Here is a 72,089-nt window from a genome sequence, read left to right as displayed (position 1 = left end):
AGAGGGTCAGTATGAAAGAGAATTTAGAGATGCACATCTAGATGATGAAACTGAAAATGTTACTGATATTGGGAAAGGTTAGATATAGATTTTGATTTTTATTTTCGTTGAAATGTATATTCAATAGATTAATACATATAAACTATGCATGTGCATGCAGAAGTTTGTGGAGTGCCGGAGAAAATTTGTAGAGTTTGTGGATTGCAATTGTCACACCTCCTTTTTGCGCGCCCGCCCCGAAGGGTAAATGCGCGAGGGAGTTTTTCCAATTTAAGTGACAATATTCGAAATGGGATTATTTATTTAATTCAGAGTCGCCACTTGGGAAAGGTTTGGCTTTTGGTGTCCCAAGTCACCGGTTTATCTTGAATCCCAAATCGAGGAAATTTTCGACTTTTCCAAATGAAGTCTGCGAACCAGAAATTCTAAGTAAGGAATTCTGTTGACCCGAGGGAAGGTGTTAGGCACCCTCGGATCCCGTGGTTCTAGCACGGTCGCTTAAATTGTTATAATGGCTAAATATCCGATTTAAATACATGTTGTGACCTATGTGCTTTTATTAAGTTTAAACCACTTTTATTATTATCATTTGTTTTTATAGAATTGCAACGTCGTGAAAATGCATCTCGAACCACGTCACAATCAATGCACCCGTATTTGTTAACACATTTCGATTCCGTTGAGATTTGAATTTGGGTCACATAAATGCGCACCCGAATTTAAGAGGAGTAATATTATTAAAACGCACCTAAAAAGACTATCGCGTTATTATTTTTGGGGAGGGTCATGAAATTCGCTAAATGACTCATCCCAGATTCTAAGTATTCAATATATAAATTTATGAGGGCCCCGCAGTTTGTGCATCTCATTTGATGAGGCTCGTCTCATTTTATGAAATAGGTGAACCTACAATGACTACATCTTTATTATGTTCGTCTCTAATAAATGGAAGAAAGAAAATACATTCTAATTAAATTGCATGCTTGGCCAACTCCGGATTCTTGTTAATAATCTGATTAATTATTTAGGAGGCGGGAATTGTTTCGCGCCTTATTCCCTGGGTGAACATGCTTTTAATTTGGTAAAGGGAATTGCATACAAGATTAATGAAACGCTAAACTTACTCCAAACGCTTCTCAAACCGAATTTAAACTAACCCATTTAGACAAGATTAATGGAATTACTTATTAGAGGATGCTACTAATGGTATTCAGAACTTGTCTTATAAACTGCCTAAGCGGGATCCAATAAAGTTGAAACTCAAAAGATTAAAACTGTATTACATTTGGCAAGGTTAAAAGCCAGCCGCCCTACATATTCAAACATAACTGTAGAAGGAGTTCAAATTAACAATTGTACTAAGTGATTGCACATTCCATGAATTATATAGCTACATCATGTATACTACTAAACAAACCATATATCGCAGTTTTAGACCAACTAAGTTTCAATTAAGTACGAGCTCACTAATGTGTTCTCTATTGAGCTACAAACTAAAGAATTACACAATTTTAACAACATTTATAAAGCTATAAGTAAAGCAGCGACTGATTAAAATCCTTTGCATCTTTCATTTCATACTTTTAACTATTACATCAGTATGAGATTCAAATGTGTACCTGGAAAGTGCTTACAATTGAAGAGGCAGAAAAGTCAGTAGAGCAGTAGTAGCATACACAAAGCAGTAGTGCAGCAGGACTTAGTAAAACCAATAACAACAGCAGCAGGAATTTCCAGGAAAGAATAGAACCCAAAGAAGAAGTCAGTAGCTTGAAAAGTAGTGCTTGAAAAATCAACAGGCAACTAGACTACACGATAAATCCCACAGTACAAGAAGATTGCTAAGATTGCAAGCAGTGACAATGGGACAGTAGTTTCTGATTTTTGAATTTCTGTGCAGAAGACAAAACTGAAGTTCTTTGTTATGAAGCTTAAACTTTTAACACACTAAGACCCTGGAAAATTCTTCTTTATGGTTTTTAAAACTCTTGCTCCCTTTCTGGTTTCAGCATTCTTTCTTTTCTGGTTTTTCAAAACTATCTCCTATTTCCAGAACTATCTCTTTCTGATTTTTAAAACTAATGCCCTGAACTCTCTCCTCTCTTTTCCAGTTTTTTCTTTAGCTTCTGTCTCTTATCATAATTCTTTCTCTCTTCCCTTTCTCTGTCTGATTTTTTTTCATAACTGATGGAATCCCCTCTATTTATTCTAGCATCAGCCCATTCAAAACAACCTGTTAAAATCCACTGAATCCCCTCCCATGTTCTCCTCATGTTTTTCCACTCAAGGATTAAAATAAAGTCCCCTCCCATGAGATTCCCCTGACATGCCCTTTCTTTACTGCTAAAGTGGCCTATCTTTATTAAAGACATCAGATATGGGCAGTGTGGGTATGTCCTGACAGCACATGCTGTCCATTTCTACTCTAATTCCCTAACTTCTGACAAAACACATACTGTTACTGGTTTCCAACCATTAAAGGTACTCAATATGTCATTAATCCCACTATTGGTCAATTAATTCCATTAGTTGAATCAATTTTTTAATACTTTACTGTCAGCTCACTTGCCTTTAAGCATTTCAGAATTTTACAACCCCAAACCAAACCTTTTAAAACCCCTGACCATTACTGTTTTATCCCAACTTCAACAAACTAAATTGAAATATGTATACTACTATACGGATTCAACATAACAGAATAAACAATCGACCAAATAAAAGGTCTTATGAAGATGGAGAACAACTGACAACAGAAATCTCAGAATAAACAAACAAACTAAATAAACATGCCGATAAACTAATCTAGACTAAAATAGACAACAAAAGGGAAAAGTGAACAAACCAGAAAAGCTTAAACACAGATGACCCAGGCCCGAGCTTGATTAGACCATTTGAAGTCGAACAGATCTTAATCGAGGTGTTCTCGACTAAGAACACTTCGATTAGGGTCTATTATACCCCGAACTTCCGTTTAAATCTAAACAGACTCCACAAATTCTTGTGCTCTAGGATTCGAATTTTCAGATTTGGGGTTTTGGGATTTGTGGGTAGATTCGGACCAAACCAAACTTGGTTTGGTCACGAGGAAGGTCAAGGGGATACCTGGTATGAATTTGGGGGGGGGGGGGGGGTTTGGTGTAGGTCGAGGTCCGACTCGAATCTTCAAATGAAGATTCGAGATGGTGGGGGAAGATTCGAGAACCACGGCTGGTGGATCTGTGTTCAGGGGGTCGAGGTGTTCCTAGGGTGTTAAGATGGTGGTCACCGGCGCCCTTGCCGTCGGGTTTACGGTAAGGGGAAAGGGGGGCGGTGCTAGGGTTTCGTGAGGTTTGGGTCTGGTGAAGACGACCTAAGGGCGAGGGGGGTGTTTGGATGGGGGCGTAGGGTAAGGTTTTGGGTTTATATAGTTAGTGAGTGATCAGATCCTGGCCGTTGGATGAAGCGAGATGAAGGGCCAGGATCTTTCAGCTGGTGAGGAACGGTGTCGTTTCAAATGCCAGGGGTTGGGTTGGTCCGGGGTTGAACGGGTCGGGTTTAAATGTGGGTGTGGAGATGTGACGAGGGCCGTTAGATCAATCTGGTTTGAACGGCTGAGATGGGTTTTCCTTGAAACGACGTAGTTTTGGTGTCAAACTACGTCGTTTGGTGGCCCGGGAGATGGGTATCTTGGACCGGTTGCCTTGGGCTGCTTTTGGACCTCGAATTTAAAGAAAACCTGGCCCAATCCGATATTTGAACCAATTTGCACTCTTTTCTTTTATTTTCTAATTTAAAACACAACACCTAATTAAAGTGAAATTAAACACCCATTAATTAACACTTAACACAATTATAACACTCATATTAAAATAGGTAAAATCATACCATGGCAACAAATAGAATAAAAGATGCATTTTTTGTGATTTTCCTTTTAATAACCGAATCATGGTTTAGTAACACACGACATATATTTTTTGTATTTTTGTTTGACAAAAAATAAAAATGGACAGGACCATAAATAACTACCAAAAATGCCACGTAAATTCCAAAAATTGTACAGTAAGACCATTTGTTATTATTTTTGATTTCTTTTGGAGTGATTGTCGCGTAAACAAAAAACACGTGCTCACAGCTGCCCCTCTTTGTCCGAAAACACAAAGAGTTTTCGTGCAAAGATAAAGTGAGCGGATATGAGCGATTTTTGTCTATTGGAATACTCTGTGTGAAGCACTTTTTGAAAGATTTGACCGAATCTTTGCTTCAAAGACTTCCTACATATCCTGGGCTAAACAGGAATCAGGTCAATGTAGTTCGGGAAACTTTGGTAGCTGGGACTACCATGGGATTTGCAATGCTTGCTGTGAGCACGTGATTTTTGTTTTCACACGACAATCTCTCCAAAAAGAAATAAAAACACATATAATTGGCCCTGCTGTACAATTTCGGATTTCTGTGCAGCACTTTGTTGATTTATTTGTGACTTTGGCCCCATTTTTATTTATTTACTTTATTAAAATAAAATTCAAAAAATATATGTGTCCTGCATAATTCAAACCGTAATCCGGTCGTTAAATAGAAAATCATGAATAGGCATTTTCGTCCGTTGATTTTATTTGGTTTGACTTTACCTGTTTTGAAATATTTTAGTGTGTGTGCAAATAATTGTATTGAGTGTGTATTTAATTTTAATTTGATTTTTTGGCTTAGTTTTGTTTTAAAATAAATAAGAAAAAGGAAATAAATAAATAAAAAAATAAATAAAGAAAGAAAGAATTCCCTTCCGGACTTGGGCCAATTTTAACAAAATTGGCCCAAACAAACTCAGCCCAAACCCAGGCCTGCCCGGTCCAACACCAGTGGATGCCCAGGGTGTCTAAACGACACCGTTTTAATCCAGTGTGGTCTGGGCCGTTGATCTCAGATTGATCAACGGCCAAGATCATTTCCCCACAACCCACTGAGGAACCCGACCCATTTCCACCCGGACCGACCCCAACCCTCAACACTTGAAACGACACCATTTCATTTAAGACCATCAGATCCAAACCGTAGATCTAGATTGATCTAACGGTTGAGATCAACCCACCCACTAACTATATAAGCCTAGATCCTTACCCTGCCCCCCTATCCAATACCCCAGCCTCGTCGTCTTCACCCAAACCCACAAACCCTAGAGCCGCCCCTGCACTCTTCACCATGAAAACCGGCGGCATGAACGCCGGTGACCTCGCCATGAACACCATAGAACCCCCTCACCACCCTGAACATAGACCTGTTAACCGTTTGGTTCGAATCACCCCCCAGGTCCTCGAATCTTCATTTGAAGATTCGAGTTAAAACTCGATCTACACCAAACAACCCCAGCTTCATACCAGACACTCCCCGGACCCTCCTCGTGACCAAACCATACTTGGTTTGGTCCGAATCTAACCAGGGAAGCACAAATATTAGATCTGAGTTTTGAAACCACAAGGTCCCTCTTCACTGGTTCAAACCGGTTCAAACCAAAGAGTTTAAGGTCTGATGGACTTTAATCAAAGTGTTTCTCATTTGAGAGACACTTCGATTAAAGTCCGTTCAGCCTTAAGAAAGTTTGTCCGAGTCCGAGTTTGAGGTTTTTGATTTTTCAAGATTTAAGGTGAGTTTCTTTCCCTTCTTTATTTGTTTTGGCCCATTTGATTGTGTTAAAGTCTGTTCATGCTTTTTGTTTGTGTCCTTGACTTTTAGCAACTGTGCCTTGACCACTTTGCTTGAACCTCTGCTGTTTGATTGAGTCTTTCCATTTGTTTTGATAATGTGTATGTAAGTGTTGGGCAACTAGCTGATTTTCAAATTTGGACTGACTAATTGATTCCTCGGGTACCACTTTGCTTAGTCAGTGTAATTCAAATCATGTGTCGATACTGTTAAATGTCTGATTTTTGGTTACGATTGTATGTGTTATAACTAGTATAGTCGAGTCGACATATGTCGTCAATTAGTTTCAGTTGTCCGAACGATAACAAATCAATGTACTTTTGATAAGCATGGCTTGAATCACTTAGGAACTGAGTTTAGTGCTTATAATTAGTAATTTGAATCAGAAGTGTAAAAGAGCAATGTTCTGTTTAGTCACAGTTCTGAAATTGGAGAGCATGTGCACTTATGCACAACATGTGCATTTTGTGCACAGCCTGTGCCCTGCCTAAATGTTTTTGAATTAAATAGTTTGACAGCATGTGCTGTCAGACTACATTCTGCTGCCCATTACCTTACTTTAGTTCAAAAATATTAAACCTTGCCTAAAAGTAAGTCTGCCAGGGAATATCATGGGCTGGTGTTCTTATTTAAATAGTAAGTGGAATCTGAAAATAAGGGAGCACATGGGAGGATGTTCTGATTGATGATGGGAGGCTGATATAAAAGGGGGGATTGGGATAAGAGAATACACAGAGACAGACAGACAAAAAAGGGAGGAGAGGAAAAGGATACCATCTGATAATAGAGGTCAGAGAGAGCATAGATAGAGGAGAGTTGAAGTTCTGGAGATACAGACAGAATTAGAGACAGGATTGAGAGATAGAAATACATACACACACACACAAAAGGATAGACATTGAACCTTAAGAGCTGAATAGGAAAAACACAAACAGAGATAGAGAGAGGTTAAGGGATAGAAGCTATACAACCAACAATCAGAAACCTTCTTCCTCCTATTGTTATTGGGTTTTCAGTTGTTTCAATTTGTTCAAGCCAATTCTGATCCTTTGAAATCTCAGTTGTGTCTATTAGTTGAGTGCTTTCATTGGTTTACTACTATCTGGAGTTCTGATTCTACTCCACTGGGTGTTGCTGTTATTTGGCTATTGCTTTCTATTGGTTATAGTTGCATCTCTGCACTCGAGCTGGGTTCTTGCTGCTATTTGTTTTGCCTGCTGCTATTCTGCCCTGTTGCTGTTGGTGCTGTTACTGCTGCTGCATTTGTTCATTGTTACTCTACTGATTGCCCTTTTTCTTCAATTGCAAATATTCCCAGGTACACAACCTTTGAACCTTGTATTGTTGAAAGTTTGAAGTTGAAGCAGAAATAAAGGAATGAACGCCAGTTTATGTTATAGCATTGGTGTAAAAAGATAGTTCGAATGTTGTTTGGGCCTGTATTCTTACTGTGAACTGCAAATATTCTGTAGGAACTAGCATACATTTTGTTTAAGATGAACTGTTAGATAGCATGGCTCAATAGTAATGACAGTATGACATGGACAGCATGTTTTGATTTAGTATACATTCAGTTCAAGTATAACACTTGTTTGATTTAGTATGACTGTATAACATAGAGTCATGGTAAGCATTGTATGTATTTTGCCTAGACCACTGAATTGACAAAACTGCGATACTGGGGTCCGGGATAAATGTATCCCCAAACAAACTCCCATACAGTCACACTAAGAGTATGGCTATGAATGCCAGTTCTCTTGTCAGTTCATTCGTTCCAATACAGGTTCGATACTGGGTTTCGTTACAGATTTTTATTTCGAAATGATGTAATGATTGTTGAGAAAAACTGATAATCATTTTTGAGTTCAATTAGTAGTAATTTTTCCTAATAAAACAGCCGATTTCTTTATCAATTTCGAATAGGTTAGAGTGTTAAGAATAGAACTTGGAGGTCGTTAAAACATAACTCAACATATGTTGTTAGTTTGTTTGCAATCTCACTTAGCGAATTAATAAGCATATTCACTTGTTGAAGACAAAGCATGCCGTAGCTCTCACCTCATGAACAATCAATCAAGTAATCAAACAAGTTTAGGTTCGGCAAACATAATAAGGATTCAGTCCGTATTTGTCTAAACCAGCAAAATTCGGCATCATCCTTCCCTTAAAAGATAAATGTAGTAAAATGTAGTTCTTGTAGGGTACCCTTCTAAAATAATGAGACGAGCCTCGCCAAATCAAAAGGCAAATTGCGGGGCCCTCAATAATTGGTCATAATAAATACTTAGAATTTGGGACGGGCTGTTTAGTGAATTCCACTGCCCTCCCCGAAGACAATAACGCGTTAGATTCTTTAGGCGCGACTTAATCAAATCACATTCTTAAATTCGGGTGCGCATTTATGTGACCCAATTTCAAATCTCAACGGAGTCGAAATGTGTTAACAACTACGGGTGCATTGATTGTGACGTGGTTCGAGATACATTTTCACGACGTTGCAATTCTATAAAAATAAATGATAATAATAAAAGCGGTATAAATCTAATAAGAAGCATATAAATCACAACATGTATTTAAATCAGTTATTTAGCCATTATAACAATTTAAGCGACCGTGCTAGAACCACGGGATTCGAGGGTGCCTAACACCTTCCCTCGGGTCAACAGAATTCCTTACTTAGAATTTCTGGTTCGCAGACTTCATGTGGAAAAGTCGAAAATTTTCCTCGATTTGGGATTCAAGATAAACCGGTGACTTGGGACACCAAAAGCCAAACCTTTCCCAAGTGGCGACTCTGAATTAAATAAATAATCTCATTTCGAATATTGTCACTTAAATTGGAAAAACTCCACTCGCGCATTTCTAACCCTTCGGGGCGGGGCGCGCTAAAAGGAGGTGTGACAGCTCTGGCGACTCTGCTGGGGACAAAACCCAGAACCGCTGGTTCAGGGTTCAAGAATTCGAGCTTAGAATAATTGTTATATTTGGCTTTATTATCTGATTTTTATTACATGTTTTTTGCGTAACGTGCTAAATGTTGTCTTTTACCGCTTTGATATTATCTGAACTGTATATAAACTGTGCCGAAACCTTTCTCTTCTTACTTCCGGGGAGAAGCTCGCTGGTCGGGACTCCCTATTCTGTTAATGTCAATACCTAAAATAAGAAAGAGGACGGACAAGTTACAAAGCCGGACGATCTCGCGGGTCCCCGGTACGTAGCCCCCTCCTCGACTCGAGTTGTCCGCTCGGGTGCACAGTCTAGAACAAATACCCAGGTTACGAACCTAGAATAACTTGACTTCATGCCGGATCCCTAGTAGGAACGCTTATCTGCATCATGTTGCATTTGACTTAGGGGACTCAACACAGGGGTTGGGTCCGTCTAGGACAGGCAGCCTGAAACGAAAAAGACCCCCTGGTGCATCCTATTTGTGTTGTGCATTTATTTGCTTCGGTTCCGCATGTCGACCGGTTCCTAAAAAGGGGAAAATAGCAGCGTAGGGGAGATAATTACTTATTTTTGGAAAATAAAACCAATGTCCAAGTAGTGTCAAAACCTCGCCGGAATTTTTTCTAAAAAAAAAAACTGTCTTTTATTGAGAGTTATTAAAAAAAATAAAAAAAATAAAATTTCTTTTATCACTTTCAAAATCAAAAAAAATAAAAAGTGTTTATTTTAAAAGTAAAAATAAAATGGAAAATCCATAATTCAAAAAAATGTGTTGTTTCTTTTGTAGTACCCCTTTTATAAATTCAGACTAATGGTCCAAATATTGCATAAAAAAAATATATATTTTTTTTCTTTAGCCTTTATCTTTTTTCAAAATAATAATACTTATTCTTGATTTCTAGGTTTTCTCTATTCATGATATGCCCGAACTACGCCGGTTTGATTCTCACCGGATGTGAGATACGTAGGCAACCCTCGTCGGGTTCAACCCCATTTTTCTAAATAGCCAAAAATCAGTAAATAAATAAATAAAAGATGTGTCAAATTTTTAATAGAGTCGTAAATAAGTCAGGTGACATTGTTTTATCATAAATAGCCGAATGTTCCCGAAAGGGACGCCGGAAGGTTGACTTTGCATAAACAGCCACCTTTGGGTCTTGTTTAGCATTTTTTAGACCCGCACAGCCTTAAAATCTTTGTCTCCGAAGTGTTTAAAGGCCGTGGTCAAAGCTTGATCCTCTCTAAAAATATATATATTTTTGAGTCAGTCAATTTTGTTAAAATCACCTTAATAAATGTGCAGGATGAGCACGATGCAAAATGAACATTTTTCAATAATGACCAAAATCCCTGTCAAGTTACGGCTATGGTGGAATGATCTAGGTGTTGAAGGACAAAATGAGGTTAAGAAATATTTGAAAGGTCTTGTGGGTCTGTTGGAAATCCAGCCTCGGGGAGATATCATAAGAGCTTTGGTTACCTATTGGGACCCGGCGCACAATGTTTTCCATTTCTCTGATTTTGAGCTCACCCCAACTTTGGAAGAAATGGCCGGATACATCGGGAATACTGAACTTCCGTTGAGGGAAAAATACTTGGTCGCCCCAAGAGTCGTCACGGTACATCGGTTCCTGGATTCATTGAAAATACCTAGAACAGTCCACAACCCGGATCTAGCAGCCGGATTCTGTACTCCATGCTTCATATATGATAGATACGGTCACGAGGGGGGATTCAATAATCCAATCAACAAACTGTGCAGCAAAGGAGTTCGTCAGAAGTGGGACGAGCACAGACGGGTGGCGTTCATGATAATGTTTCTGGTCTTCTGGTATTTCCGAGAAAAGATGGAAACATTGATTTGAAGATATCTGGGGTCGTCAGCACTTTACTCACGCAAAGTGGCAGCACTCTCGCGCCAATGGTGGTATCTGACATCTTTCGAGCTCTCACAGCTTGTAAAGCTGGGGGAAATTTCTTCGAAGGTTGTAACTTGCTCCTACAGATATGGATGACCGAGCACCTCTGCCATCATTCCGGGGTATTGAGCCATGGTTCCCCGGAAAAAACCCGCATAGAAGAATCTTACACGAGAACCAGAGAGATCATTTGGCCCAAAGGAGTCCTGGCATGGACCTCGTTCTTTCAAGCTCTTACTGCCAGCCAAATACAATGGACGTTGGGATGGTTGCCTGTTGATGAGATCCTATATATGTCTGCAGCTAAAACTCATTTCTTACTGATGGGGCTTAAGAGCATTCAACCTTACGCACCCTGCCGAGTTTTGAGACAGTTCGGAAGATGCCAGACAGTACCTCATGAGGAAGATCTTAGCACTCAAGCAGTTGAGATAAGTCCTAACGGACAGTTCCCAGAAGCAAAGATTCGCCAAATCTGGAATGAGGGTCAATATTTGAAATCAGATACTTGCGTGCGGGATCGAGCCAAGGGAGAAACGGCGCCAGGTTACCTTGCATGGTATAGAAGGGAACTCGAGCATGAAAGGCCAGCTAAGAGACCCCACATCCGGGATTTCACCGAGTCATCGCAAAAGCATTGGGATTGGTTAGCAAAGGAAAGAGGTTATTGTGCCGAAATCAGCAGATTAAAGCAACAAGTAGAAGGCATGAAATACGAGCACAGCGTGCAAATTGCTACCGATCTGGGAGAGCGGAACAGGTTAACTCAAGAAAATGAAATGCTCAGAGCCCAGATCAAACAGATAAGGTTGGATGTAGATAAACAACCAAGGCGTCGATCGGATGAGCAGCTGATAAAAGGGCTAAAAGGTGAAATCAGGGAATGGCGAGATGGCTTGGAGAAATCTGAAAACATCATAGCAGAGTTCAAGGCACAGTGGGAAACAAGAGTAGATAAGCATCGCCGATGTTTGAACCAATTGAAACGTGACCACGAGAAGGTTGTTTCCAAAATAAAGAGGGAGATGGCTACACTTGAGTTTAAAGCAGTTAAACAGGCCAGGGATTTCCAAATGGAGAGTAGATACTGTTACGACTTGTTGGCCCAAATGAAGGAAGAAGTGCGACAGTTGAGGGATGAGCACATACAGGACTCACATGTATTCAAGATGTGCAGTGATCAGATAAGGCACCTACTCATAGAGAAGAAGCAAACCAGAGATAGGATCAAGGCCATTGCCCATGCCATCACCAGACGATGTCTACGATGTGAGAATATGTCCAGCGCTACCGTCCTCTCGGCAGTAATGGGTTATGTCAAGCAGACTATGCACGAGCTGGAGCAACTTGATAGGGATCTCACGCCTAGGACCGTGGCGAGGCCGAACGATGCCCCGCGGAAACCAATCTTTAAAACCATAATGCATTCATAGGTCAAATCTGTATTTTAGCATCTTCTGCCTGTTTTTTTTTCATCAAGGTGATTTTCAGTCTATTTTGAGTCTAGGTTCATTTTCCAAGTTTGCTTTTTCTTTTGCAGAATGTAGCTTGTAATAGAACATTTCAACAATGAAGAGGTTGTTTCTTTTACGTCCATTTGTGTTTTTCGAACTACGTAATGATCTGATTCACGTAGGCATCGTGATACGTAGGCAATCCTCATCGGATCCGGTCGCATTTCTTTTACTAAAAAAAAATAAAAAAAAAATAATAATAATAATAAAATATATATATAATAAATAAAATAAAAGGAAAACAAAAGAGAAAAGAAAAGAGAAGAAAAAAGGGGGGAAAACTAATAAGAGAAAAATGCCGGAATGACGCATGCTCTCGTAGCAAACATATAGTAATCCACTTAACTGTATAAGTGCATCATGCCCAACGTGAGATTAACTATCTATTATTTGCTGCAGAATTAACCGTGCGTTTGTCATTGAGCATTTTTCCCAGGGTTTTTGAAAAGACGGTTGGTTTGGTGAAAGTCTGGCCTCGCACTCATACTTCACGAGGTCAAGGAGAGGTGTTCAACTACCTATTGTTAGGACCAGAAGCAGTACTCACACTTACTTCACCAGGTCAAAAGGAAGTGTGGAAATGTCTTCGGAAATTCCATTGCAAACAGTCCCCGTCTCTGAGGAGAGCTCAATCTCAGCCGTCCTCACACCTGAATCCGCAACTGCGGAGGAAAATAGGATCCTACGGCTCCGCATGTTGGAAATGCTGGATGACTGGAACAATGGGAAAGAGCCGCCAAGTGTCGTCCCCGGATTCCCTGAACTATTCTCCAGGTCAAGTGGGACTTCTAATGTCCCCATAAATTACCCTGCCACCCCATTTGGGTACCCAGCCACCTCCGCCTTCTCTGCAGGATCACCTTCTGAGCCTCATCCCCGAATGTCGGCCAGTGATGAAAGCATGAACATCTTTACTGCATCGCCTTGCCCAGCTACGGCACAGCCTGCCACATACAAGCCATACCTTGACTCATCCTCTTTTACATTCCAAGCACCGTCGTTCTCAATGGAACCAAATAGGTTCGCTACCAGTACTAATCCTCTACCACCTCAATGCGAGCTCGTACCAGGGCAGGATCAGAACCCCAGAGTTGTAGAACAAAATGAGATGGCCAAAAGGATGAGAAGCCTTGAGCAAAGTCTGAAAAATATGCAAGGATTGAGCGGGCAAAAGAGCGTCTCTTACGCCGACCTATGCATGTTTCCTCACATACACCTGCCAACGGGTTTCAAGACCCCCAAGTTCGAGAAATACGATGGGCACGGTGACCCCATTGCACATCTTAAGAAATACTGCAACCAATTGCGGGGAGCCGGCGGAAAAGAAGAACTGCTAATGGCGTATTTTGGGGAAAGCTTAGTAGGGATAGCTTCGGAATGGTATATGGATCAGGAAATGTCCCGATGGCATATATGGGATGATCTCGCCAGAGATTTTGTAAAGCAATTCCAGTATAACATCGACATTGCGCCAGACCGAAACTCTCTGTCGAATTTGAAGAAGAAGCCTTCGGAAAGCTTTAGAGAGTATGCTATTAAGTGGCGTGAACAGGCGTCGAGAGTGAAGCCTCCCATGGATGAAGTGGAAATGGTCACTACCTTTCTCCAGGCTCAAGAGTCTGACTATTTCCAAAACATGATGTCGGCCATGGGTAAGCCATTCGCGGAAGCAATCAAGATAGGAGAGATGGTAGAGAATGGGCTGAAAACGGGTCGGATTCTGAGTCAAGCAGCCCTAAGGGCAACCTCCCAGGCCGTCCAAAGCGGGTCTGGAGGGACGACAAGGGGGAAGAAGAAGGAAGAAACGGCTATGGCAGCCTCTGAAGCAAGGGAGTATCGTCATCCCAGGCCCCATTTTCCGGAAAGGGCCCCACAACACTACTACCCCCACTCAAATGTGGCATATGCTCATCAACCTTATATGGTCATGAATGCCCAACCTTATAACCATCCACCACAACAAGCCAACCGAGGCCCAGCTCCACCTCCCAGAAATCAGCCTCCTTACCGCAACCACTATAACCCACAACCCCCGCAGAATAACTACCGCCCCCAAGAGCCACCTCGACGGCGGACTTTCACGCCCATCGGTGAGCCATACTCAACTTTGTTCCCAAAGTTGGTCCAGTTGGGTTTCTTGCAACCCATCCCTCAAACAAGGCAAAACCCGACATCTCCTTCTTACAAAGCCGGAGTCAGATGCGCCTATCATTCAGGGGCCGAGGGACATGATACAAACGACTGCTGGTCATTGAAAAGAGTGGTCGAAAATTTGATAGAGCAGGGGAAAATAGTGCTAAGGGACGAGGAGATCCCGAATGTAACAAACAATCCATTGCCCGCTCACAATAATGGGCCGTTGATCGGCATGATTTGTGAAGACAAAGAGTTCGACCCTGCTTTGAAAGCCATAATTGCCATTGTCGACACGGGGAAGAGGCCTGAAATAGACCAGAAATCAGAAAGGGGGGAGGAGGTCAAGGCTGCAGAAAGCAAGCCTGAAAAGAAGGTGGAGAAGAAAGTGGTACCAGCAAAGGGTGGAGTTCTTTACATACCGCGGGGTCAAGCCAAGAAGACGCAGAACTTCGGGATCAAAAAGACAAAACCTATGTACGTGCCAAAAGGGGCCTATGTGGTCCGGGGGACGATTCAACCACCTCGGCTGAATGAGCCAGTGGTTATCGGACGCGTGCCACAAAAGCCAATGACCAACCCGTCCACAGTGCCGTGGAATTATCAAAAGACTTTGGTAACATACAAAGGTAAGGAGGTCATGGAAGAACTTCCAGAAAATACTTTCGTTGGAGGGTACTCAAATGCCCAAGAACTGAACAACGCCACACAAAGGCGCTTCCCTCCAAAGGAGCCCGTGAGTGTTGAAGAAGCGGAAGTGTTCTTCCAACAGATGAAGATGCTGGATTACGAAGTGATAGATCAGCTACGCAAGCACCCTGAGCAAGTATCCATGCTGTCGTTATTAATGAAGTCAAACGAGCATCAAAAGATCCTGCTGAAAACCCTGAATGAAGCATATGTACCGGTCGAAACCTCGGTGGAGCAACTAGAGCGGATGACAGAAAGATTCTTCGCTGTCAACCAAATCTCTTTCAATAAGAATGATTTACCCCCGGAAGGAGCAGCACACAACAAGGCCTTACACTTAACAGTGAAATGCGAGGACTACTATGTCAAGCGAGTAATGCTGGATGGGGGATCAGGTGTTGACATTTGCCCGCTCTCCACGCTACAAAGAATGGAAATTGGGGCAGGAAGAATCCGACCCAATAACGTCTGCGTGAGAGCTTTCGATGGCATCAAGAGAGATACCATGGGAGAAATAGACCTGTTGTTGGTCATAGGACCAGTCGAATTTCGAGTAACCTTCCAGGTGATCGACATGGACACATCCTATAATTTCCTCCTTGGCAGACCTTGGATCCATGCGGCAGGAGCCGTGCCTTCCACTCTTCACCAGATGGTGAAATTCGAGTACGAAGACCAAGAAATCGTGGTCCATGGGGAAGACGAACATGCCATTTACCGGGACCCATCCATTCCGTATCTTGAACCGAGAGAAGGGAGCGAACATACGGTCTATCAAGCTTTCGAGGTGGTACTGGCCGAGCAGCACGAAGAGGGAGTACCTTGCCCCCAGCCTTTCTTGTCTAACGCTTCGGTCATGGTAGCCAAAGAGATGATCCGGCACGGATTCAGGCCAGGGAAGGGACTTGGGCAAACCCTTCAGGGAATAACAGAACCCGTTACTTTGCCAGTCATCAAGAAACCTTTTGGACTAGGTTTCAAACCTACTCCAGCAGACGAAAAAGGGGCAAAGAAAAGGAGAAATGAGGGCTGGAAGTTGCCTCAAACACTGCTGGATTTATATGCGACATTCGTCAGGCCAAGGTACGCTGAAGAAGAAGATGATGAGGTCTTCACAGCTGAGGAAATCGAGGAAATATGTGCGGCAATGAGGGAAATGCTCTACGAGGTCCACATGGTTCAACCAGGCGAAGGCATGAGCACTGCTGAGATGATGTACATGGGGCCAAACGCCAAACTCCAAAACTGGGAGATCACGCCATTCCCAACTAGACGGAAGTCCGGGTAGTCCTGTCCTGCCACCTTTCCTGTATCACAAGTTATCCCCGGGACATGACTTGAACGTTTTCTTCTTTTCAATTGTTGTTCCTAGTTGTAAACATTGTTGTCTTCCAATTTTCCAAGAAAATATACAAAAAAAAATCATCATTGCTTTCCTATTCTTTCTTTGTTCTGATTTTTATTAGTTTTCCTTTCATCTTCCTTTTCAGTCCTAATAATGCGGCTTTAAATATGACATGCTTGCGGACTTCACGCCCAGATCACAATGAGCTATTTAACTGCGAATTAATGAACCCAGAACCAGAATATGATGCGGAAGAGGCTTTTAGGGAGATAAACCGAGAGTTGGAATATTTCGAGAATAAACCTAAGCCAAATCTGAATGACACTGAACCGGTAAATTTAGGAACCCCGGAAGAAATCCGGGAGACCAAGATAAGCATTCACACGGACAAGAAAACGAGAGAGGCGATAATTCAACTTCTTTTCGAATTCAAAGACGTGTTTGCTTGGTCATATGATGACATGCCGGGACTAGGTGTCGATCTAGTGGTTCACAAATTGCCAATTCATCCTGATTGTCCTCCGGTTCAACAAAAGCAACGAAAGTTCAAAACCGAGGTCAGTGACAAAATTAAAGAGGAGATCACCAAGCAACTGAAAACAGGAGTGATCCGGGTAGTCCAATATACAACATGGTTGGCGAATGTGGTTCCAGTACCGAAAAAGGACGGGAAAACTCGGGTATGTGTAGATTACCGAGATCTGAACAGAGCAAGTCCCAAAGATAATTTCCCGCTGCCCAACATCCACATCCTCGTTGATAATTGTGCCAAACACGAGATACAGTCTTTTGTAGATTGTTATGCTGGGTATCATCAGGTACTGATGGATGAAGAGGACGCCGAGAAAACCGCTTTCACCACGCCTTGGGGCACCTACTGTTATCGGGTCATGCCATTTGGTCTAAAGAATGCTGGGGCTACTTACATGAGGGCCATGACCGCCATTTTCCATGACATGATGCATCAGGAAATAGAGGTGTACGTGGACGATGTAATAGTCAAGTCCAGGACGCAGGATAATCACATCCAAGACTTGAGGAAATTCTTCGAGAGGCTAAGGAAGTATGACTTGAAGCTAAATCCAGCCAAATGCGCTTTCGGAGTTCCGTCGGGTAAACTTTTGGGTTTCATCGTAAGCAGGAGAGGTATCGAGCTAGATCCGACTAAGATAAAATCTATCAAAGATCTACCTCCCCCGAGAACGAAGAAAGACGTGATGAGTCTTTTGGGCAGGCTGAACTACATCAGTCGGTTTATTGCCCAGCTGACAAGCACGTGTGAGCCCATATTCAAGTTGTTAAGAAAAGATGCGGCGATTAAGTGGACAACGGAGTGTCAAGAAGCCTTTGATAAAGTCAAAGAGTACCTTTCGAATCCCCCAGTCTTGGTCCCTCCAGAACCAGGGAGGCCACTTTTCTTGTATCTGACAGTCTTGGAGAACTCTTTTGGCTGCGTCCTCGGGCAACACGACGTAACCGGGAAAAGGGAGCAGGCGATCTACTACCTGAGCAAGAAATTCACCAGCTACGAGGCCAAATACACTCTGTTGGAAAAGACATGCTGCGCTCTCACATGGGTTGCTCAAAAGCTGAGGCATTATCTCCAAGCCCACACTACATTCCTCATAAGCAGGTTGGATCCCTTGAAATATATATTTCAGAAACCAATGCCTACTGGGAGACTGGCTAAATGGCAAATCTTGCTTACGGAATTCGACATAGTTTATGTCACTCGCACGGCAATGAAAGCCCAGGCGTTAGCAGATCATTTGGCCGAAAACCCGGTCGATGAGGAATACCAGCCATTAGATACTTACTTTCCAGATGAAGAGGTAAACACCGTAGAAGTGATCTCGGAGGAAGCTCATGTTTGGAAGATGTTCTTTGACGGAGCCGTGAACGCCAAGGGTATAGGGATTGGGGCAATTTTGATCTCACCTGCCGGTCAGCATTATCCCGCCACAGCTAGACTTCGTTTCTTCTGCACAAATAATACAGCTGAATATGAAGCCTGCATTATGGGCATACATATGGCAATCGATCAGGATGTCAAAGACTTACTGATTATGGGAGATTCTGACCTGATCATCCGGCAAGTTCAAGGCGAGTGGGAAACTCGGGATGTCAAGCTTATCCCATACCGACAACATGTGGAGGACCTCAGCAAGCGCTTTACCTCAATAGAGTTCAGGTATATTCCGAGGTGTCACAATGAACTGGCAGATGCACTTGCTACTCTGGCTTCTATGCTACCCTACCCGGGCAACGCCCACGTCGATCCTTTGGAAATCCAAATCAAGGAAAGACACGGTTACTGCAGTGTAATCGAGGCGGGATCAAATACGCAGCCTTGGTACCATGACATCAAGAGGTTCTTAAAGACGCAAGAATACCCCGAGCACGCTACTGGAGATCAAAAGAGGACCATTAGGCGACATGCAAGTGGTTTCTTTCTGAGCGGTGAATTGTTATATAAGAGAACTCCGGACCTCAATCTCTTAAGATGTGTCGATATCGAGGAAGCGAGAAAGATCATGCACGAAGTACACGCAGGTGTGTGCGGACCTCACATGAACGGGTATGTCTTAGCGAAGAAGATCCTTAGAGCGGGTTATTACTGGATGACCATGGAAAAGGATTGCTTTAGCTTTGTCCGGAAGTGTCATCAGTGTCAGGTGCACGGTAATTTGATTCATGCACCTCCCACGGAACTGCATCCCATGTCCGCACCTTGGCCATTTGTCGCTTGGGGCATGGACGTCATTGGACCAATTGAACCAAAGGCTTCGAATGGACACAGGTTTATACTGGTTGCCATCGATTACTTCACAAAATGGGTAGAGGCTGTCACTCTCAAGTCGGTCACCAAGAAAGCTGTAGTGGATTTTGTACACTCAAATCTTATCTGTCGCTTCGGTATTCCTGCGACTATCATTACAGATAACGCAGCAAACTTGAACAGTCACTTGATGGGAGATGTATGCGAGCAATTCAAGATAACGCACAGAAATTCCACTCCTTATCGGCCGAAAGCCAATGGTGCTGTGGAAGCTGCAAATAAAAACATCAAGAAGATTTTGAGGAAAACAATACAAAGTTCCCGACAGTGGCATGAGCAGTTACCTTTTGCATTATTGGGGTACCGCACTACGGTACGCACATCGGTGGGAGCGACTCCTTATCTTTTGGTTTATGGGACCGAGGCTGTAATACCGGCAGAGGTAGAAATTCCTTCGCTTCGAATCATTGTCGAAGCAGAAATCGAGGACAGCGAGTGGGTTAAGACTCGGTTAGAGCAATTGACGTTGATTGATGAAAAGCGGATGGCTGCAGTTTGTCACGGACAGTTATACCAACGAAGGATGGCCCGTGCTTACAACAAGAAAGTCCGACCCCGGAATTTCGAAGTAGGTCAGCTGGTACTGAGGCGTATTCTGCCGCATCATGAAGAAGCAAAAGGAAAGTTTGCCCCAAATTGGAAAGGCCCATACATCGTAAGGAAAATATTGCCAAGAGGAGCATTGTATTTAGGTGATATCGAAGAAAATGACCCTGACACAGCGGTGAATGCAGATGCAGTCAAGAGATACTACGTCTAGATCATACTCCAAGCAGTCCTGACACATTTGAGAATGGCGAAGGTTTTATCCCCCACTACTCCCAAACACTACCCAATCCTCTCTACAAAAAGAAAAAAAGAGAAACAAAAAAAAGAAAAAAAAACAAAAACAAAATTTGATTGAGGCCTGAACTACGTTTGACTTGATTCCGAAAGGATACGTAGGCAGCCTCTCCCTGAGGTTCAGTCACACCAACAATAAAATCCCATCCACCCTGAAATTGAAAACCGGGGCACGTCGAGCAGTTGAGAAGTTAGTATCACTACCAAGCACAAGCCTTCAAATCAATTACCAAATATGGTGGGGAATCAATAAGTGTCACAAACGAAGACCATCACACTCTGAATTGAGAGAGATAAAATGAGAGAGTCTCGGCGGTGAAAACCTTCGGGCACCACGAGGCGACGGGAGAAGAGAAACCAAAATGAGAGAGCTTGTTTAGTAAAAACTCGCAAAGAGTGCTATCAAGCGATGACAGGAAGAGAAATGAGAGAGGTCAGCCAGCGAAAACCCGCAAAGGGCGCTGTTGGCCCGAAAAAGAATGACGCCATCCCAAGAAAGTTTCGGCAGAGTGCCGCCAGTTTGGAATCACAGATCCGTTCTGGTTCAGGAAAACGCAAGCTCTTAGAAGGTCAGACGTCCAGTCCAAAAAGCATGTCATGTCATTTAAAGCCAGCGTTATCTTCCTCAGATAAGTCTTTCTCATCCCGAAAAGGGTATTCCTTTTCTGATTTGTTTTCCCCTTTCTTTGTTTCTTTTCGAATCCCTTTTGCATTTTAACCCCGAGTTCAGGACACACCGGAAAGGACAGGTGGCAGGTTTGTTTGCACGGAATCCCGTCTCATGAAGGAAAGCACCTCATCTCATTGATATGATTACCCAAGCATGATGAATCATGACGTTTGATGGTGTTCCAGAGTAAAGAAGAAAGAGAGGAATCTTGAAATCTTCCCCCGGCAAGTCCACCTTCGGACAAATCCCCACAGAGTCTCCCCCTGTACAGAGCCCCACAGAGTTTCTCTTTTGTGCATTCTCCCACAAAGTCTCCCCAGTATATATATATATAAAAAAAAAAAAATCCCCGTTGGAATTTCATCAGCACATCCCTAGCGAGTCCTTTTGTAAATATTCCCCAACAAGCTTACCCCAACAAACCCTGGGAAACCCGTTTTGAAACAAAAAACCCAGCACACCCCATTGTATAGAATCCGCACAAAGGATCCACTTTGTAAATATTCCCCCCACATAGCTTCCTTTTGTACAAGTTCCCACAGAACACCTCCAATAAAATCCCCGTTGAGAACCTTCAATCAAAAGGGGACACACAAAAAAAAAAAAAAAGAGAGCCTTACGGAGCAAGTCATCGCAGAATCCGGAAATACAAGCCTGAGCAGTCTAAAGGTTTCGCCATTCGAATCAAATCAATGGCGGGACTTCGCAACATAAATAGAGACGCAACAAAGCAATTGGGAACGATCAAGGCCACCGAACCGACCGTCATTTCCGAACTAACAATTGTTCTTTGTCTGAGAAGTTGAGACAGGTTTTAATCCAAGACAACCGTGCAAGAAGCAGGTGTCGCCCAAAGAAGAAGGTACACGGGTACAAGAAACATTTTGGCAATAAGGAATTCACTCAAAAGGTAAGTTCCCGCAAAACTCCCTTTTATCTTCTATTAAAACAAGAAAACTCAAAAATAGATCGTGTAGTATTCTCGAGCTTTATCCCCAGCCAATCAGCATTAGGGTTTTAAACCCTAAACTGAATTTTCCTTTTAGTCAGCATTAGGGTTTTAAACCCTAAACTGAACTTTTTCCTTTCAGCCAGCATTAGAGTTTTAAACTCTAAACTGAGCTTTCCCATGCAATCAGCATTAGGGTTTTAAACCCTAAACTGAATTTTCTTTTTAGTCAGCATTAGGGTTTTAAACCCTAAACTGAACTTTTTCCTTTCATCCAGCATTAGAGTTTTAAACTCTAAACTGAGCTTTTCCATGCAATCAGCATTAGGGTTTTAAACCCTAAACTGAACTTTTCCCTTTCAGCCAGTATTAGAGTTTTAAACTCTAAACTGAGCTTTTCCATGCAATCAGCATTAGGGTTTTAAACCCTAAACTGAATTTTCTTTTTAGTCAGCATTAGGGTTTTAAACCCTAAACTGAACTTTTCCCTTTCAGCCAGCATTAGAGTTTTAAACTCTAAACTGAGCTTTTCCATGCAATCAGCATTAGGGTTTTAAACCCTAAACTGAACTTTTCCCTTCCAGCCAGCATTAGAGTTTTAAACTCTAAACTGAGCTTTTCCATGCAATCAGCATTAGGGTTTTAAACCCTAAACTGAATTTTCCTTTTAGTCAGCATTAGGGTTTTAAACCCTAAACTGAACTTTTTCCTTTCAGCCAGCATTAGAGTTTTAAACTCTAAACTGAGCTTTCCCATGCAATCAGCATTAGGGTTTTAAAACCCTAAACTGAATTTTCTTTTTAGTCAGCATTAGGGTTTTAAACCCTAAACTGAACTTTTTCCTTTCAGCCAGCATTAGAGTTTTAAACTCTAAACTGAGCTTTCCCATGCAATCAGCATTAGGGTTTTAAACCCTAAACTGAATTTTCTTTTTAGTCAGCATTAGGGTTTTAAACCCTAAACTGAACTTTTCCCTTTCAGCCAGCATTAGAGTTTTAAACTCTAAACTGAGCTTTTCCATGCAATCAGCATTAGGGGTTTAAACCCTAAACTGAATTTTCCTTTTAGTCAGCATGAGGATTTTAAACCCTAAACTGAACTTTTTCCTTTCAGCCAGCATTAGAGTTTTAAACTCTAAACTGAGCTTTTCCATGCAATCAGCATTAAGGTTTTAAACCCTAAACTGAATTTTTCCTTTGTTCGGCGTTAGAGTTTTAAACCCCAAACCGAACCTCTACCCAGCTAGCCGGTGTTAGGGCTCCAGCCCTGAACTAAGCATGCATATCCTCTTTCATCAATTTTATGAACTTCCTGGTGAATAATTAACGAAATTTTCCTAGTAAAACTGGGGCAGAAATTTCGTTCGTTTGTTTGTTTTCTCCCGCAGGTCTAACCTCGAGCCACACGGATCGAAATGACCCGCGAGATGAGTCTCAACTCAAAATCAAAGAAGAAAAGAGGCGTCCCAAAGTTCGGAGTAAATGGAAGGCGGATTGACTCCAGCATGTAATTAAGGTACTGAACCCTGCCAGTCGCGCCTCACTCAGTATCCCAGAGATTAAACAGGTCACCACAACTCGCAAGCATCAAGATTCAGATCGGAGTCTACAAGCAGAATCAGCTAAGACCCAAGATCAAGTCGTAAAAGAATCATAGATAGGAATCTTTGTAACTAGCAGTTGACATACACATAAGTAGTTAGCTCAGTTTTCAATTTCCATTTGGTTGTAATAAGGCGGTCAGTAACGTAGCAGTGACAACAGCAGCAGCAGTAGCAGCAAGCATTGCAATCCCATGGTAGTCCCAGCTACCAAAACTTCCCGAACTACATTGACCTGATTCCTGTTTAGCCCAGGATATGTAGGAAATCTTTGAAGCAAGATTCGGTCAGATCTTTCAAAAAATGCTTCATACGGAGTGGTCTATAGGCAAAAATCGCTCATACACGCTCACTTTATCTTTGCACTTTAATCAAAGTGTTTCTCATTTGAGAGACACTTCGATTAAAGTCCGTTCAGCCTTAAGAAAGTTTGTCCGAGTCCGAGTTTGAGGTTTTTGATTTTTCAAGATTTAAGGTGAGTTTCTTTCCCTTCTTTATTTGTTTTGGCCCATTTGATTGTGTTAAAGTCTGTTCATGCTTTTTGTTTGTGTCCTTGACTTTTAGCAACTGTGCATTGACCACTTTGCTTGAACCTCTGCTGTTTGATTGAGTCTTTCCATTTGTTTTGATAATGTGTATGTAAGTGTTGGGCAACTAGCTGATTTTCAAATTTGGACTGACTAATTGATTCCTCGGGTACCACTTTGCTTAGTCAGTGTAATTCAAATCATGTGTCGATACTGTTAAATGTCTGATTTTTGGTTACGATTGTATGTGTTATAACTAGTATAGTCGAGTCGACATATGTCGTCAATTAGTTTCAGTTGTCCGAACGATAACAAATCAATGTACTTTTGATAAGCATGGCTTGAATCACTTAGGAACTGAGTTTAGTGCTTATAATTAGTAATTTGAATCAGAAGTGTAAAAGAGCAATGTTCTGTTTAGTCACAGTTCTGAAATTGGAGAGCATGTGCACTTATGCACAACATGTGCATTTTGTGCACAGCCTGTGCCCTGCCTAAATGTTTTTGAATTAAATAGTTTGACAGCATGTGCTGTCAGACTACATTCTGCTGCCCATTACCTTACTTTAGTTCAAAAATATTAAACCTTGCCTAAAAGTAAGTCTGCCAGGGAATATCATGGGCTGGTGTTCTTATTTAAATAGTAAGTGGAATCTGAAAATAAGGGAGCACATGGGAGGATGTTCTGATTGATGATGGGAGGCTGATATAAAAGGGGGGATTGGGATAAGAGAATACACAGAGACAGACAGACAAAAAAGGGAGGAGAGGAAAAGGATACCATCTGATAATAGAGGTCAGAGAGAGCATAGATAGAGGAGAGTTGAAGTTCTGGAGATACAGACAGAATTAGAGACAGGATTGAGAGATAGAAATACATACACACACACACAAAAGGATAGACATTGAACCTTAAGAGCTGAATAGGAAAAACACAAACAGAGATAGAGAGAGGTTAAGGGATAGAAGCTATACAACCAACAATCAGAAACCTTCTTCCTCCTATTGTTATTGGGTTTTCAGTTGTTTCAATTTGTTCAAGCCAATTCTGATCCTTTGAAATCTCAGTTGTGTCTATTAGTTGAGTGCTTTCATTGGTTTACTACTATCTGGAGTTCTGATTCTACTCCACTGGGTGTTGCTGTTATTTGGCTATTGCTTTCTATTGGCTATAGTTGCATCTCTGCACTCGAGCTGGGTTCTTGCTGTATTGCTTTGTCTGCTGCTATTTCTGCCCTGCTGTTGCTGTTGGTGCTGTTACTGCTGCTGCATTTGTTCATTGTTACTCTACTGATTGCCCTTTTTCTTCAATTGCAAATATTCCCAGGTACACAACCTTTGAACCTTGTATTGTTGAAAGTTTGAAGTTGAAGCAGAAATAAAGGAATGAACGCCAGTTTATGTTATAGCATTGGTGTAAAAAGATAGTTCGAATGTTGTTTGGGCCTGTATTCTTACTGTGAACTGCAAATATTCTGTAGGAACTAGCATACATTTTGTTTAAGATGAACTGTTAGATAGCATGGCTCAATAGTAATGACAGTATGACATGGACAGCATGTTTTGATTTAGTATATATTCAGTTCAAGTATAACACTTGTTTGATTTAGTATGACTGTATAACATAGAGTCATGGTGAGCATTGTATGTATTTTGCCTAGACCACTGAATTGACAAAACTGCGATACTGGGGTCCGGGATAAATGTATCCCCAAACAAACTCCCATACAGTCACACTAAGAGTATGGCTATGAATGCCAGTTCTCTTGTCAGTTCATTCGTTCCAATACAGGTTCGATACTGGGTTTCGTTACAGATTTTTATTTCGAAATGATGTAATGATTGTTGAGAAAAACTGATAATCATTTTTGAGTTCAATTAGTAGTAATTTTTCCTAATAAAACAGCCGATTTCTTTATCAATTTCGAATAGGTTAGAGTGTTAAGAATAGAACTTGGAGGTCGTTAAAACATAACTCAACATATGTTGTTAGTTTGTTTGCAATCTCACTTAGCGAATTAATAAGCATATTCACTTGTTGAAGACAAAGCATGCCGTAGCTCTCACCTCATGAACAATCAATCAAGTAATCAAACAAGTTTAGGTTCGGCAAACATAATAAGGATTCAGTCCGTATTTGTCTAAACCAGCAAAATTCGGCATCATCCTTCCCTTAAAAGATAAATGTAGTAAAATGTAGTTCTTGTAGGGTACCCTTCTAAAATAATGAGACGAGCCTCGCCAAATCAAAAGGCAAATTGCGGGGCCCTCAATAATTGGTCATAATAAATACTTAGAATTTGGGACGGGCTGTTTAGTGAATTCCACTGCCCTCCCCGAAGACAATAACGCGTTAGATTCTTTAGGCGCGACTTAATCAAATCACATTCTTAAATTCGGGTGCGCATTTATGTGACCCAATTTCAAATCTCAACGGAGTCGAAATGTGTTAACAACTACGGGTGCATTGATTGTGACGTGGTTCGAGATACATTTTCACGACGTTGCAATTCTATAAAAGTAAATGATAATAATAAAAGCGGTTAAAACTTAATAAAAGCACATAAGTCACAACATGTATTTAAATCAGATATTTAGTCATTATAACAATTTAAGCGACCGTGCTAGAACCACGGGATTCGAGGGTGCCTAACACCTTCCCTCGGGTCAACAGAATTCCTTACTTAGAATTTCTGGTTCGCAGACTTCATTTGGAAAAGTCGAAAATTTCCTCGATTTGGGATTCAAGATAAACCGGTGACTTGGGACACCAAAAGCCAAACCTTTCCCAAGTGGCGACTCTGAATTAAATAAATAATCCTATTTCGAATATTGTCACTTAAATTGGAAAAACTCCACCCGCGCATCTTACCCCTCGGGGCGGGGCGCACAAAAAGGAGGTGTGACAGTTGCCGTTACTGTCGTTGCTGTTGCCACTACTGCTTACCGACCGCCTTATTACAACCAAAGGAAATTGAAACTGAACTAACTATTTTATGCCTGGCAACCGCTAGTTACAAGATTCCTATCTATAATTCTTTTGCGACTTGATCTTGGGTCTTAGCTGATTCTGCTTGTAGACTTTTATCCGAATCTTGATGCTCGTAAATTGTAGGCGCTTGTTTATTTCTGCGATATTGAGTGAGACGGGATTGGCAGAGCTCGGTACCTTGATCAAATTTTGGAGCGATCCGCCCTTTGCTTGTTCCAATATCTCGGAACATCTTCTTTTTGTCATTTTCTTCTTTTCTTTATTCAAGATTGAGACTCATCCCGTAGGTCATCTCGATCCATGCGCCTCGAGGTCAAACCTGCTGAGACAAAACAAAACAAACGAACGAAATTTTTCTGCCCCTGTTTCACTAGAAAAATTTCGTGAGTTAATTGCCATAATAATCTATAGCACTGATGCGGGGATAAAACAAAAACTAGTCTGCGCAACTAAGAGGTTAGAGCCCTAATGTCGCCAAAGGTAAAAATGCTCAGTTCAGGGGTTGGAGCCCTGATGCTGGCTGACAGAAAAAATGCTCAGTTCAGGGATTGGAGCCCTAATGCTGGCTAACAGAAAAATAAACGCACAGTTCAGGGATGGAGCCCTAATGCTGGCTAACAGAAAAATGCTCAGTTCAGGGTTGGAGCCCTAATGCTGGCTTACTGGAAAAATGCTCAGTTCAGGGTTGGAGCCCTAATGCTGGCTAAATGTAAAATGCTCAGTTCAGGGTTGGAGCCCTAATGCTGGCTAACAGAAAAATGCTCAGTTCAGGGTTGGAGCCCTAATGCTGGCTAAATGGAAACTTGCTCAACTTAGGGATCGGAGCCCTAAATTGGGAGGATTGCCAGGTTATGCTGGAAACTGTCCGGGTTATGTCGGAAAGATTCATCGGGTTATGCCAGAAGGATTCATCGGGTTATGCCGGGAAGATTCATCGGGTTATGCCAGAAAGATTCATCGGGTTATGCCGGAAAAGGCCCACGGGTTACACCGGGAAGATTCATCGGGTTATGCTGGGAAAAGGTAAGAATCCTCGAGTTATGCCGGGGAAGTCATTGGGTTATGCCGGAAAGATTCATCGGGTCATGCCGGGAAGATTCATCGGATCATGCCGAAAAGATTCATCGGGTTATGCCGGAAAAGTTCCACGGGTTATGGCGGGAAGATTCACCGGGTTATGCCGGAAAAGGTAAGAGTCCTCAGGTTATGTCGGGGAAGTCATCGGGTTATGCCGAAAAGATTCATCGGGTCATGCCGGGAAGATTCATCGGATCATGCCGGGAAGATTCATCGGGTTATGCCGGAAAAGGTCCACGGGTTATGCCGGGAAGATTCGTCGGGTTATGCCGGAAAGATTCATCGGGTTATGCCGGAAAAGGTCCACGGGTTATGATGGGAAGATTCATCGGGTTATGCCGGGAAGATTCATCGGGTTATGCCGGAAAAGGTCCACGGGTTATGCCGGGAAGATTCATCGGGTTATGCCGGGAAGATTCATCGGGTTATGCCGGGAAAAGGTAAGAGTCCTCGGGTTATGCCGGGGATTTGGATAGAAAAATCTCCTTGGGTTATGCCAGGGAGATCCGTGGTTTATACCGGGATAGTTGAGGAATGAGATCCTATGCTACCATGATTTGCTTTTCTTTCGGGGATTTTCATTTTTCTTTCTTGTCTTCTTTATTTCTTTGGTTTTCCTTTATATATATATATATATATATATATATATATATATATATTTTATTTATTTATCAAAAATGCATGAAAGAATTCCGAGGAAACTTACTTTGGTCGTTTTCCTGCTGCAAAGCTGTTTCAACGCTCGTGCGCTTCATTTCTTTTGGGCTACACCTGCTTCTTGCATGGTTTCTTTGGATTGCACCTGTCTCAATTTTCCTAAGCAAAGAAAAATTGTCAGTTTGAAAACGGTGGTTGATTCGGTGGCCTTGATCATTCCAATTGCTTGGTCTTGGACTAATTCCTGTTGAGAAACTTTGCCATTGATTGGATTCACAGGCGACCCGTTTTAAACTGATCAGACTCGCATTTCTGGATTTGTGATGATTTGTTCGTGTAAGGCTTTGGTTCTTTCATCCCATTCTGCTTGGGGATTCTTTACAAGGCCAACTCAGTGGGGATTTTTATTGGGGAGACTCTGTGGGGAAGTCCAAGGCAGACTTGTTGGGGATTTGCTGGGCAGACTCTTTGGGGGATTTTTACAAGGGGAGACTGGGATTTTTACAAAGGGAGACCCTGTGAGGATTTGTCGGTTTTGTGTCAGGGATTTTGATCCTCAAACCTAAACTGCAGTGGCTAACCGCGTGGGGATTAACCTTTCCAACTTTATTTTGCCTTCGTAGGCTTTTCTTTTCTTTCGAACGTCTTTACTTTGGAAGCAAATCAACTACCATGGTCAGTCGGGATGAGACTGACGCACCACTGAGGCCGTGCATTTTCTTTGACTCTTGCCAGGCGGGGGCCTGTGAAGCCGGTCCTGCCACCGTTTCTTTGTAATTGTTACGAAATCAGAGTTAGATCGAAAGGGATTCAAAGAAAACTATGCAAAAGGAAAGCATATGAGTTTAAAGGGAAGCGTCCCTTTCAGGGGGAAAGAAGGACTTATCTGGAGTGCATGCTGGCTTCAAACTGACATGACATGCCTTTTGGACTGTATGTCCGATCCGTATCAAACTCCAGCTTCTCATGAACCTATTGATCTGTGTTTCCAAACCGGAGAACCTTTCCAGGACTTTCAGTGATGAAGTATCCTTTTTCCGGTCGACCACGCCCTTTGCGGGTTTTCGCTAATCGACCTCTCTCATTTTTGATTTCTCTGCTCTCATCGCCTCATGGTGCCCGAAGGTTTTCATCGATAAGACTCTCTCACTTTATTCTTCTCAATTTGATTTCTATCAGATTCCAACAATGATGTTTTCCACTTTCCTGTCTTTGCCGATTGATCAGAAGGACTTGGACAAGGTTTGGGGTGAAAAGAATTGGGATTGAACTACAACTTTGGAACCTTTTGGGCGGGATCATCGCCGAACCATTATAACTTCTGCCCGAGTTTCAACTTTTGGGGGACTTTTCGGATTTTTATTTTGGTGTGACTGAACCCCAGGGAGAGGTTGCCTACGTATCCTTTCGGAATCAAGTCAGACGTAGTTCAGGGAACTTTTGTTTTTGGATTTTCTTTTTGTTTTTCTGCTTTAACTTTGTTTTTCACTTCCTTTTCCTTTTCTCCTTTTCATTGTATCTTTATATATATATTTAAAAAATTTATTATTTTTTTTTCTTCTAATTCTTTCTTCTTCTTCCTTTTTGTTTCTTTCTATTTGTCTCTTTCATTTCGATTTCTCTTTTTCTTTCATTTTATTTTCAATAATACTTTCAGGTTCCAAAGAGGGTAATCAAAGAAGAGTAATCGGCCCAAATGGGTTTGCAAAAGGTTGATAGTGTTTGGGTAGCGAGAATGAAAGCCTTCGTCATCTCAAACTGTGCAAAGACATCGCCGGAGCGATCTAGACATAGTGTTGCATCTGCTTTCATAGCGGGGTCGGCGTCATTTCTTTCGACGTCGCCAGATACAAATGCTCTTCTTGGCAATATTTTCCAATGACGTATGGACCCTTCTTTGTCGATACAATTGCTCGTGACAAACCGCAGTCATTAAGGTTAACACTCCGTACGGGTCTAAACCCATTTACTGTCCTCAAACTCTGCTTTAGTGATAGACATTTTCCAAACCATGAACCAATTTCTTTGGTTGTTCCTATTTTCTCAAATTCTTTATATTTCAAATTTTGACTCATTATTTGAAGTCTGACGGAGTTCTCGGGATCTGGGCATGAAGTCCGCAAGCATATCATGTTATTTAAAGCTGCATCATCAGAATTGAAGAGAACTAAAAAATAAAATATAGCAGATCTCTGAAAAAGAAAGTGAGCGATGAAACATGATTTCATTTCTTGGAATTTTGGGAAGATAAAAAAAAGGGTTGACATTCAGGAAATTAAAAACAGGAAACTAAAGAAAACATCTGAGTTACACCCTGGGGTAGCTTGTGGTGCAGAGAAAGTGGCAGGACAGGTCCATTAGGACTTCCGTTTGATCAAGAATGGCGTAGCCTTCCAGTTTTGAAGCTTGGCGCTTGATCCCATGTACGATATCTCAGCGGTGCTAGTGCCCTCTCCTGGCTGGACCATGTGTGTTTCGCATAGCTTTTCCCTCATCGCCTCACATATTCCCTCACTCTCTTCGAGCGGGAACACCTTATCATCTTCCTCTTTACTGTATTTTGGCTTCTGTGGTATGCGTCCAACAACCACTGGCTCGTTCAGCCGAGGTGGTTTGATCGTCCCCCATACCATATAGGCCTGCTTGGATACATCAATTTTTCCCTTTTCTTGCTCCGGGGTTGCCTTGGGCTTCCTTTCTATATTAGCAATAGCAATTATGGCCTTAAGCGTTGGATCAAATTCCTTGTCTTCACAAATCATCTCAATTATCGGCCCGTTGTTGTGGGCGGGCAGCGGATTATTGGTCACCTTTGGGACATCCTCGTCTTTCAACACGATCTTCCCTTGCTCTAACAAATTCTCTACAGCTTGTTTCAATGTCCAACAGTTGTTGGTGTCGTGCCCTTCCGCCCCTGAATGGTATGCACACCTGACACCCCGCTGATATGATGGTGATCCCGGGTTCTGCCCGTTTGGTTGTATGGGCTGCAACAAATTCATCTGGACAAGCTTAGGGAATAGGGTGGAGTAGGGTTCACCTATTGGTGTATAGTTGGGTCTCCTGGGTGGTTCCAGAGGACGGAAATTATTCTGGGATGGTCGAGGATTGTAGTGGTTTTGGTGAGGAGACTGATTTCTGGGATGTGGAGCTTGGCCCCGATTGGCTGGTTGCGGCCGCTGGACGTAAGGCTGGGTGCTCATGACCATGTAGGGCTGAGGAGCATAGGTCACATTTTGGTGGGGGAAATAATGTTGCGGGGTTGTTTCTGAAGAAAAAATCCTGGGATTATGATATTCTCCTGCCTATGATGCCGCCATGGATGTCTCTTCCTTTTTCTTCCCTCTTTCAATTCCTCTGGTCCCGCTTTGGACGGCTTGGGAGGTTGCCCTTATGGCTGCCTGACTCAAAATTCTACCCATTTTCAGACCATTATCTACCATCTCCCCAATCTTAATCGCTTCTGCGAAAGGCTTTCCCATGGCTGACATCATGTTTTGGAAATAGTCGGACTCTTGAGCCTGGAGGAAAGTAGTGACCATTTCTATCTCGTCCATGGGAGGTTTTACCCTTGACGCTTGCTCGCGCCATTTGATGGCGTATTCTCTGAAACTTTCCGAGGGTTTCTTCTTCAAGTTTGACAAGGCATTTCTGTCCGGTGCGATGTCAATATTATATTGAAACTGCCCTACGAAATCTCTGGCAAGATCATCCCATATATGCCAACGAGATATGTCCTGGTCCATATACCACTCTGAGGCGATTCCTACCATACTTTCCCCGAAGTATGCCATCAACAATTCTTCTTTGCCTCCGGCTCCCCGCAGTTGGTTGCAATACTTTTTGAGATGAGCAATAGGGTCGCCGTGCCCGTCATACTTCTCAAACTTTGGGGTTTTGAAACCAACGGGTAAGTTCATGTGAGGGAACATGCATAGATCGGTATAGGAGACACTCTTCTGCCCGCTTAAACCTTGCATGTTTTTCAAACTCTTCTCGAGGCTCCTCATCCTTTTCGCCATCTCATCTTGTTTAGCAGTTTTGGGGTTTTGATCCTACCCAGGTGCAAACTCGTATTGAGGTTGTTGAGGGGGAGTGCTGGTGGTGAACCGAGTTGGTTCCAGTGAGAAGGAGGGTGCTTGAAAAGTGAATGAGGAAGAGTCAAAATTGGGCCTGTGTGTAGTGGGTTGTTCCATGATTGGACAGGGCGGTGCGGTGAATATGCTTGTAGTGACATCCGTTGTTGACATTCAAGGGAAAAACTCAGAGGGTGACCCTGCGGAGTGGGCTGAAATGGCCAGGTACCCGAATGGGGTAGTTAGATAGCTTATGGGAATGTTTGAAGTCCCACTTATTCTGTAGAACAACTCAGGGAACCCAGGGATTACACTCGGTGGCTCCTTTCCATTATTCCAGTCATCCAACATCTCCATCATGCGGAGCCTCAGGATTCTGTTTTCCTCAGCAGTTGCTGACTCGGAAGTCAGAACGGCCGAGATTGAACTCTCCTCAGAGACAGGAATTGTCGGCAAAGGAATTTCCGAAGACATCGCTACACTCCCCTTCGATCTTGTGAAGTAAGTGTGAATACCCCCTCTTGACTTAACAACAGGTAATTGAACACTCCCTCTCGACCTCGTGAAGTATGAATGTGAGGCCAGACTTTCACCAAACCAACCGCCTTTTCTAAAACCTGGAAGGACTCAACGACAAACGAACAGTTATTTCGAAACAAATAACAGATAGGTAATCTCACGTTGGGGCATGATGCACCTATACAGTTAAGTGAATTCCTACATGTTTGCAACGAAAGCATGCGTCATTCCGGCTTCCTTTTTAGGCTTCCCCTTTATTTTATTATTATTATTATTTTTATTTTCTTTCTTTCCCTTTTTATTACTGTTTTCAATTTTTGCAGTTAAAATATGACCGGATCCGATGAGGATTGCCTACGTATCACGATGTCGCGTGAATCAGATCATTACGTAGTTCAAAACAGATGAGTGTAAAAGAAGCACACATTTTATTACTGAAACGATCTATTACAACCAACATTTTTTGAAAAAGGAAAAATAACAAACCTTGAAAATAAACATAGACTCAAACAGACTAATGCACCCTGATGCGAAAAGATGGACAGAAGATGCTAAGATACAGACTCGACCTATGAATACATTAAGGTTTCGAAAATTGGTGCCCGTGGGGCATCGTTCGGCCTCGCCGCGGTCCTAGGTGTGAGATCCCTTTCAAGTTGTTCCAGATCATGCATGGTCTGCTTGACATAACCCATCACTGCCGAGAGAACGGTAATGCTGGTCATGTTCTCGCACCGTAGACACCGTCTGATGATGGCATGGCCAATGGTCCTGATCTTATCTCTGGTTTGCTTCTTCTCTATGAGCAAGCATTTTATCTGATCACTGCACGTCTTTAAAACCTGAGAATCCTGCATATGCTGATTCTTCAGTTGTCGTACTTCTACCTTCATCCGGGCCAACAAGTCGTAACAGTATCTGCTCTCAATTTGGAAATCCTCGGCCTGATTAACTGCTTTAACCTCAAGTGTAGCCATCTCTCTCTTCATTTCGGCAACAGTTTTCTCGTGGTCACGTTTCAATTGATTCAAGTATCGGCGATGCTTATCTGCTCTTGTACCCCACTGTACCTTGAGCTCTGTCATGACGTTTTCAGACATTTCTAAACCATCTCACCATTCCCTGACTTCACTTTTCAGCCCTTTTATCAACTGCTCGTCTGATCGACTCCTTGGTTGTTTATCAAGAGCCAATCTCAATTTCTGAATTTGGGCCGTAAGTTCTTCATTTTCTTGGGCCAATCTATTCTTTTCGCCTCGATCCGCAGCGATTTGCATACTGTTATTGAATTTCAGACTGCTAACCTGTTGCTTCAAATCACCGATTTCTGCCCGATACCCCTTTTCTTTTGCTAACCAGTTCCATTGCTCTTGGGATGACTCAACGAAATCTTTGAGATGAGGTCTTTTAGCTGGTCTCTCGCAGGATATGTCACCTCTAAACCAAGCGTGATACCCCGGGGCAACTTCCTCTTTAGCCGTATCCATCACACAAGTGTTTGCTGTCAGGTGTTGGCACTCACTCCAGATTTGGCGGACTTCTTCTTCGGGAAAACGACCGTCTGGACTGATTTCAATCACTTGGGTACTCAAGTCTTCATCTTTCGGCACTACTTGATACCTCCCAAATTGCCTCAAAACCCGATACGGTGCATAGGGTTGGATGTTTTTAAGTCCTATCAACAGAAAGTGGGGCCTGGTTGCCGGCATGTATATGATTTCCTCAACAGGCAACCATCCGAGCGTCCACTGGATTTGGTTGGCAGTGAGAGTTCGAAAAAATGACGTCCAAGCTGTGACTCCCTTGGGTAGACTAAACCCTTTGATTCTTGTGTAGAATTCTCCAATACAAGTTTTCTCGGGCGAACCGTAACCCAAGAGCGGGGAGCGGTGGCATAAATGATCGGTCATCCACATTTGCAACAATAGGTTACATCATTCGAAAAAGTCACCCCTGGCTCGTCAAGCAGTGAGAGCCCGGAAGATGTCAGCCATAATCATAGGCGCCAGAGTACTTTTATCTTGGGTGAGCAAAGTACTGACGACCCCAGTTACTTTTAGATCGATGTTTCCGTCTTTCCTTGGGAACACTATAAGACCCAAAAAGGCTATCATAAAAGCTACCAGCCTGTGTTCGTCCCACTTTTGTCGGTTACCTCTACTGCATAGTTTGAAGTTTGGCTTATTGAACCCGCCCACGTGGCCGTATCTAGCATATATGAGGTGGAGACTGCAGAAACCTTTGGCAAGATCTGGATGGTGAAATGTTCGGGGTATTTTTAGGAAATCCAGAAACCGGTGTACCATGACGGCCCTAGGTGCAATCAAGTACTTGAACCTTAACGGGGCTTCATCACCTCCGATGTATCCCGCTATTTCTTCCAATGTCGGGGTGAGCTCAAAGTCCGAGAAATGAAATACATTGTGTGCTGAATCCCAGCAAGTGACCAATGATCTGATAATATCACCCCGAGGCTGAATGTCTAGTAAATCCGGGAGATCTTTCAGATACTTCTTTACTTTGTCTTTTCCCCCCTTGCCTAAATCATTCCACCATAATCGCAACTCGAAAGGGATCTTGGTCATTATTGAAAAGGGTTTGTTTTGTATCGTGCTCATCCTACACATTTATTAAGGTGATTATGCCAACGAATAGCTTTCATTAGACTCAAAAAATAAAACTATGTTTTCTTTTTTTGTAAAATGATGGACTCGGTTTTCGAATGCGGCCTTTTAGCACTTCGGGAACGAAGATTTTAAGGCTGCGAGGATCAACCGGTCGAAAATCAAAAACGATGACCAAAGACGACCGTTTATGCAATGGTAGCCTTCCGCCGTCCCTTTCGGGAACATTCAGCTGTTTTTGACAACGAAAGCGTCACTTGATTTTTTTTTTTTTTTATTTTTTTTAGGAATGGTGACCCGATATTGGGAACATGGCCTCGCAGATCCTCGGGGACGAGGATCCTAAGGCCATTGGGCGATTTGGTCAAAATTTAAAAATGACTAAAATGGTTGTTTATGCAAAGATAGTCTTCCGGCGTCCCTTTCGGGAACATTTGGCTATTCTCGACAAAAACGGCATCACCTGACTCACAAATTAAAATTCTGATATTTTGGTTATTTCCGAAAACGGGGAGGTTGGACCCGATGAGGGTTGCCTACGTATCTCGCACCCTGCGAGAATCAAACCGGCGTAGTTCGGGCTTGATCAAGCGTAGAGTAAAACCCCTTCTGAATGCAATCTTTTTACAGAAAAGAAAAAAAATATTTTTCTGGATTTTTTTTATATTTTTTTTTTTTGAAAAGAGATAAAGACTAAAGAAAAATCTATTAGTCTGAATTTATAAAAGAGATACTACAAAAGAAACAATATTTTTTGAATTTTGAATTTTCCCTTCTTTTTTTACTTTTACAAATTTTTATTTTGAAAGTGATTAAAAGAATTTTATATATATATATATATATATATATATATATATATATATATATATATATATATATATATATTTTAATAAGTCAAACTAAAAGACAAATTTTGTTTTCTTTTTTCTTTTTTCTTTTTTTTTTTTTAAGAAAATTCTGGCGAGATTTTGACACTACTTGGACATTGGTTTTATTTTTCCAAAATAAGTAATTATCTCCCTATGCTGTTATTTTCTCTTCTTTTTTGAACCCTTTTTTAGAAACCGGTCAGCATGCAGATCTGAAGCAAATAAATGCGCAAAACAAACGGGATGCAGCAAGATGATCTTTTATTTCAGGTTGCCTGTCCTAGACAGACCCAACCCCTGTGTTGAGTCCCCTATGTCAAATGCAACATGATGCAAATAAGCGTTCCTACTAGGGATCCGGCACGAGGTTTCGTTATACTAGGTTTATAACCTGGGTATATATTCTAGACTGTGTACCCGAGCGGACAACTCGAGTCGAGGAGAGGGAAACTTACCGGGAACCAAAAGGCCATCCGGCTTCATAACTTGTCCGAGCCTCTTTTTTATTTCAGGGTATAACACTAACAGAAAAGGGAGTCTCAACCAGTAAGCACATCCCCGGAGGTGAAGAGAGAAGGATTCGGCACAGTTTATATATACAGTCAAATAATATCAAAGCGGTAAAAGCAGCATTTAGCACATTAGGCTCAAACATATAAAAATAAGATAAAAGCCAAATATAACAATTATTCTAAGCTCGAATTCTTGAACCTTGAACCAGTGATTCTGGGCACAATATCCCCAGCAGAGTCGCCAGAGCTGTCACACCTCTTTTTTGCGCACCCGCCCCGAAGGGTAGAACGCGCGAGGGAGTTTTTCCAATTTAAGTGACAATATTCGAAATGGGATTATTTATTTAATTCAGAGTCGCCACTTGGGAAAGGTTTAGATTTTGGTGTCCCAAGTCACCGGTTTATCTTGAATCCCAAATCGAAGAAATTTCGACTTTTCCAAATGAAGTCTGCGAACCAGAAATTCTAAGTAAGGAATTTTGTTGACCCGAGGGAAGGTGTTAGGCACCCTCGGATCCCGTGGTTCTAGCACGGTAGCTTAAATTGTTATAATGGCTAAATATCTGATTCGAATACATGTTGTGACTTATGTGCTTTTATTAAGTTTAAACCGCTTTTATTATTATCATTTATTTTTATAGAATTGCAACGTCGTGAAAATGCATCTCGAACCACGTCACAATCAATGCACCCGTAGTTGTTAACACATTTCGATTCCGTTGAGATTTGAATTTGGGTCACATAAATGCGCACCCGAATTTAAGAGGAGTAATATTATTAAAACGTGCCTAAAGAAACTATCGCGTTATTATTTTTGGGGAGGGTCATGAAATTCGCTAAATGACCCATCCCAGATTCTAAGTATTCAATATATACATTTATGAGGGCCCCGCAGTTTGTGCATCTCATTTGACGAGGCTCGTCTCATTTTATGAAATAGGTGAACCTACAATGACTACATCTTTATTATGTTCGTCTCTAAGAAATGGAAGAAAGAAAATACATTCTAATTAAATTGCATGCTTGGCCAACTCCGGATTCTTGTTAATTATCTGATTAATTGTTTAGGAGGCGGGAATTGTTTCGCGCCTTATTCCCTGGGTGAACATGCTTTTAATTTGGTAAAGGGAATTGCATACAAGATTGATGAAACGCTAAACTTACTCCAAACGCTTCTCAAACCGAATTTAAACTAACCCATTTAGACAAGATTAATGGAATTACTTATTAGAGGATGCTACTAATGGTATTCGGAACTTGTCCTATAAACTGCCTAAGCGGGATCCAATAAAGTTGAAACTCAAAAGATTAAAACTGTATTACATTTGGCAAGGTTAAAAGCCACCCGCCCTACATATTCAAACATAACTGGAGAAGGAGTTCAAATTAACAATTGTACTAAGTGATTGCACATTCCATGAATTATATAGCTACATCATGTATACTACTAAACAAACCATATATCGCAGTTTTAGACCAACTAAGTTTCAATTAAGTACGAGCTCACTAATGTGTTCTCTATTGATCTACAAACTAAAGAATTACACAATTTTAACAACATTTATAAAGATATAAGTAAAGCAGCGACTGATTAAACTTCTTTGCATCTTTCATTTCATGCTTTTAACTGTTACATCAGTATGAGATTCAAATGTGTACCTGGAAAGTGCTTACAATTGAAGAGGCAGAAAAGTCAGTAGAGCAGTAGTAGCATACACAAAGCAGCAGTGCAGCAGGACTTAGTAAAACCAATAACAACAGCAGCAGGAATTTCCAGGAAAGAATAGAACCCAAAGAAGAAGCCAGTAGCTTGAAAAGTAGTGCTTGAAAAATCAACAGGCAACTAGACTGCCCGATAAATCCCACAGTACAAGAAGATTGCTAAGATTGCAAGCAGTGACAATGAGACAGTAGTTTCTAATTTTTGAATTTCTGGGCAGAAGACAAAACTGAAGTTCTTTGTTATGAAGCTTAAACTTTTAACATACTAAGACCCAGGAAAATTCTTCTTTATGGCTTTTAAAACTCTTGCTCCTTTTCTGGTTTCAGCATTCTTTCTTTTCTGGTTTTTCAGAACTATCTCCTATTTTCAGAACTATCTCTTTCTGATTTTTAAAACTAATGCCCAGAACTCTCTCCTCTCTTTTCCAGTTTTTTCTTTAGCTTCTGTCTCTTATCAGAATTCTCTCTCTCTTCCCTTTCTCTGTCTGATTTTTTTTCATAACTGATGGAATCCCCTCTATTTATTCTAGCATCAGCCCATTCAAAACAGCTTGTTAAAATCCACTGAATCCCCTCCCATGTTCTCCTCCTGTTTTTCCACTCAAGGATTAAAATAAAGTCTCCTCCCATGAGATTCCCCTGACAGGCCCTTTCTTTACTGCTAAAGTGGCCTATCTTTATTAAAGACAACAGACATGGGCAGTGTGGGCATGTTCTGACAGCACATGCTATCCATTTCTACTCTAATTCCCTAACTTCTGACAAAACACATATTGTTACTGGTTTCCAGCCATTAAAGGTACTCAATATGTCATTTATCCCACTATTGGTCAATTAATTCCATTAGTTGAATCAATATTTTAATACTTTACTGGCAGCTCACTTGCCTTTAAGCATTTCAGAATTTTACAACCCCAAACCAAACCTTTTAAAACCCCTGACCATTACTGTTTTATCCCAACTTCAACAAACTGAAATTCTGAACTTATGGGAGTTCAAATTCAACAACTATCCTAACTGAATTCTAGTTATTGTATTGTAGCTAGCAAACCATTCACAGATAGTTTCAAACAATCAGCTAAACGACAATGGTTCGATCAAATCATATGAAGTTTATCAGAAATCAGGACATTTGAACATTCAGTCCTATAAAACTAATCGACGACGTTTATCTAATCGACTATACTAATTACAACGCAGAACAATCAGTCGATTAAACAAATAATACAAATAGGGCATGAACTGTTCTTGATAATTTTGCACGATTCAGGGAAAACTAACAGGCATTATTGATTCGACGATGTCAATCAAATTGAAATATGTACACTACTATACGGATTCAACATAACAGAATAAACAATCGACCAAATAAAAGGTCTTATGGAGATGGAGAACAACTGACAACAGAAATCTCAGAATAAACAAACAAACTAAATAAACATGCCGATAAACTAATCTAGACTAAAATAGACAACAAAAGGGAAAAGTGAACAAACCAGAAAAGCTTAAACACAGATGACCCAGGCTCGAGCTTGATTAGCCCATTTGAAGTCGAACAGATCTTAATCGAGGTGTTCTCGACTGAGAACACTTCGATTAGGGTCTATTAGACCCCGAACTTCCGTTTAAATCTAAACAGACTCCACAAATTCTTGTGCTCTAGGGTTCGAATTTTCAGATTTGGGGTTTTGGGATTTGTGGGTAGATTCAGACCAAACCAAACTTGGTTTGGTCACGAGGAAGGTCAAGGGGATACCTGGTATGAATTTGGGGGGGTTTGGTGTAGGTCGAGGTCCGGCTTGAATCTTCAAATGAAGATTCGAGATGGTGGGGGGATATTCGAGACCCACGGCTGGTGGATCTGTGTTCAGGGGGTCGAGGTGGTCCTAGGGTGTGAAGATGGTGGTCACCGGCGCCCTTGCCTCCGGGTTTACGGTGAGGGGAAAGGGGGCGGCGCTAGGGTTTCGTGGGATTTGGGTCTGGTGAAGACGACCTAAAGGGGGGGGTGTTTGGATGGGGGCGTGGGGTAAGGTTTTGGGTTTATATAGTTAGTGAGTGATCAGATCCTGGCCGTTGGATGAAGCGAGATGAAGGGCCAGGATCTTTCAGCTGGTGAGGAACGGTGTCGTTTCAAATGCCAGGGGTTGGGTTGGTTCGGGGTTGAACGGGTCGGGTTTAAATGTGGGTATGGAGATGTGACGAGGGCCGTCAGATCAATCTGGTTTGAACGACTGAGATGGGTTGTCCTTAAAACGACGTAGTTTTAGTGTCAAACTACGTCGTTTGGTGGCCTGGGAGATGGGTCTCTTGGACCGGTTGCCTTGGGCTGCTTTTGGGCCTCGAATTTAAAGAAAACCTGGCCCAATCCGATATTTGAACCAATTTGCACTCTTTTCTTTTATTTTCTAATTTAAAACACAACACCTAATTAAAGTGAAATTAAACACCCATTAATTAACACTTAACACAATTATAACACGCATATTAAAGTAGGTAAAATCATACCATGGCAACAAATAGAATAAAAGATGCATTTTTTGTGATTTTCCTTTTAATAACCGAATCATGGTTTAGTTACACACGACATATATTTTTTGTATTTTTGTTTGACAAAAAATAAAAATGGACAGGACCATAAATAACTACCAAAAATGCCACGTAAATTCCAAAAATTGTACAGCAAGACCATTTGTTATTATTTTTGATTTCTTTTGGAGTGATTGTCGCGTAAACAAAAATCACGTACTCACAGCAATCACAGGAGGATTTAACAATTCCATTGGGGACAAGTGTCAGCGAGATTGTATGCAAATTCTTAGAAGGAACGTATGATCTCTCTACACTGCTGTCATACAAAGAAAAATTTGGAGTTCAAACTTGTGCCAGTCAAGGTTAGATAAAATTTTCATTATATATTGTATATTTATTTCATTATATATTGTATCTTTTGAAGCAGCAAGCGAAGAAGCTGGAGTGCAGTATCAAGAGAAAACTGGACTACAATCTCAAGACATAGGCAGAAGTGAGATTGGTTCCAAATCTATAGATGCAACATGTGATGATGATGATGTAGCTGGAATGATCTTGGATATTGCAAATGGTTAGGCAGTGCTTTTTTAATTTTATATATGTTTGTTTTAATTAAAGATTATTAACATGTTAGCTGTTGTAAATATTTTTGCAGAATCTTGTCAACAAGCATCTAAAGATCATGGTGAACAACTGCAAGATAAAGAAAATGTGGAATTGCAAGAAAAAGAAAATGCTGCACGCAATATCCTTAACGTTTGAACTTAAGGATAACTTAACATGGGACTATAACTTAAGGACCTCATGGCCTTAACGTTTGAACTTAAAATTTAAAGTTAAGGACAGACAGTCCTTAAGTTTTTAACTTGTATTTCAAACTTAAGGACTCCTGTAGTTAATGACAAACAGTCCTCAAGTTTTTAACATGGGACTATAACTTAAGGACCTCATATCCTTAACTTTTGAACTTGAAATTCAAAGTTAAGGATAGACAGTCCTTAAGTTTTTAACATGGGACTATAACTTAAGGACCTCATGTCCTTAACTTTTGAACTTGAAATTCAAAGTTAAGGACAGACAGTCATTACGTTTTTAATATGGGACTATAACTTAAGGACCTCATGTCCTTAACGTTTGAACTTAAAATTCAAAGTTAAGGACAGACAGTCCTTAAGTTTTTAACATGAGACTATAACTTAAGGACCTCATGTCCTTAACTTTTGAACTTGAAATTCAAAGTTAAGGACAGACAGTCGTTACGTTTTCAAAATTGCAAGTTGAACTTACTGACTCCTGTTAATAACTTTTAATTGTTGAACTCAAAAGAAATTAAAAGAACGTAACAAGATATAAATATTGAAAATCTAGGCATCCGCTCAAATTAGAATAATAATGAATACAATCTATAGCAAAAACTTAAAAGAGTCGATAAACATAAATGTATATTTCTACTCTTCTCTATGCTTTCTTGAAAATGGATGGAGTGTCGGAGAATATATACAAGATGTTCTATTATGACCAATTCTTCTGCAACGACCACATTTGAATGTTATTTTTGATGGCTCGGTAGCAGGAATATGCCTTTTCTTTTGCCTTCTACCTGGTGGCACTTTGAAATCTGGAGGTTTAACAATTTGTGACTTAACACTCTCTGGTACAATCCATGAATCAGTATGTCCTACAGGATGTATTTGTCTTTCATATGTTTTCAGCCAAGATTCCTTTAAGTACCAGTGCGAACAAAAGTCGGACTTCTTGATGTTTCTCTTCTCGATAGCTGCAATTGCATGTATGCATGGTAATTCATCAAGTTGAAATTGAAAACAATCACATGTTCTTTTGTTTAAGTCCACCAAGAAAGTTATTCCTTCTTCTTCAACTCTAGAACGCCATGAATCAACAGGGAAGACCTTCAATGTTGAAAAATTATAAGTGAGTACATTATGTTAAAAAATGTCAAAATCATAATATAAACATAAAACATAATACTTACGTTCAAAGTAAATGCTAAATCTATTCTGTTCTTCAATTCCTCCTCTACCCAACAAGAAACATCATAAAATGTTCCTTCTGCTTTATTTCTTCTTTCATAAAACCAATGTTGTAGCTTCACTTGAATGAAATCCATCATTCTTAGTATAGGCAGCTCCCTTGCTTCTAATAGCACTGAATTCATCGACTCAACTATGTTTGTTGTGAGCATGTCATATATTCGTTGTGGACTACAAGAACGTGCCCATCTTTCCGGTGGTTCTTCCATCAAGTAGTCATAAGTTTTCTTATCTACATTTGCAATATCTGACATGTATATGTCAAATTCTTTACGCTTGTATACTCTTGCAGCACTTTGGAAAAGTTTTATGACCTCACTTTTCACCTTTCTTCGCTTTAGGTTCTGCTCCAAATGATAGATGCAAATCCCATGATGGCTTTCAGGATATACCTTTACAATGCCATTTGCAATAGCTTGATGCCTGTCTGATAAAAAAATCAAATTCTCACGGCTCCCAATTGCATTGCGAAGCTGACTAAAGTACCACTCATAGGAATTGTTGTTTTCAGATTCTGCTATTCCAAAGGCTAATGGGAAAATTTGGTTATTTGCATCTTTTGAAACTGAAATCATTAAAACACCACGATATTTTGACTTCAAAAAAGTCGCATCAATAGCAATCACTGGTCTACAATGATTCCAACCAGCTATCGATGATCCATATGCGTAAAACATATAAAGAAACCTGAAAATACAATATAAAACAAGGTTAAAATACCCGAAGTTTAGGACAGTCAGTCCTTAACTTACATTTACAAGTTATAAAGTTAAGGACATGCTGTCCTTAACTTTTATTTCAAAGTTCAAAACTTAAGGACTGGAAGTCCTTAACTTTTAATTACAAGTTCAAAACTTAAGGATAGGCAGTCCTCAACTTCTGGTTATAACTCAAAAGTTAACAAGGCTAAAGACAGCATGTCCTAAATTGTTTACCTGTTGTTGTCGTCTATCTTTATGTTAGTATAAGTTCCCGGGTTTTTACTTGTCATCATATACAAGTATGAACACAATAATTCATAATTTTCTTCGGGACTTCCTCTTATTAAAGCGGAAGCATGTTGAATAGCACGCCACGCCTTGTGATATCCAATGTCTAGTCCATGCAATTTTTGCATCTCTGCCATGACAAAAGCTGGTGTAACTTCAAATCTTGGGTCCCGAAGATTATCGATAATGTAACCACTAATCAACTTTGAAGTAGCATGCCTTTGATCTGCTTTCCTAGTGTTAACAGAGCAGTCATGCTTTTTCTCAAGCTTTACTATCTTGAATAATGTTGAGTCTTTAATTCTGAAAGCACGCACACACCAACGACACCTATCATCATTGCATGTCAACGAATATCTTGTTGAGCTTGATCTAACAACTTTGAATTCAAAATGTCCTTTGATTGCTACATTAGAAAAACAATTAATTATGCTCTTCTTCTTGTCAAATACTGATCCGACTTTTATTTGATCCAAAGAAGCATTTTCTCTTAATATCGTAGTTGGGGATTCTTTTTGTTTCAAATTTGATCTTCGTTTAGTTATTTGAGTGCAGGTTTTGTCAGCAACTACTTCGATTACCGGTGCACTCTCTAAGACTTGAATACCCAAAGCTTGTTCGTTGTCAATCTCTATAATGCTTTGTCCTTCTACTTGAATAGAATCAAATGTTTGATGCACCTCTTCATTTAATGGTTGAGCTTCAACCATATCTACTTCAACTATCTGTTGGCATCGCTCTTGATTGTCATGTTGAGTTTTTGTGTTGGCATGTTCATTGCTTGTTGATGCAAAAACTCTTTCCGAAATATCAACTATGAAACGACAGCTCTTGAAGAGTGAATGAGTTTTTAGCAACTCTATACATGTGTGAAGATCTAAATCTTTGGATACAAGCATTCCTTTGCTTGTTCCAAGGTTGATATCAAACCATATCACTATTTCAAACTTTTCTCTATCCAATTCAATAAGCTCAAAAATCTGTTTAACGAAATCTTCAAACTGAATTGACTCAGGTGCTAGGAAAAGCTTTGTTTGATGATCAAGATATTTATAGTCTTCAGTCCATCTACCATTAAAAGCAACTATTATGCATATTGTTTCCATCCTACAAGTCAAGAGAATGGGAAACAAAGGTCATACGTTATAAAGCAATCATTGTAGAATTAAGAACAGGTGTACTGTAAGTGCAAGACCAAGATAAGGACTGTCTGTCCTTAACCTTTAAACATGTAATTAAAGTTAAGGACTGTCAGTCCTTAACATTTAAACATGTAATTAAAGTTAAGAACTGCCAGTCCTTTAACATTTAAACATGTAATTAAAGTTAAGAACTGCCAGTCCTTAACATTTAAACATGGAATTAAATGTTAAGGACTGTCAGTCCTTAAGTTTTAAACATGGAATTAAAAGTTAAGGACTGTCAGTCCTTAACTTTTGAACAAGAAATGAAAAGCTAAGGACTGTCTGTCATTTAATATTTAAACATGTAATTAAAGTTAAGGACTGTCAGTCCTTAACATTTAAACATGGAATTAAAACTTAAGGATTGCTAGTCCTTAACTTTTGAACCAGAAATTAAAAGCTAAGGACTGTCTGTCCTTTAACATTTAAACATGGAATTAAAATTAAAAGTTAAGGACTGTCAGTCCTTAACATTTAAACATGGAATTAAAACTTAAGGATTGTTAGTCCTTAACTTTTGAACCAGAAATTAAAAGCTAAGGACTGTCTGTCCTTTAACATTTAAACATGGAATTAAAATTAAAAGTTAAGGACTGCCAGTCCTTAAGTTTTAAACATGGAATTAAAATTAAAAATTAAGGACTGTCAGTCCTTAACTTTTGAACCAGAAATTAAAAGCTAAGGACTGCCTGTCCTTTAACATTTAAACATGGAATTAAAAGTTAAGGACTGTCAGTCCTTAACTTTTGAACAAGAAATGAAAAGCTAAGGACTGTCTGTCCTTTAATATTTAAACATGTAATTAAAGTTAAGGACTGTCAGTCCTTAACATTTAAACATGGAATTAAAACTTAAGGATTGCTAGTCCTTAACTTTTGAACCAGAAATTAAAAGCTAAGGACTGTCTGTCCTTTAACATTTAAACATGAACTTAAAATTAAAAGTTAAGGACTGCCAATCCTTAAGTTTTAAACATGGAATTAAAATTAAAAGTTAAGGACTGACAGTCCTTAACTTTTGAACCAGAAATTAAAAGCTAAGGACTGCCTGTCCTTTAACATTTAAACATGGAATTAAAAGTTAAGGACTGTCAGTCCTTAACTTTTGAACAAGAAATGAAAAGCTAAGGACTGTCTGTCCTTTAATATTTAAACATGTAATTAAAGTTAAGGACTGTCAGTCCTTAACATTTAAACATGGAATTAAAACTTAAGGATTGCTAGTCCGTAACTTTTGAACTAGAAATTAAAAGCTAAGGACTGTCTGTCCTTTAACATTTAAACATGGAATTAATAGTTAAGGACTGCTAGTCCTTAACATTTAAACATGTATTTAAAAGTTAAGGACTGTCAGTCCTTAACATTTGAACCAGAAATTAAAACATACAATTTGAAACTCAAGCTACAGGACTTTGTATACAGAAGAACAACAACAAAGTGAAGGACATTTTGTCCTTAAGTTTTTTTATTCAATTTGCAAAATGAGGCCAGTAGAATCAAAGTTAAGGACATAGTGTTCTTATTTTTTTGAATTCAATTTCCAAAATGAAGACACTATGTCCGGAATACAGAATTATCATAGGAGGCGGTGTCTATAAATTTATCAATCCAGAAATTCAAAAAAAATCAAATTCTTATCTAATATATAATCAAATCAATACAGATCTAAAAAAGTATAACTATAGCGAAATAAAAATTGATAGAAACACATGAAATTACAACTTACTGTTTATCTATGTCATTTTTTTGGATTAGATTGCTGAATTTTTGAAATCGGGAAGATAAATGTGGTTCGTCCTCAGTTGATCGCCGCTGTGGTAACTGCTGCTGTTGCTCGCTTCTTCTCTTTGTGTAACTGCTGCTTGTGTTGATAGTGTAGGTATAAGTTATACCAGAAGGGTATTTTCGTCCAATCAGGTATAAATATTTTAAAAGAAGTGACTAAAGTCTAAATACATTGAAAACAGTGGCTTTAAAATACAAGCCACAGCTTTTAGTGGCTATTTGTGCCGTTCGCCCCACTTCTTGACCACATGGCCCAATGACCTAGTTGCGCCAAGTTCCGATCTTATTTCTTAACCCAACCATAGCAATTATATCCCAACAACATTTCACATTTTTACCTAACCGTAAAAATTAACAAAAATCTAATAATAGGCAAACTCATCTCTACACATGTTCATATTACTGCAAGCTTAAAAAAAGGGAAAAACTAATTATAGGTTGCAAATGTTAATCCTGTTTTGAAACTAACAAACAAAGCAACTACTGGTGCATTTTATTTGGACTAACCATATGAAAAAATATATATATATTCTATCAATTTTTCTAGAATTTAACCATGGTAAGCTCATATGTCAATGTAGTATCCAGAAATAGGCATCAACATAACAATGACAAGAATAAGAACCAAAAAGAAAGAAAAAGCTTTAAACAGGTAAATTATTTTATTTTATTTTTGACTGCTCATTAATTTAGCCATGCCCGTGCCTCAAGAAAATTGAGCTTTAACTATTCAAAATAGTCTATACAAAGAAATATTTTTATAACTGATATTACGTTTCAAGTTTAAACTAGTTGACTGGAGATCTAAACATGGACATGACTTTCACAAAAGAAAGGAACCAAACTAACATTAAAGACATTCTAAATAATCAGAATAAACTCAAGATATCTTCTTATCATTCACTTACGTAAAAGCTACATAGATAGAGTTCCAAAGGGTACCTAAGGTGCAGAATGTGAGACGACACGCTATTGAAGTTCAACTTTGACTCAAAGCTAGCTTGCGGAAATTCGAGAACGGACAACAACAAGTAAACCACAGCAGCAGTGAACAAACCCAGCAAAACTCAGAGAAATCCAATGGAAAACAGCAAAAACAAAATCCCAAGAACTAATATTTCAAACTGAAATGCAAGCGTTTAAGCTAGACAGAAAACTTCTTCCCTTTTTTTTTTAGTTGTATTCTTTCTTAGAGTGTAAATGATGTGTCTTTTTAGAGTGGAAGATGTCTTTTTAAGTGTTCTTAAAATCTGAAAGGAACAACCCTTAAGTAAGCAAAGAAAATCACTTTTGGACAGCTTTTAGTTTACCAAAAGTTTGTTCAAAAGGACTGATTTTTGTTCACCAAACAAAACTGTTCAAAAGACTCACTTTTGTGTGCTAAAAGTTTGTTCAAGGACTGTCCAAAAAGGGAAAAGGACAGTCCTTGAACAACTGTGGCATGGCAGAAGCATGGAGGAAAATGGTACTCTTAGCCACCCTAGATGTTAAAGTAAACAACTTTGTACCCTAAATCATGATCAATCTTAGCTAACTTCAACTTTAAGCAAATTAATACCAGACTAGTTTGCACCAAACCAAAACGAGAAACAAGTAACTAGAACTTAGTTAAACTACCACAAAAAAGTAACTAAAACTTAACACTGAACTATAATCAAGAAAACTTAAAACTTAATGACTAAAATCAAACCAAGCAAGACACATGTTAACAGAGAAAATAACTTAGTGAAAATGTTTGATTTAAGCGAAGACGAAACTGAAAACTAGATAGAAAACAAACTAAAATCGACCACTAATTATTAATCAAAAAAACTAAACTAATAAAAACAAAAATAAAACTAGAGAAACAACAAAGAAATATTGACTACGAATCAAATCAATGTAACTAACTAAAAGATTAATGAGTCAAAAAGTAGCTCAATTGATCTTAGTCGCCTAACCGATACATCTAAACTAATCACGACGAGCAAGGAAAGGGATGATTCGAAGCAACGTACAATGACATGAAAATAATAGTAACCAACTGATTACTACTTAAATTTATAGGAACAACATAAATGTGAATGAAAATTAAACTTTAAAGCTAATGCTAATGCTAATTACAAGAATGAAATCAGGAAAAAAAGGGAAAGAGCTATTACCAACAGTCAGGGACATTCAAGGCCAAATCGCACAACTAAAAGATGCCGAGGATATCAACCAATGAATGTCCGACCCCGAAACGCAAGCTTCCTTTTAGTAGACACCGAAACAAATATGTTCTAGCGTCATACTAGAAGGAAACGTGAGTCTTCCGATCGAATAGGCTTAAAGAATGAGGCAGTGGTAAGGCAGTAGTGGCGGGATAGTGGAGTGGCCGCCGGAATTCGGCCGTATTTTGGTCGTCGGATTTGGGATAGAAACTAATACAGAGAGATAGAACAAAGCAAGACATACATGTTTATGCAAGTATTATCTGAAAATGGGGCGTGGAACTTCATCAATTTGGGGACAAAAGAAGCTAGGTTCTTTTTACGAATTTATGTAGATTGGTGAATATTTGGAGGATTTGGTTCATGGATTTGGAAAGAGGGGAGTGAGAGGAAGAGACTGGTCTAGGTTTTATGGGCTTTAGACGACGTCTGCCGGCGGCGGCAATTTCCGGCCGGCGGAGATGGGCAGTGGACGGCTGGTCTCTAAGAAGAGCGGAGAGAGTGAGAAGAGAGAGGAAGAAGAAAGAGATAAGGGGAAAATATGGGGGCCATTTCCGGTCACCTTAGGGTTTAAATACCAAAAATGGAGATTAAATGGTGATCGTTGGATCAAGCCAAGATGAATCTCATCCACTTAACCAAAACGACGTCGTTTTGACGCGTCCAGTTGGGGCCTGAAAGCTGGGCGGATCTAGAGCTTTGGGCCACTGATTTTGGTCCATTTTTTGCCTTAAAATGACAACATCAACCCCCCCTTAACCCCCTAAATAAAACTAGACTAATTAAATCCAAATAACATCAAATAAAAATAAGAAAAATATGACAAAAAATGGGCATTTACAATACTCTTGACTTGTCCCTTCAAGGATACAACATCCCGATAATGTTGTATGACTCGAACAAATTGTGTACAAGTTGTTGAGTCCAAAGCTCCACCAAAATAAATACTTTTATTCTCTTTTGTATGGAATAAGTTGGAGACTTAGGGTGTGTTTGGTATAACGGAAAATGTTTTCCGTGGAAAATGTTGAAAATATTTTCTTTTAAAATAAGTAGTAATCTTATTTATTTTCCGGTGTTTGATACGCAAATTAAGGAAAATGACTTCTCAAGAGTATTCATAAGTAATTTAGATATAATAAACATGAAGCCATAAACTTTCAAACCTACAACCTTCCGAACCCACATTTTTCATAAATTTTCGAATCGCTAAACTTTCGAAACCGCGGAATTTCGAACCCGTAAACTTTATAACTTCTAAACTCGTAAACTTCCAAATACATAAACCTTCGAACTCATAACGTTGGAACTTGTAAAATTTGAACCTTTAAACCGATAAATAAAAAAACTAAAACTTAAAAATATATTAAAAAAATCTTTTTTTCGGGGGGGGGGGGAGGGGTGCTGGGACGTGTGGGGGGAGGAGGGGGACAGGGACGTGGGGGTGGGGGGCCAGAAAAACAAAAAAACAGAAATGTGAAATTACAAAAAAAAAAAAAAGTAAAATTTGTTTTTAAGTGAAAATACAGGGGGTTGGGGTGGGGTGGGTGGTGCAGAAAAATGAAAAAATAGAAATTTGAAATTACAAAAAAAAAAAATTAAAAAAAAAACTTTTTTGCGGGAGGGGGAGGGGTGGGGGTGGAGGAGTAGTAGGGTGGGTGGTATCGAAAAAACTGAAATTTGAAAAAAAAAACATTTTTGGTGAGAGGTGGTGGGTTGGAGAAGGTTGAGAAGGAGTTTTGGAAAATGTTTTCCCATAAGGAAAATATTTTCCTCCAATTGGAAGAAAATGAGTACATAAGGAAAATGTTTCCAAAATATTTAAGCCAACTAAACATGGAAAAATTGAAAAATATTTTCCTTCATACCAAACACACCCTTAGATTTTCCCATTCTCTTTTTCACTACACAAAGTTCACTTTTTTCATCTACACTACCATATTTTCCCATACCAAACGCAAGGAAACACCACTATTTATAGGTGAAGAATCTCTTTCATAAAATTATTAATAAGGTATACAATGAAATAATTTTTAATCATCAAGTAGTTACTACAACTGAAGGAACCAAAAAAAAAATTCTCTCCATATATAAGGTCAAACGATAACATAACAATCATCCTGGGGCGACTGGTGCACACGCACCGAGCTATGATGACACCGCCCGACACTACAACCGTGCGTCTAACTGATAATAAGGCTCCCACTGCTGGAGAGACCACATATGTGGAAGAAATTACTCTAAAATTGGATACGCTAATGCTGTTGCGGTACCCATGAAAACCAAACCTAGCTCTAAGGTGGTGGCACGACAGACGACATATAACGGGATGCCGGTGGTGATTTTCAAAGCAGAAGACTACTGTGGCGTGATGGCTGAAGAATAAAAATGGACACTAGTTGAAAAATTCATCTACGACATACCAAAAATCGAACTCATCAGATCAAAGTTTCTGGAGCAAATTCCTCTAAAAGGCAAAGTTAGAATTGGGGCTTATGATAACAGGCATGTCTTAATTGATTCTAATAATGAAGCTTATCTAAATAAAGCATATTTCAAAGGATTTTTGGGGATTTCGGGCTCATTGATGCGTATGTTCAAATGGTCCCCTAATTTTGACCCTAATAAAAAACTATCCTTAGCCTCAATCTAGGTGTTACTGCCAGAATTAAAGCATCACCTTTTCAGCTGAGAATACCTAAAACAAATTTTAACACAAGTGGGAACCTCTCTTAAGATAGATGTAGCAATTATAATCAAATCTAGGCCTAACTTGGCAAAGGTAAAAGTGGACGTGGACCTGCTAAAGTCATTACCTAAGAATATATTTGTTGGGCAAGAAGGTCATAGAGTAGGGATAAAAGGACACGAACAGAAACTAGAATACCAAGGTGTTCCAGCATTCTATAAAACTTACAAATTGAAAGGCCATGATCACATCAATTGCAAGGTTTAGGCTAGAAAGAATGCTGCTAAGATTGACGAAGGGCAAGGGAAAAAGGAAGGAAAAAAGGAGCCACAAATCAATAATGTAGAAAGAGAAAAGGCTTCAGGATTCAAACAGAGACGACCAAAGGTAAAGCAAGTACATCTCAATCAAAGAACGACATTCAAGATGAGGATGAGTTTACCCAATTCAAGAGCAAAAAAAAAATTAAGAAATCCAAAGATAAGTTTATACCTCCAAAAATCATGATAGAGAAGAGCAAAGGAAAAGAGAAAGAATCAATCGAGGACAATGTTGATAAGGAAAAGAGAATTGAAGAAGGTACAACCAAAATGCAGACAACTACTAATGAAACACAACTAGAAAGAACTATGATGTCAATCAAAAAGAACAAGAAGAAAAAGAAAAGAAAACAACAAAAAAAGACATCATCTTTCTGAAAATAAAGAACATGATACGAGTCAAGTAAAAAGCAAGCAATCTTATAAGAATAGAGTAAAAGAAACAATGGAGCAGGAAGAGATGGGTAAAGAAACAAGAAAAACAAAAAATAAAAAAGCAAAGAGGATTACAAAAGGAGAATACACTCAATTCTACTGAAGTATATCAAAAAGCTGGGAATGACAAAATGGAACATAGCAGTTGTAACAGTTCCAATGAAGAGATGTTGATCCCTTTCATAGCAGTCACAACTTGTAAGAAATCCAAATGAAGTCAAATTATAGTGGATCTAGGACATATGCAGGTAATTTAAGTTGTAAGCCAAGAGAGACATGGTCCAGATTTGTAGCATAGCTCAAATAATGAATAGTGTTATGATACTAGTGAGGAACATATTGCATAAGACTCTTCAGATGAAGAAGTAGAAGGTTTTCTTGAAGGCAATGAGTCGGACAAGAAAGAAGTGGCAGCCAATCTAAGTGAAACCTTTACACTTAAACCTAAGGAACCTACAGATCCAGTAACCAAGGAGATTGAGCGGGTGATTCAGCACCTAGGCCTATCTACAAGGTCAAAAACATAACAAAAGAACAAAGAAAAATAGGGAAGAAGTAATACATCCCAAGAAAAAGAAGTTAGCTCAACCTACAAAAATTTCTTATGATTAAGATAATTATATGGGATATAAGAGGGATGAAGTCCAAAGGAGCATATCAAAGCCTAGTTCAATTAAGCAAGCTTCACAAGGTGGATTTTGTGGGACTTCAGGAGCCTTTCTTGAAAAGTAACAAAATTGACAGATTTTGAAGAGATATGGGGTATGACCATGCTATTGCTAATGCCCATAGTAAGATCTGGTGTTTTTGGAACTCTACTATGAATTGTTCAGTCATCTCCAAAAGCAGACAACAAATCACTCTTAAATGTAGTTGTTGGGAAGTTCGGATCCATTCCGGATTACTGCAGTCTATGCTAGATCAAAGGAAGCTAAAAGCGTTGTCATGCTCCGAACCTAGGCATGGACGTAACACGATACTCGTGCCTGACTATATGTGACCGAGAGAAAGTTGTTGAATCAACATGAGATATCATAACTACTAAACGGAAGATACACTAGCACATACTGAAATAATGGAAGTCTGGATTATATAAATCAAGTGCGAAAATATTAATACATGTCTAAAATATTTCTTAGACAACATTTCTTAACATGAAAAGCATGTTACTCTGTATAACTGACTCTAGTATATGAAGCCTCTAATGAAGTACTGAAAATAATGATTGTTTGTAAATATTGAAAGACTCTAAAATAATGATAATGCCCCAAAAGAACTAGGCTTACCAAATAATTGGTATGAGAATTCTAGTTCTCTGAATCATCAACATGTAAACCGTTACCTACATCGTGAGATGTAGGCCCCAGACAAAAGGGACATCAGTACATTTGAGCTGCACTGGTATGTAAAGCAACTGAAATAATGAACTGAAACTAAATTGATAAGTGATAACTAATAGCTAAAGAGAACTGATATCTGATATCTGATAACTGAAATGATAATTGACAATTGATAACTAAAATAATAATTGATAACTGAACTGAACAAAGAAAGTAAAGATGTGAATACTCCCTTTTTTGAATGATGAACCACCAATTTATTTGAATAAATTATGGCCTTGGGCCCAATATATATGTGCACAAGCTACGGCCTCAGGCCCAAGTATATGTGTACATAACTACGGCCTCAGGCCCAAAATGCATAAAGCATAAACTACGGCCTCAGGCCCAAACATACATAAAGCATAAACTACAACCTTAGGCCCAAACATACATAAAGCATAAACTACGGTCTCAGGCCTAAACATGCATAAAACATAAACTATGGCCTCATACCCAAATACAGGTGTTCAACATTCAGAGATTTAAATTCATGAATTGAGAATCATACTGCAATATGTGATGCTGAAATACTGAATCATATTGAGTTACATGATACTGGAATACTGAATAGGACTAGACTATAACATGTATTCTTGAACTGATTATGAAAATTGAAACTTCAATTGTTTATGACATACTGAGTAATATAGACTAATACTCGTGGGCATCAAACCCAAGTCTATATTGATTATGCATTGAGCTCACAATATTTAGAATGAAATTCATGAACGAGTTATGAAGCTATAGAATAGAAGTTCTGCAACTATTCAAAGAACTGGGTTTAACTAAATTTCTGAGGCAATTAATAACGTTGTAAAAGAAACATAATGAAGGAAGAATCATAAACATTTCCAAACATAAAGAGTTAGCCTCACATACCTTAACTTCCCGCTCTTGAGCATAATATAATGTTTTCTAACCCTTTCAACTTTAATCCATATGAATACAAGTCAAAGGGATTCCATATTAGCGAATACTCATGTTTTGGTCACTTAGGCATTTTATCAAATTTCTTATGGGCGTAAAGCCTCATATCCCTCATTAGTGGTGTTTCTACACCCAAAACCTTATTCTCTTGCTCTTAAATAAATTCTAAAATCTCAAAATCTTATAATCAATATCATTCTTCTTCACCCATAAGATAAATAACACCCTTAACCAATAATCAACAACCCAAACCTATAATCGTTTGTGCTTTTCTATCAAACCCATCAACCCATATCTCATGAACTTAGAGTTTATAATCATTAATCTAATGCTATAATCAATTAGAGGATACAGACATTACTTTTTGATATTCAATCCTCTTGAATTCGAGTTCTAGGATTTCTTCTCACAACAATGATGTTCCAATCGAATACCTAATGATTTAAAAGGTTTACCCATGTTGATAAGGTATTGGAGAATTGAAATTAACTTAGAATCACCATTAAAACTCACCTTGTATGATGGAGGGGCCTTTGAGGAGTTAGGTTCTTAAAAGCTCCCCTTTCTAGAGCAAGTTTTGTGTTTTGGGTGTGGGGGATGAGGTAGGGCTTATAAAACGGCTTCATGGGTGCGCCCCCAGACAGATGAAGGCGTAACTATGCACCTGAACTGTCACGACCCAAACCGAAGGGCCGCGACGGGCACCCGGTGCTTTACTCAATCGAGTACCAATGTAACATATCTTTCTTATCATGTTATCATGAGAGAATGAGCCAGAAAACCCGTCATGAGATAACAAGAATAAAACATAAGGGAATACTCAACATATGAAGACCCAACATGATATACAAACTAATATATGTGACATACGGGCCTATAAGGCCGACATGACCATTAGTAAACTCGAAACATAGGCCGACAAGGCCATACAATTATCCATACACCTGACATATGTCTACAAGCCTCTAAGAGTACATAAAATCATAAAGGTCGGGACAGGGCCCCGCCATATCAATCAATACATATCCAAAGCATACTGACCAAATAGGCAACTCCGGAGCAAGTGGAGTGCACCAACACCTTCGCTGAGCTGATAGCCTACTAGGAGGACTGTCAACCTATCAATCGGGACCTGCGGGCATGAAATGCAGCGTCCCCAGGCAAAAGGGACGTCAGTACGAATAAAGTACCGAGTATGTTAGGCAGGAAAGCATAAACAAGAACAGTAATGTAAAGAGAGAGATAGAGGAGATACAACCTGTAACATCAGAGTGCCTCTGGGGGTTACTGATATGAAATGCATAATACATATATATACATAAACTTTTTAAAACATTCGCCTCTGTGGGCATCATCATCATCATATCGTACCCGGCCTCAAAGAGGACTCGGTAAAAGCGTACCCGACCATCATAAGGTTCGGTAGAATCGTACCCGGCCACGTGGAGCTCGGTAAACCAACTGATCAGTGGTTGCACAATAGGTGTCGTACCCGGCCGACTATAGTGCGGCTCGGTAGAGTAAAATAGATACATATATATATAATGCATGCTCAACTCATGGAATTACCTTCTAAACCTTTTGGAGTGACTTAAGAGCACTATGGACATCCATACCCTCAATATGAACCTTAGTAGGATTCAAGGATCATACACACTTGCTTAGAATAATTTTATAAGGAAAGAACAACATGGACAACCTTAGTTGCTAGGAGTAGATCCGTTATGAAGTAGCGTATTCATTTCACTTTAGATCATGCCAAAAGAAAGAAGAAAGTGCCTTAACATACCTTAAACCCGTTGAGTCCCTAATCCCTTCCAAGCAACTCTTCAAACAAGTCAACTCAATCTATCATAGTATAAGGAGATTCAAAATCAGTGCTGAGCAAAGGCTAAGTCTATAACTTAAGCTAGTAGCTCGTTTACGTAAATTTGGGCAGCATCTCCCTTGTAACAAGGGCCTCCTCCAATACCATATACCAACAACAATTACCAGAGCAATCCATCAATACATAATTATCAATATCAAGACACCATATAACAACAACAAGTCACAACTACATTACGACGAGCGGCAAGCTCCGATTGGAATCCGTATACCCCTTATCAATCCTTATAGACTTCTTACTTCAACATAAAAGTATCATTAACATGATAATGAAGTCATTAATCAATGATTCCAGCCTTAAACCATATATTTATAACAACGAAAATAATCCACAACTTCAACTATCCTCAATTAGCAACTTTATTCACTAGTTCATGTCTAGCCCATCCATTTAACTTAATCAACATCAAGATAACCTTAGGCACAAGCAAGATCACAATATACATACCTTATACAGTAACTTCAAGTCAAAATCCAAGTTATATTCAGTTTACAACAACCCTTAATAGCAATACAACACCATAGAAGTGACTTAAGCTAATCCAAGTATTATCTTGTAGTTTATCATCCTAACAACTTAACCAACATACAAGCAAGATTAAGCACAATTAGTAGGCTGTTATACTCACCTTAGACAGCAGCAAAAACTTGGAATTTCATCCAAATACAGCCCACAACAATCCTCAATGACAACACAACCTCAAAGAGGTGTTGTTCTTCACTAGAACTAAGTTTTGATGTTGAAATATGGTGTAATCACTTTGGAATCACTTCAAACCCTTGTGGTATATGTTTAGGAGGGTTAGGAGAAGTTTGGAGACGAATTTTAGTTGAAAAATGAGCAAAAATAGGCGTCCAAATCGTTTATAAATTGAAGTAGGTCAACCACCGCCTAAGTGGGTCCCATTGGGAGCTGCTTGCGCGGTCTCGCGAAAACGCGAATATCTATCTACTCCAATTTCGTATTAACGAACAGTTTAATATGTTAGAAACTAGAATAATAGACCTTCAATTTGGTAGGTATAAAACCCCATGATTCCAAGTATATTTGGAGAAATTCTCAGATATATTTGACCTAAATTTCAGCAAATTTATGAATGTAACTTGTGATGACCTTTGCCAACTCTTGTTCCACAACTTGCTTGCCTTCAAAATGTAGAAAATGAATATCATACGACTAAAATAACTCATATAATAACATTCTTATCATGTTAATAACCCTAATCTCACCCCAAAGTACATGTTATAACATTCGAAACTTGTCGACTTTCGACGAAACTTATTTTCTTCAATTGGTTTAGCTTCTAAGATTTCCAACCCTCTTGGTACTCGTTATTCATGATCTTAAATATTTGTAACCTCCAAGGTAACATGATTAACTTACTTTATTTGCTTCCAAATATAATCTCATTTCCGAGCTTACATCAATGACTTACGACGTACTCTCACGTATGAAAACTTGGGGTGTAACATGAACGTGCATCAAAGCAGTAGCACTATCACAAGTGTGCGGCCGTGTAGGGGACCAGTTGGGCGCGCAAACTATGCATTGTCTAGTAAAACATGCATAATGTTTTGCATAGAGGTCCGTTAGGACTCCATAATATATCATTGAAAAGTTATTTCAAAGGTCACAACTTTTGTGCTTTGAGTTTTCTCAAAATCCTAACAAAATTTTATAAAATCTGGCTGAAAGACAGACCTTCCATAAACTTATTCCATTTTATCAAAACTTATGCACCTCGCTCTCCATCTTGATTCTAAAACAGTTATTTTCACCCATACTCATCCCAATAGGACTTCATATGTCTAAGATGTCATATTAACAATTATTTAACACGTCCACACCTAGTCCTAATTTACAAAGTGTTACAAGAGTGTACATATGGAACAAACTGATGGATCTAAACTCTATTATTGATGGTCCTTGGGCGATTGGAGGGGATTTTAATTCTATCATGGCCTTAGAGGAGAAGAAAGGTGTTGTTCCCTTTAGACTAAGCAATGATATTGATTTTATCACCTTTACAGGAGATTGTAGAATGACTGATTCAGGCTTTACTGGTAATATCTTGACATGGTGTAATGGTAGAGGTAGGAAGAATAGAATCAGTATGAGATTGGACAGAATCATGCACAATGATGAATGGTTTTATCATTTGTCTAAAACAAGGTCTGATCATAATTTACTTCTTGTGTCATGCTCCAAGGATAATCATCAAATGATCAAATATTTCAGATTTCGCAATTTTTGGACTAAACAAGAAGACTTCATTCCTCTTGTCAAAACTACTTAGGACATGAAAATTGAAGGAAATCCTATGTGGACCCTTCACCAAAAGTTTAAAGTCTGGCTAAAGAACTGAACAAATGGTCAACGGAAAACATAAGTGATATTTTTGAAAATGTAAAATAACTGGAGAATGAAATCAACATGTACGAGGCCATTAATGAAGTCAACAACTCTGGTCAAAATAGAGAAAGGCTATACAAGACATAAGCATAGTACATAAGCTGTCTTAAGAAGGAAGATTCTATTCTTAGGCAGAAAGCTAGGGTCAAATGGGCAGAAGAAGGTGATACTAATTCTAAGTACTTTTATAGTGTCATCAGGGAGAAGAGGTGAAGATCACAGATCTACAGGATCAAGAACAGAAAAGATCAATGGGTGAAGGGTACTCAAGAAATTTCTGAGGCAGCAGTAGATTATTTAAGCCATATGTTCTCTGAGCAAAATTCTGAATCCAATATGCAGATACTTAGATACTGTGAGAGCCTCATTACTGATGAAGACAACCGTCTGATGCAAAAAATGCTTGAGGAAGAAGATATTAAAGATGCTATATTTTCTATGGGCCCTAGCAGCTCTGCAAGTCCAAACAGTTTTAGTGGCCACTTTTATCAGGTTATATGGAATATAATCAAAAAGGATGTTATTGAATTGATCACCTCTTTATTTCAGGGTACTATTCTTAGCAAGTACTTCAGACATACTTGACTTGCTCTCATTCCTTAAGTCACTTCTCCTGATAATTTTTCACAACTCAGGCCGATTAGTCTTTGTAGTTTTTCTAATAAGATCCTCTCCAAGATCTTGGCCATAAGACTGAACTCTTTAATTCCAAAACTTATTCTTAACAATCAGTTAGGATTTGTCAAAGGATGATTGATTACTGAAAATATTCTTTTGACTCAAGAAATCACTCAAGGAATTAGATCCAAAAACAAGAATGGAAATGTGGTCATCATATTGGACATGTCTAAAGCTTAAGATAAAATGTCCTGGACCTTTCTTACTTTTGTCCTAAGGAAATTTGGTTTCGCTGAAGGTTTTATTGGGATGATCCATAGACTTATCGCCAATAACTGATACTCTGTAATCATCAATGGTATTAGATTTGGATTCTTCAAGTCTACGAGGGGTCCTAAGCAAGGTGATCCTCTCTCATCGGCTCTTTTTATTCTTGCAGCAAAAACACTCACAAGGGCCTTGAACTATCCGCAAAAACTCACCATTCCCTTTCACTTATCTTGGTTGTCCCATCTACTCAGGCAGGAAGAAGATCTGCTATTTTGCAGACATTTCCAAAAAGATCGTTAACAAAATAGCAGGTTGGCAAGACAGGTTTTTATCTCTAGGTGAGAAAGCTATTATTATTAATCATACCCTACAGTCCTAGACTCTTCATATATCTGTGGCTATTCAACCTACGAAAATTGTCCTAGAAGAGTTAGAGATGCATCCAACTTCTTTTGGGGGAAAATAGATGGGAAAAATAGCTATCAATGTAGTTCCAGGAGCAATATGTGTTACCCTAAAGAGGAAAGAGGTTTAGAATTTAAGAGTTTACTTGATATCTGTAACTCATTCTCTACTAAGAGGTGGTGGAGATTGAGAATGGAGAGCTCTCTTTGGTCTGAATTCCTTAAACCAAAATACTATCAAAGGAGTAATCTACTCTCTAAAGTGATAAGCTCTAAAGACTCCAGCAGTTGGAAAGATCTTCTCACCAGTAGAGAGAGGATTGAGCAAGACATCAATTGGAAAATAAACAAAGGAAATAGTTTTTTTATGGGATAATTGGACTTGTAAATGCTTCCTTTTCCACTTACTAGAACATACTCCTAAACTCGGCAATGAGAAGGTATGCTCTTTTATTTATGATAATCATTGGGACTTGGACAACATCACATATGATATGCCAGGTTATCTTATAGATATTATTAGTGATATTAACACTGGCATCCTACTTTCAATGAAAATGCTATATGGAACCTCTCTCCAAATGGTTCTTTCTCATGTTCCTCAGCCTTTCAATTTGTCAGAAAGAAAAACAGCCCCTTACTACAACTTTTTACATCTGAATTGAAGAAATTCCTTTCAAAATTTCATTCTTCACGTGGAAACTCCTCAAAAAGATATTACCTCTTGATGATTCTATGCATAGGTTTGGTTTTAACTGTTGGGAATAAAAATAGAATATCCCGCCCAGGAATAATATCCATGATAAATCACAATAATACAAGAGAGTAACAAAGACACCAAATCTTTTAAGGAGCAATAATACCACTATAATAATATAACTTAGTAGTGCAAAATACTACTACAACTTCGAAAAAAATAACACTCTTTATTTTAAAGACCTCACTACAATATTACTCACACTCATTATTTATCTCACAGACTATAATGTGTGGATTACTCTCTCTATCTTCAGTTGCTTCTCTCTCGTTTTGGTGTGTTTGAAAGGAAGAACGAAAGCTTCTATTTATAGGAAACGTTTCCAGATTTGGCTTTCTAAAATCAGATTTGTCTTTTGCAAAATCTGATTTGCAAATTGCACGTTTAAGCCAATTGTTGTCTTCTTTTCCTTTTTCTTTTATTTCTTTTTTATCTAAATGGGTCCCACAAATCTCTCCCTTAATTTTGATTTTTCTTCTTCATTAAAAGTCTCGATCTCAATCTCTGAAAATCTTTAAACTTGAGCGGCTTTTGAAAAATATTTGCAACTTGGTAATGAGATTTTACATATTTGAGCTCTACTTTATTCTTGGCACCATGCTACCTTTACTTGTAGCCTTTAGCCACAAGTTGTGCCTTATATCTCTCCACATCTCCATCAGCATTTTTCTTTGTCTTGTATACCCATTTCACTCCAATTGCTCGATGACCCTTGGGAAGAATTGTTAACTCCCAAGTGTTGTTCTTATCTATTGACTCAATATCCTCCTCCATGTCTTGTCTCCACCTTTTGTTTGTAACAGTTTCATCAAAGTTCATTGGTTCACTGCCAGCAAAGAGACAACATAAAAAATTAAATTAGTAACTTCTTTTGTGTCCTCATAGAGCTCTTGAATACTCCTTGTCCTTTGCGACTGTTCATTTGAACTTTCTTGAGAAGATGGAGATGGCACATTGGTTGGAGAAGGAGGTGGAGTTGTATGCTGCACAGGTTCCATGGTCTCTGGTTCTTCTTCATCACCAAAGTATGGAAGAAAATCATATGAAGTTTCTTCCTGAGCTTCCCAATCCCATGCCAATTCTTCATCAAATTCAACATCGTGACTTACCATCACCTTGCCACTGCTTGGGTTGTATAATTTGTAGCCTTTTGAACTTGTATCATAGCCAACAAATACATGCTTGATACTTCGATCGTCATGCTTTGCTCTCCCTTGATGTGGCACATGAGCATAGGCTATGCTCCGAAAGATTCTCAAGTGCTTGACACTTGGCTTTCTTCCGCTCCATATTTCTTGAGGAGTTTGATCTCTAACATTCCTTGTTGGAGACCTGTTGTTCAAATAAACTGCACAAGAAACAGATTCGGCCCAAAATTCCTTAGGTATACTTTTAGCTTTCAACATACATCTAGTCATATTAAGAATCGTTCAATTCTTTCTCTCTGCAACTCCATTTTGTTGGGGTGAATAAGGTACCGTTAGAGGGCGACGAATTCCATGAGATTGATAGAAGTCATTAAATTCTTTTGAAGTGAATTCGCCTCCTCTGTCGGACCTTAAAACTTTTATTTCATAACCACTTTCTTTTTTCACAAGTACTTTAAAAAATTTAAAAGCGGCAAAAGCTTCAAATTTTTGTTTCAAGAAATAAACCCAAGTCTTTTTACTAAAGTCATCAATGAAGAGCAGAAAATATTTACTTTTACCAAAGGAAGATGGATTGATTGGTCCACACATATCAGTATGGACAAGCTAAAGCGGTTTGGTTGATCTTAACATGGGCTCCTTTGGAAAACTCCTCCTTGCATGTTTTCCAAGAAGACAAGCTTCACACAATTGATTGGGATGGCTGATTGATGGCATCCCATGCACCATGTTCTGTTCTCCCATTGTTTTTGAGCGCTTCAAAATTCAAGTGCCCAAATCGCATGTGCCAACATCATAATTCATCTTGCACATTAGCCTTCAAACACTTTGCATCAATTGTTGTACGATTCAGAGAAAATAATCTATTCTTTGCCATATGCACTTTAGCAATTAGAATTCCACTTAAATCTCTAAGCCAAATATGCATGTTTTTCATGTGGATGTCATATTCCTTTTCAAGAAGTTGGCCCAAAATCAATATATTACCTTTTAATTTTGGCACTTAATAAACATCTTAAATTAACTTGTGACTACCATCTGTACAGGAGATCAGAATCGTACCAATCCCTTCGATTTGAATATTTGAGGTATCTCCAAAGGACACATACCTCTCACTATTTTATTGATCTCCACAAACTTCTCTTTGCATCCACACATATGATTGCTTGCTCCATTGTCCAAATACCACGAGCTGCAATCATCTCTGTCTTATTTCTTGAGTTCCATCAACAACGTTGACTCAACTTCTTCTTTATTGTCGTCAACAAGGTTAGCTTTTTTTCAACATTGCTACAACAATCCCAAGAGTAATGGCGAAATTTATGACAATTATAGCACTCAATTTTTGATTTGTCATACCTTTGTCCATTATTTTCTTGATAGTAGCCACGTCCTCTTCCTCCTCTATGTCCACAACCACGACCTCTGAATGTTTAGTAAATTTTAGCTTCATTGTTCAAGTTGTTATCGTTACTTCTTCCTCGTCCATGACCGCCACGACCTCGTCCCCGTCCATTCCTTCGATAGCTCTTTTCACCTCCATAATCCTTGAAGGATGCCTGAGTTTTAAGAAGTTGCTCTAGTGGCACTTCTTGTCTCCTTTTGATCTTTTCTTCGTGTTTCTGTAAAGAACCCTCCAATTGCTCCACCGTCATAGAGTCTAAATCTTTAGACTCCTCAATAGCACACACCACAAAATCAAATTTAGGTGTTAAAGTGCGAAGGATCTTTTCTACCACACGGACATCTTCTATGTCCTCTCCGTATCTTCTTAGTTGATTCACAACAACCTTCACTTTTGAACAATAATCCGAAATGCATTTGGATTCTTTCATTTTTAAAACTTCAAAATCAGCCCTTAGAGTTTGAAATTTTACCTTACTCACCTTGTCAACTCCTTGGAGAGAATTTTTTAAAATCTACCAAGCTTCCTTTGAGGTGGTAGCATCTGCCACCTTCTCAAACATGGCATTATCTAGACATTAGTGGATGAGCGTGATGGCTTGTTGATCTTTCTTCCTTATTTTTGCCAATACATCTTTTTCATTTTGAGGTAGAGATTCCTCATTATCGATTTTTTCACACCATCTGTCTATGATTTCCCACACATCATGGGAGCCAAGAATGGCTTTCATGCGTACACACCATTTCTCATAATTATCTTTTGTGAGACGGGGATACTGAAAAGACAGCGTACCATTACTCGCCATGGCTCTGATACTACGTTGTTGGGAATAAAAATATAATATCCCACCCAGGAATAATATCCACGATAAATCACAATAACACAAGAGAGTAACAAAGACACCAAATCTTTTAACGGGGTAAAATATAATATCCGAGCTGAACAATATTACCACTATAATATTACAACTTAGTAGTGCCAAAAGACTACTACAACTTCGAAAGAAATAACACTCTTTATTTTAAACACCTTACTACAATATTACTCGCACTCACTATTTATCTCACAGATTACAATCTGTGGATTACTCTCTCTAACTTCTATTTAGATGAAAAACAAAAGCTTCTATTTATAGGAAAAGTTTCCAGATTTGGCTTTCTAAAATCAGATTTGCATCTTTCCAAATCAAATTTGTCTTTTGCAAAATTTGATTTGCAAATTGCACGTTTAAGCCAACTGTTGTCTTCCTTTTCTTTTTCTTTTATTTTTTTTATTTAAATGGGTCCCACATTAACTTGGTTTCAAGATGTTCTTGTTGCAGGGTTCCCAAGAATGAGACCACTGATGATGTTCTTATTGGAAGCGACACCGCCAAACAAGCCTGGAGGAAAATCTCTACTCCGCTAGGGATTATGTTTACTGGAGATAATGTCATAAATTGCTTTTGGCAGTGGTGGAAGGCACCAGCTAAAAACTATGTCCACAAGTATCTTCTCCACATCACACCTAGCATTTTATGCTGCGAAATATGGAAAGCAAGGTGTAAGAGCAAGTATGAGAAAACACAAATATCTTCTAATAGCATTTATCACTATTTTCTATTTCAGGTAAAGGTGACAGTGGAAAAGAAATTCAGCAAAATGGAGCATACCTGGAACTAGAAAGATGTTTGATCCATAGAAAAAAATTACAAACCAAGAATTACTAATATCATGGTGAACTGGAAAAGTACGACTAGTAATTCGTGAAAACTCAAAACAGATGGCAACTATATGAAGTCTCAAAATAAGGCAGGAGCTGGAGGAATTTTTAGAAATAGAAATGGGGACATGATTATGGCTTTTGTATATCCCACCCAATTCTACACTAACAATTTTAGTGAAGCTCAAGCAGCTTTAATTGGGATTTCATGGTGTTGTGATAAATAAGTCAACGAGTTGTACTCCATGATAATTGTTAACTTGATCAATGGACAATCCAAACCACCATGGAGATTACAACCAATAAATGAAGCTATCCAGAAAAAGATGAAGCACAGAAACATCCAAGTGAATCATTGTTATAGAGAAGGAAACGAGGTGGCAAATCTGGCAAAGGCAGGCACCACTATACAAGAGAACAAGATATATTTACATGAGAACGATCTTCCTCGAAAAGCTAAAGGACCTTTGAGAATGAACAAGCTGCAGCTTCCATCCTTCAGGAGAAGGGCAAAAAAACACTCCACATGGTGTTAGTCAAATCAGGAGCAAATAAATGCACGTTGACTGATTAAAATCAGTACTAAGAATTACTTATGACCAAATGCTGAATTCATCAATTCTTATTCTAAGCTAGGAGAATTGGAAACAAAAAAGAATAGAAGAACAAAATTTAAAAAAGAAAAAAAAAAAGGAAAGAGTTAAAAGAAAAAACAAAGCTTAGGAAAAAAAACAGAAGTGCATACTTGCAATTATTTGAACATGAATACAAGTAACATTATAGCCTGGGAGCAACATAAGAGTACTATGCCCACCTCTTCTTAACCCTAACCTTAAAACCATGTTTCATGTGGAGGATAACAGAGCAATTAGGGGAAACATCATGATCTTTTACCATTTTAATCTCGTAATTATGGATGATAACAGCGGCCATAACTTTTAATTGAGTGAAAGATGTTTCTATCCCTATGCATTTTCTTGGTCCTGCACCAAAAGTCAAAAACTTGTAAGATGCCTCATGTTTTATCGTTCCACACTCTGATATCCATCTCTCTGGCTTGAATTCCGAAGCTTCCTTTCCCCAAATGAATTCCATCCTCCCCATCGCATACAAATTAAACATCACTCTCATCTTGGGATGAACATGGTGACCACTTGGGAGAATATCATGTTTCTGTGGCCTCTTGTGCTGGAATGGAACAGGGGGATACAACCTCATTGTTTCGCACAATGCAGCATGTAAATAAATCATATTTTTCAAATCTTCGGCCGTAAAAAGCTTCCATTTTTCAGCTTCTTCCATGGGGATGATTGTCTTAAGTTGTTCCCTTATATTTTTTTCAACCCCGGGGTATGTGAAAACCAACCAAATAAACCAAGTAAGACAGGAGTTAACTGTATCGCATCCTGCAAACAAGAAGCTAAATATTGTATCCCTCAAAAATTTATTATCAAACTTCAACCCTGTTGTCCTTTCTCCATTATTGACTATGCATAATGTTAATAAGTCAAAACCATCTTCTTGTTGCTTAGATTTTGCTCCTTTGCTCAATTCTTCACGTTTCATCAATATAAATTTTTCTATAATTTGGTCAACAACTTCCACAGCTTTACTTAGCTTCTTTTCTTGCCCAACTCCAAGCCATTTTTGCAACTTCCAAATATTCTCTGGCAATAAATGGCGTATGACTATAACATAATCAATATCTTCCATAGCTTTCACAAATGGAACATATGGGAACTCAAGAGAGAGGCAACCAAGATCAAAGCCTGTGACTACTTTACATATTGTATCAAAGGTCAACCTCTTGAAAATATCTTACAAATCAAAAATTCTATCTTCTTTAGCCATGAATTCAAGAATCGGAATCAGGCCATCTTTGACCTTGTCATCAATAGTTTTTATCAAACACTTGTGATATCTCTGATTAATCATCAGTTCTTTGGCATATTTGCTTTGTTTCTTCCATAAATCAAAGTCAGAATTAAAAATCCCATCACCAAAAGCATCAAAAATCTTCTTGAATTCTGGCCCTTTTGGAAAATTTGAAGAATTTGTACTCATTATATAATGTACATTTGCAGGATCTACTGTGCCAAGCATGTCCATATTAGTAAACCAAGGGCCTTTCAGCAAGAAAGTACCTCCAGTTTTTGAAAGAACCTCTTTAGCCACTTCATGGATTTTGTGTATATTGAGAAGAAGGGCTGGGAACATCCCCAGAAATGGATAATTCCTTGGTAGGCCATTATTTCCTAAAGCCCAGAATATAAGAAAGAAAAACATTGCTATAAATATTTCAAGGTACCCTATTGAGGCTATCAGAGAACTAAAAGCCATTTCTTTCGTAATGTGAATTCTTTTGGCAGTTTTTTCACTTGATGCTTCTTGTTATATGAACAACACTCTATTCTATTTATAGCTAGGGATCCAAGATTGGAATATGTGCATAGCCATGTGATTATATATATGACTCAAGTGTCCATCGATCATTCAGATTTTAGTTTAACTAATTTTCATTGATGCATGGATAAATAATTCATTTTGTAATGTAACAGATAACGTGTCTTATTTTCAAAATTATAAATTTTACTTGTTATAGAGTTACTTGTAGACTTTTGAATGACTTGATAATATAAAAATACCTTTACACTGTCAGTGTGTAGAAGTTAAAATCTGTAGAGTTGTATGATTCTTGTGTGTGCGCGCGCATAGTACGTAGTTCGTTTTTTTTATACTAGTTTCTATACTGGAAGTCAGCCAAAACGTTTTATGCTGCGAGTAACTTTTTACGTCAGAAAGCTATGAAATTATAGAAAAAACAACAAAATACCGTTGTTTGCACTCATTTAATATTAAATCTCTAAACCTTCCTTGTCCGCGAATGTTACCATTCGTGTCCCTTACGCCACGACGTCGTGAGATATCACGTGGAGAGTTAAACCACTTCGATATCTCAAGCAATAAGGAATATGGAGTGATGAATATGAATCTTTCACGCTTAAGTATTTCTAGTGTTGGAAATAAATGAAATTTTTGGTATGGAGCTCTTTCCCCTTTTAATTCTTTTGAAGTTTTTTTTAATTTATAGACATTGAAAATTTGTCAAATTAGTGCATAAAAAAATTTGGACTATGGCCTCCACAAGATGAGCTCATTAGGGTTAAGTCTTTGGTGACTACTCCACCGAAACCCTAATTCATGTCTATGAATAAGGATATACTTATCCTTAAAAAATGATCTCATCAATTCCATAAATTCTCGGAATATGTCAAAAAAGAGATCAAATATACGATCTCCGAAATTGTATAAAGCTCTTAGAATATTCATTAAGAGATCAAAGACATGTCAAATATGTCTTGCTCAAAGTTCTAGCAATATTCAAGATCCAAATTGAGTGTTGCTACATACTTCTTGATCATCAAATATATTAAGGAGATGCATATCATCCTACATTTTGAGCAATCGAATTACGGAAAACAAATCGGAGGGAAGAATCAAGAGATAAACAGAATTGTGTAACCCGCAATATTTATCAATAAAATTATTTTTTTTTTATAGTTGTTTGTGAATGTAGTTTATTTTTCTACAAAAATTTATTGCTAACACTCATTTTTCCTTCTATTAGGTAGGTTGTGCTTTTGTCAGGGTATATTGATCAATAATATGGATATATTCGGTACGTTCTAAGCTAATTCAATTTGCTGTTTTGAATTTTTGTTTATAAATAGCCAAATAGTTAGACTGAAATTGGTCTGTTTTGTTAAATATTCTCTCTCTTGATTCGACACTATTGAGTAAAGTTATTAAGAAAAGAAAGTGTCAAGATAAAATATGAGCCTATCAAACAGATAACTTGGTGATGAAAAGCATAGCTCAATTCTCTTTGATAGCTCATCTTAATGAAATTTATTTTTATAAAGTTTAATCACTTTGTCCATATGTTTTAAATGCAAAATAGCAACAATAATTACACCTCAATTCCAATCCTCATTTCTTTCTTTAACGTTGATAACACATATAGACATAACGACAAGCAATCTCATGGAAGCCATAATCAAATCAGGAGCAAATAAACGCACATTGACTGATTAAAATCAGTAAGAATTACTTATGACCAAATGCAACTGCATTCATCAATTCTTATTCTAAACTTTTGGGAAACAGAAATGAATAGAAGAACAAAATTAAAGAAAAGAAAAAGTTAAAACAATAACAAAAAGAAGATCACTGCATACTGAAAATTATTTGAGCATGAACACAAGTAACATTACAGCTTGAGAGCAACAAAAAAGTACTATGCCCATCTCTTCTTAACCCTAACCTTAAAACCATGTTTCATGTGGAGGATAATGGAACAATTAGGGGAAACATCATGATCTTTTACCATTTTAATCTCGTAATTATGGATGATTGCAGCGGCCATAACTTTTAATTGAGTGAAAGATGTTTCTATCCCTATGCATTTTCTTGGTCCTGCACCAAAAGTCAAAAACTTGTAAGATGCCTCATGTTTTATCGTTCCACACTCTGATATCCATCTCTCTGGCTTGAATTCCGAAGCTTCCTTTCCCCAAATGAATTCCATCCTCCCCATCGCATACAAATTAAACATCACTCTCATCTTGGGATGAACATGGTGACCACTTGGGAGAATATCATGTTTCTGTGGCCTCTTGTGCTGGAATGGAACAGGGGGATACAACCTCATTGTTTCGCACAATGCAGCATGTAAATAAATCACATTTTTCAAATCTTCTGCCGTAAAAAACTTCCATTTTTCAGTTTCTTCCACGGGGATGATTGCCTTAAGTTCTTCTCTTATATTCCTTTCAACCTCAGGGTGTGCGAAAACCAGCCAAATGAACCAAGTAAGGCAGGAGTTAACTCCATCACGTCCGGCAAACAAGAAGCTAAATATTGTATCCCTCAAAAATTTATTATCAAACTTCAACCCTGTTGTCCTTTCTCCATCATTAACTATGCATAATGTTAATAAGTCAAAACCAACTTCTTGTTGCTTAGATTTTGCTCCATTGCTCAACTCTTCACGTTTCATCAATATAAACTTTTCTATAATTTGGTCAACAACTTCCACAGCTTTGCTTAGTTTCTTTTCTGGCCCAACTCCAAGCCATTTTTGCAGCTTCCAAATACTCTCCGGCAATAAATGGCGTATGACTATAACATAATCAATATCTTCCATAGCTTTCACAAATGGAACGCATGGGAACTCAAGAGAAAGGCAACCAGGATCAAAGCCAGTGACTACTTTACATATTGTATCAAAGGTTAACCTCTTGAAAATATCTTGCAAATCAAAAATTTTATCTTCTTTAGCCATGAAATCAAGAATCGGTATCAGGCCATCTTTGACCTTGTCGTTAATGGTTTTTATCAAACATTTGTGGTATTTCTGATTAATGACCAGTTCTTTGGCATATTTGCTTTGTTTCTTCCATAAATCAAAGTCAGAATTAAAAATTCCATCACCAAAAGCATCAAAAATCTTCTTGAATTCTGGTCCTTTTGGAAAATTTGAAGAATTTGTACTCATAATATAATGTACATTTACAGGATCTACTGTGCCAAGCATGTCCATATTAGTAAACCAAGGGCCTTTCAACAAGAAAGTACCTCCAGTTTTTGAAAGAACTTCTGTAATCTTTTCATGGATTCTGTGTATATTGAGAAGTAGGGTTGGAAACATTCCGAGAAATGGATAATTTCTTGGTAGGTCATTTTTGGTATTTCCTATAGCCCAGAATACAAGAAAGAAAAAGATTGCTATAAAGATTTCAAGGTACCCTACTGAGGTTAATAGAGAACTGAAAGCCATTTCTTTCATAATGTGTATTCTTTTTTGGAGCTTTTCCCACTTGATGCTTATATATAAACAACCCTCTTATTCTATGAGTATTATACTATTATATAGGGTTTCAAGATGGGAATATGTATAACCACGGGGTTTCGGATCAATAGAAAGAATCAATATATTATTTTCTTGCCTATATTTTTAGGGTTTTAACTTATGCGAGGAGCCGAGTGATATGCCAGCGCTACTAATTGAGTGCCAGCATCTAGCTGTGCTGTCAGTAAGAAGGTAACCGGTGCCTTTTATTAGGCTTCACCTAATTTTCACTTAAGGACTTTTAGCCACCTTCTTTTCATTCTACGACGCCGGTACAACAACAACAACACCAAGCCCAACGTAATATCATAAGTGGGTCGGAGTAGGGTAGTGTTTATGCAGACCTTACCCCGATTTTCAGAAGGTAGAAAAATTATTTCCGATAGAT

At 39.0% G+C, this 72,089-nt stretch overlaps 5 protein-coding genes and 1 long non-coding RNA gene across 6 annotated transcripts in view; 2 read left to right on the top strand and 4 right to left on the bottom strand.

The window, feature by feature from the left end:
• Positions 1-207, top strand: part of LOC138888971 (uncharacterized) — a 778-nt gene extending 571 nt beyond the window's left edge. Inside the window, exons 2-3 of the long non-coding RNA XR_011406496.1 lie at positions 1-77; positions 161-207. The exon at positions 1-77 is cut by the window's left edge and continues 200 nt beyond it. This is a non-coding gene — a long non-coding RNA (uncharacterized lncRNA). The remainder of the gene's footprint in view (positions 78-160) is intronic.
• A 41,120-nt stretch (positions 208-41,327) lies between these two features.
• LOC138889237 (uncharacterized) lies at positions 41,328-41,996 on the top strand. The gene is made up of 4 exons (XM_070172513.1): positions 41,328-41,363; positions 41,458-41,596; positions 41,662-41,805; positions 41,890-41,996. Exons 1-4 carry the CDS (start codon positions 41,328-41,330, stop codon positions 41,994-41,996), a joined length of 426 nt encoding a protein of 141 aa, XP_070028614.1.
• Positions 41,997-42,610: 614 nt separating this feature from the next.
• On the bottom strand, positions 42,611-43,963 carry LOC138888970 (uncharacterized). Its single transcript, XM_070171552.1, has 2 exons — positions 43,228-43,963; positions 42,611-43,144 (listed from the first exon to the last, which is right to left on the bottom strand). Exons 1-2 carry the CDS (start codon positions 43,960-43,962, stop codon positions 42,683-42,685), a joined length of 1,197 nt encoding a protein of 398 aa, XP_070027653.1. The 5' UTR covers position 43,963; the 3' UTR covers positions 42,611-42,682.
• Positions 43,964-44,216: 253 nt separating this feature from the next.
• LOC138889236 (uncharacterized) lies at positions 44,217-45,380 on the bottom strand. Its single transcript, XM_070172512.1, has one exon. The coding sequence runs from the start codon at positions 45,378-45,380 to the stop codon at positions 44,217-44,219; it is 1,164 nt and encodes a 387-aa protein (XP_070028613.1).
• Positions 45,381-66,523: 21,143 nt separating this feature from the next.
• On the bottom strand, positions 66,524-68,319 carry LOC104241817 (alkane hydroxylase MAH1-like). Its single transcript, XM_009796778.2, has 2 exons — positions 67,639-68,319; positions 66,524-67,596 (listed from the first exon to the last, which is right to left on the bottom strand). Exons 1-2 carry the CDS (start codon positions 68,128-68,130, stop codon positions 66,595-66,597), a joined length of 1,494 nt encoding a protein of 497 aa, XP_009795080.2. The 5' UTR covers positions 68,131-68,319; the 3' UTR covers positions 66,524-66,594.
• A 1,768-nt stretch (positions 68,320-70,087) lies between these two features.
• LOC104241831 (alkane hydroxylase MAH1-like) lies at positions 70,088-71,629 on the bottom strand. The gene has a single exon (XM_009796788.2). The coding sequence runs from the start codon at positions 71,627-71,629 to the stop codon at positions 70,088-70,090; it is 1,542 nt and encodes a 513-aa protein (XP_009795090.2).
• Between the last annotated feature and the right edge of the window lie 460 nt (positions 71,630-72,089).

The sequence above is a fragment of the Nicotiana sylvestris genome, chromosome 4, assembly GCF_000393655.2.
Source record: "Nicotiana sylvestris chromosome 4, ASM39365v2, whole genome shotgun sequence".
NCBI classification, from domain to species: domain Eukaryota; kingdom Viridiplantae; phylum Streptophyta; class Magnoliopsida; order Solanales; family Solanaceae; genus Nicotiana; species Nicotiana sylvestris.
Note: the sequence above shows the minus strand (reverse complement) of the source record. Positions and strands in the feature narration are given on the sequence as shown.

What these genes read in the sequence shown, in the direction of transcription:
- LOC138889237 (XM_070172513.1), top strand. Translation starts at nt 41,328, where the DNA reads ATGGACAGGACCATAAATAACTACCAAAAATGCCAC. An exon ending in ATAACTACCAAAAATGCCAC is followed by an intron (nt 41,364 to 41,457) that starts GTAAATTCCAAA and finishes ACGTACTCACAG; the next exon opens with CAATCACAGGAGGATTTAAC. An exon ending in GATCTTGGATATTGCAAATG is followed by an intron (nt 41,806 to 41,889) that starts GTTAGGCAGTGC and finishes ATATTTTTGCAG; the next exon opens with AATCTTGTCAACAAGCATCT.
- LOC104241831 (XM_009796788.2), bottom strand. Translation starts at nt 71,629, where the DNA reads ATGGCTTTCAGTTCTCTATTAACCTCAGTAGGGTACCTTGAAATCTTT.
- LOC138888970 (XM_070171552.1), bottom strand. Translation starts at nt 43,962, where the DNA reads ATGTTTTACGCATATGGATCATCGATAGCTGGTTGGAATCATTGTAGA. An exon ending in ATTTAGCATTTACTTTGAAC is followed by an intron (nt 43,145 to 43,227) that starts GTAAGTATTATG and finishes TCAACATTGAAG; the next exon opens with GTCTTCCCTGTTGATTCATG.
- LOC104241817 (XM_009796778.2), bottom strand. Translation starts at nt 68,130, where the DNA reads ATGGCTTTTAGTTCTCTGATAGCCTCAATAGGGTACCTTGAAATATTT. An exon ending in TTCCGATTCTTGAATTCATG is followed by an intron (nt 67,597 to 67,638) that starts GCTAAAGAAGAT and finishes GATATTTTCAAG; the next exon opens with AGGTTGACCTTTGATACAAT.
- LOC138889236 (XM_070172512.1), bottom strand. Translation starts at nt 45,380, where the DNA reads ATGGAAACAATATGCATAATAGTTGCTTTTAATGGTAGATGGACTGAA.